At 42.8% G+C, this 57,770-nt stretch overlaps 1 protein-coding gene across 1 annotated transcript; it reads right to left on the bottom strand.

Moving 5' to 3' along the window:
* Window positions 1–9,274: 9,274 nt before the first annotated feature.
* LOC139472856 (fibroblast growth factor receptor 4-like) lies at window positions 9,275–52,870 on the bottom strand. The gene is made up of 20 exons (XM_071255324.1): window positions 52,467–52,870; window positions 51,023–51,216; window positions 35,247–35,398; window positions 33,565–33,708; window positions 31,734–31,845; window positions 30,411–30,561; window positions 29,525–29,670; window positions 26,952–27,055; window positions 26,101–26,320; window positions 24,899–25,049; window positions 23,861–23,994; window positions 21,679–21,798; window positions 19,553–19,680; window positions 18,492–18,557; window positions 17,890–18,067; window positions 16,308–16,418; window positions 15,426–15,658; window positions 13,629–13,863; window positions 12,176–12,272; window positions 9,275–11,101 (listed from the first exon to the last, which is right to left on the bottom strand). The coding sequence occupies exons 2-20, from the start codon at window positions 51,048–51,050 to the stop codon at window positions 10,924–10,926; spliced, it is 2,688 nt and encodes an 895-aa protein (XP_071111425.1). The 5' UTR covers window positions 51,051–51,216; window positions 52,467–52,870; the 3' UTR covers window positions 9,275–10,923.
* Between the last annotated feature and the right edge of the window lie 4,900 nt (window positions 52,871–57,770).

Genomic DNA, 57,770 nt, shown 5'->3' with positions numbered 1-57,770 from the left:
TGAAGTATTGACACTACCTCGATTCATTAGTGAATGGTACTGGAGCCCTGTCCTGGTATGTCCAACTGACGTAATCTTCAGCCCAATCAAAACGGAGACGACTATGCACTCTCTGAGTAGAAACGTTAACGCCACATGCGTTCCACAGGTCGTTTCTGAGTGTGGTGGCAGACGTGTTCTTGCAATCAGGAGAAACCCGTCTTTCCCCTGTCTGGTGGGGCGCTGTCAACCACGTGCATGTCGCTGGATGGCTGATCCAAGCGTTTGGTATTGATTCCTTTCCCTGATTACACTTTGGATGAAGCAAAAGACGTTTGCAACGTGACGTTTTGTTGACCAAGTTTCAAGTATGCATATGCATCTGCTTAAATATTCGGTCATTGAGGGGGCACACGTGCATTCAGTTCTTGCTGTACAGCTTCACAGTACAACTGTGAAATGTTTGGTCTTAAAAAAAAGACTTCATGTTGGTTTTGAATAATATTTAGTGAGGCAGTTTTCCAGAATTTCACGGATATGTACACGCGTTTCCATCAAACCAAGGGTAAATGTATGTCTCAAGCGATGTTTATTCTTTGCTTGTTATTTAACGCCACACTCAGCAATATTCGAACTGCATGACCGCGGTCTGGACCACACAATCAAGTGATTGATGTCATGAGCATCGATCCACTCAATTGGGATACGAAGACATGCATCAACCAAATCAGCGAGCCTGACCATCCGATCCCGTTAGTCGCCTCTTATGACAAGCATAGTTACCTTTTACGGCAAGCATGGGTTGCTGAAGACCTATTCTACCCCGGATGTTCATTGGTCAACATGGGTTGCTGAAGACCTATTCTACCCCGGATCTTCACGGGTCAGCTTGCATGAATCAAGTCAGAGAGTCTGGCCACCGTCAGTCGCCTCTTACAACAAGCATGGATTGTTGGAGACCGATTCTAACCCTCATCTTCACGGGTATATACATACGAGAAGGACATATGAACTGGTATAGATAAAGCATCTGCACAGATGCTGTGATTCCATCCCCGGCCACATCAAACCTCCAGTTCCTGGCGCAACGCATTAAGAGGATAAAACAAGGACTGGTCGCCATGGGTCGTTTAAGGAAGAGGGAACCAACTACAGTCCTTTTCTGCTGATAAGTTTCTTACGAGCTGACATTAATTACTTAAACAGCAATGGAACAAATCATGTCATATTGTGTCATGTATTAGTGTCACGTGATGTATCTAGATCTGGAAGCCATTACGTATCAATCGATGACAACCTTCTCGTTGACTGTATGCATACACGAATGACTCTTTCTGAAATGATTGCGTTTCTTCTTGTTCACAGATACAGAACAGCTGATCCGGATAAACGGGATAGCGGAGAGGTTCAAGGTTTCTCTGCTGAGCTGTAGACGTCTGATTGGAAATTGAACTGAACTTCACGTCTTCACGTTGTGTTCACTGCCTTACTGATCCCGTTCACCGACATCGAAAACCGATCGATTCCACTCAATAATCATCGAACGCCTGACTCGTTCTGTGGACAATTCCACCTGAAGCGTTGACTGAAGCGTTGATATACACACGCTACTGTAAACAGACACGCTACTGTAAACAGACACGCTTCTGTAAACAGACACGCTTCTGTAAACAGACACGCATGAACGTACAGAGAAAAGTGTGTTTGTCTTTTATGTCCACAGCGTATGAACATTACACAGGACACAAACACAAAGACAACGAATGATAAAACTGATATACATCCAATATTATGATACTCATCTGTGTGTCAATAAAATAGTATGTGATACTCATCTTTCTTGCATCTCTATTTTAAAGAATTGACCTTCACTTTGTGTGAGTTCATTGGAGTCTGAACCTTCATAGAGTGAGGGCCAAACTGAATGAACGTCGGATGTGGTCTGATAGAGCTGATTTAGAGTCATCTTTGGAGACTGACTTTGAACAGACAAGTACATAAGATGTACTCACGCCGCACAGTAGTACTCCCGCCTGGCGATGGAGGCCACAAGGGATATCACAAGCTTATTTGTCATTTTATGTTTTTGATATTCATTAATGAGTTTAAGAGATTAAAATTGCTGAAAATCAGTTACTTGTTTCATAATTGTCAATTTGTGCAGAAAGCGTATGAAACAAAATTGTTTTTGTCTATATTTCATGCTTGCAGATAAAGTACTCTGACACTCTGAAAAAAAATTGAACATTTATTCTTAAAACTTGAACGTCAGTTTGGATGGGTTCATTGAAGTGTTAACGATTTAAAAAAGCGCTCGTTAAACTGCGCTGGTGAACTTTTTTGTCCGTTCACATGTGTGTGAACTCCAAATATCAGATCACGTGACTATCCCTTCTGCCAATCAGCATGAGAGAAACAGTGTAAACTTCAAAGTATGAAATTATTAATAAATAAAGTAACACATGTTTACTGCATTCGGACGATATTCATTGTGGAAGGTAATGATTGTGTAAATGCCACGAGCAAGGGTATGGTGCTGATAAACCTAAAAGTATAATTGGGGCGAACCGTGACTCGAACCCACAATCATAGGTTTCTGGCGGGTACAAGGGACGCAACTCTGCAAAGAGAATTGCGGCGCCTTAGACGACGGGGCCAACCGCGACATCACATTGTTCTAAGGTAATTCACAGTTACCAACATGAATAAAACAGTTCTTGGTGCCCATGCCACGATATGGCTTGAATGTTGACAAAAGCAGTGAAAAACCTTACTCACTCATAATTTAATTCAAACTTAAATGTTCGAAAGAAGGACATGGCGTTTTCTTCTGGATAATGTTAGTGATTATTTCATTATTACATGACCGTATGCATTTAGTTTCACATGTGTTCGACAGGGCTAAGGTCTGGTGGCCAGACTGTCCACTTCCAGATCTGCTGATCATAATTGAGCCACCCCCAGAGCGGCCATGTTCAGCTACGTTGGACGACTTGGGCACGACGATCTGTGAAGTATTGACACTACCTCGATTCATTAGTGAATGGTACTGGAGCCCTGTCCTGGTATGTCCAACTGACGTAATCTTCAGCCCAATCAAAACGGAGACGACTATGCACTCTCTGAGTAGAAACGTTAACGCCACATGCGTTCCACAGGTCGTTTCTGAGTGTGGTGGCAGACGTGTTCTTGCAATCAGGAGAAACCCGTCTTTCCCCTGTCTGGTGGGGCGCTGTCAACCACGTGCATGTCGCTGGATGGCTGATCCAAGCGTTTGGTATTGATTCCTTTCCCTGATTACACTTTGGATGAAGCAAAAGACGTTTGCAACGTGACGTTTTGTTGACCAAGTTTCAAGTATGCATATGCATCTGCTTAAATATTCGGTCATTGAGGGGGCACACGTGCATTCAGTTCTTGCTGTACAGCTTCACAGTACAACTGTGAAATGTTTGGTCTTAAAAAAAAGACTTCATGTTGGTTTTGAATAATATTTAGTGAGGCAGTTTTCCAGAATTTCACGGATATGTACACGCGTTTCCATCAAACCAAGGGTAAATGTATGTCTCAAGCGATGTTTATTCTTTGCTTGTTATTTAACGCCACACTCAGCAATATTCGAACTGCATGACCGCGGTCTGGACCACACAATCAAGTGATTGATGTCATGAGCATCGATCCACTCAATTGGGATACGAAGACATGCATCAACCAAATCAGCGAGCCTGACCATCCGATCCCGTTAGTCGCCTCTTATGACAAGCATAGTTACCTTTTACGGCAAGCATGGGTTGCTGAAGACCTATTCTACCCCGGATGTTCATTGGTCAACATGGGTTGCTGAAGACCTATTCTACCCCGGATCTTCACGGGTCAGCTTGCATGAATCAAGTCAGAGAGTCTGGCCACCGTCAGTCGCCTCTTACAACAAGCATGGATTGTTGGAGACCGATTCTAACCCTCATCTTCACGGGTATATACATACGAGAAGGACATATGAACTGGTATAGATAAAGCATCTGCACAGATGCTGTGATTCCATCCCCGGCCACATCAAACCTCCAGTTCCTGGCGCAACGCATTAAGAGGATAAAACAAGGACTGGTCGCCATGGGTCGTTTAAGGAAGAGGGAACCAACTACAGTCCTTTTCTGCTGATAAGTTTCTTACGAGCTGACATTAATTACTTAAACAGCAATGGAACAAATCATGTCATATTGTGTCATGTATTAGTGTCACGTGATGTATCTAGATCTGGAAGCCATTACGTATCAATCGATGACAACCTTCTCGTTGACTGTATGCATACACGAATGACTCTTTCTGAAATGATTGCGTTTCTTCTTGTTCACAGATACAGAACAGCTGATCCGGATAAACGGGATAGCGGAGAGGTTCAAGGTTTCTCTGCTGAGCTGTAGACGTCTGATTGGAAATTGAACTGAACTTCACGTCTTCACGTTGTGTTCACTGCCTTACTGATCCCGTTCACCGACATCGAAAACCGATCGATTCCACTCAATAATCATCGAACGCCTGACTCGTTCTGTGGACAATTCCACCTGAAGCGTTGACTGAAGCGTTGATATACACACGCTACTGTAAACAGACACGCTACTGTAAACAGACACGCTTCTGTAAACAGACACGCTTCTGTAAACAGACACGCATGAACGTACAGAGAAAAGTGTGTTTGTCATGTATGTCCACAGCGTATGAACATTACACAGGACACAAACACAAAGACAACGAATGATAAAACTGATATACATCCAATATTATGATACTCATCTGTGTGTCAATAAAATAGTATGTGATACTCATCTTTCTTGCATCTCTATTTTAAAGAATTGACCTTCACTTTGTGTGAGTTCATTGGAGTCTGAACCTTCATAGAGTGAGGGCCAAACTGAATGAACGTCGGATGTGGTCTGATAGAGCTGATTTAGAGTCATCTTTGGAGACTGAGCTTTGATGTTCTTTAATTCGGGTTTTGAGGGGCCTGGATGTTTCTCCTATGTAAGCTTGTCCACAATTGCACGGAATGTGGTACACTGCTCCTGATGGTTCTGGCTTGTGGCTGGATGGTGGTTTCCCTGTGGCTTTAATAGAGTTCTGAATAGTCTGACTTCTTTTGAAGACTACATCAATGTTGGCCTGTTTCTTAAAGAGTCTCTGGATTTTGTGGCTAACTGTTCAAAAGTAGGGGAGGCTGATCACAAAGGGTGCAGACTGTGGACGTGGGGATTTCTGTTATTTCTTGGTGATGGTCTTTATCGTCTGTTGTATCAGACCACATCCGTGACAACCCAAGCCACAACATCCAGTGGGAGAGAGTCACAACCCTCGCCACCAACCTCAAAGACTTCAAGATCAGGAAACTACAAGAAGCCATCAACATCAAAAGACTTCAGCCCTCAATCAACCGTGACCAAGGCTATTACATACCCCTGGCGTACCATCAACTCATCAAAGACCCCCATCAGCCATAATCCCGTTGTTTACATTACTGGCTTCATCCTTTGTATCACGGCACTGACTTCACCCATGGTCATCATCACTGCCCTTGTGTGTACACAGCAGGCTTCGCTACTCCAGTATATCTACCCTACTGTATAAACATTGCCTCCTACGTGTACATATACTTGCTTACTGCACTCTGTAAATCACTTGCTTGATAACGGTGTTAGAACCTACACCGAAACGTCGCTCTTAATTGTAATAAAGAAGTTGTTCATCCATAAATTCTTATCCTTACTTGATACTACGATAGTTTGGATGTGCATTTCTTCGTTTTGTTCTCTCTGAGTTCAAAAGTAAAGGGCCTAAATGATCAGAAAGAACGCCTCTGTATTTATTCGTGCCAGGGAATTCCCTGGGGTTTCCCCAGGAATCTGGAAGAAGTCCGCCAGTGTTTACGTCATTTTAAGAACATGGTCTCGTGAAAAACGTATGATCGTCAAATTGTATCGTTCATACACTTATGATCGTCAATTTTGCGGTCATGTAACTGATGTCTCGTCCAATGGAAAGCCATATATCGTGTAAACTTCAAATTAAAAAATATATATATATCTATACACATATACAAAATTATAAGAGATATGCTGATATTAGTTTTTGCTAATAGTTGTATGGTAATTATGAACGAAACGGGAACGCATTAATTAACAGTCTTACAGGACTATAGACGTAAGATGGGAAATTTCAATGTTAACGTTTTTGTATCACTAGCGCGAAATATCTCACTCGACGAGGCAAACTGCGTATGGGTCTCCCAGTGGCGATTTGAGAGAGTCTGTCCCACCTATCTTGCAGCGTCTAGGCAACTTCATGATCAGCCAACATGGTCGACGACCAATGACGTTGAGGCTCACGTCTCCCTGTCATGTCTCAGACGTGTTCAATGCGGGAAAGGTCTGGGCAGCTCATTGGATGTTGCGCTGCTGGAGGTGAACATTGACGATTCGTGCACGGTGAGCACGGGCGTTGTCTTCCTGAAAGACGAAAAGTCGCCCAACAAGCCCTGCAAACAAGTTAAACTTAGGGTGTCAGTGTGTCCCGATAGTACTGTCCAGTGACAGTATGGTGTGGGGTTCGCTCAGTCTTAGTGATGACCGTAACCGATCCACCGACAAATCTGTCGTGAAGTTGACGTTGACATGACGTTCATTTCGACGTCACCATACACGACCAGGACCACTCCTATCAAGTTTGAACTCGATTTCAAAGAGCCTGGTTTCAGATTAATCGATCTTGCACTCTTGTCGTTGAACTGAGATGACCTGAACAGGGTCAGTCATCAACATGGTGGGTCTATATTGATGGCGGTCTGTAAGTAATAGAGTCTGGACCAGACAATCCAGTGACTGACATCATGAGCATCGATCCACGCAGTTGGGATACGATGACATGCATCAACAAGTCAACGAGTCTGACCACCCGATCCCATTAGTCGCCTCGACAAGTATAGTCGCCTTTTATAGTAAATCAGAACTGTACGATTTTTTTTAAAAGAGTGTAATATTTCGCGGGGACGGAGAATATCGTTAAGGTATTATGCCTCAGTCAACTATATCTCTGCTGCATCACATTTCCCTTTAATTGGTGCCAATAGTTGATAGCATGATGAAGTTCCATGCAGGCACATTGTGGCCAACTGATCATCAGTTTAGTCAGCTTCAAGTCGGGAATGGTAATTCCCTGGCGTTGAAATTTTATACTTACTTGAACTGGGTCGATGTTTCAGCCATAAAATCAGAAACATTGATCTATGTTTCGATGAAAGGTCGAGACTGGTTATTTGCTGGCATTGAAGGTTTATATTTGACAAAGACACTTGGGACGTACACGTATTTGTTCGCAAACGAAAAGGGGCAAAATTCATTTCAGACAGTGTGCTTGTCATAAAGCTAAAATAAATTCATATTTTTTTATAAAGTTTGCAATTTTCACAAAGGAAATGGATGAAAAAAAGATAAATCGATTATCGTTGAAACATTTTTATTCAAGTATGATATAAACAAGAAATAACAAATAAGAACATTATGCGTACTAACGTCCATTGTAAAAAGAAATAAACATTTCTAGTAAATAAATCGTACATAAAAGTATATATTATAAGAACAATATCTCGAACTAGTACCGTAAAATTCATGAATTTATTAAATGGAATAATGTAACTTACTGAATAAAAGGAAGAAATAATAAAAAAGCGCCATAAACAGTACCGTATGATGACACGCGGTAATGACAGAAAAGGTACAGGTGATCGACGTGATGATTGTGAGAATATGCAGGAATTATCCACCTGTGCATAAAATGGACTTGTCCGACATTGCCGAGGTCGGATTCTATTGAGTCATCATTATTAAGATACGGGTAAATATTTTTAAAGCTTGTACATTTTATCATCGTCATTAAAAAGGCGTAGATAATGTTAATCTCATATAAGAAATAAACGACGATTGAGAGTTGTTTATCGTTCAATAAAACACTGAAAAGAGAATAAACCACACGGGGCCACTCCACGGGCAGACGTTGTATCCATTACACCACGGAGGTGGTCTCAAGACAGACGTTCAATCAACTAAGCCACGGAGGCGGTCTTCGGACAGACGTTGTATCCATTAGACCACGGAGGCGGTCTCCGGACAGACGTTCTATCCACTAAGCCACGGAGGCGGTCTCCGGACAGACGTTGTATCCACTAGTCTACGGAGACTGTCTCCGGGCAGACGTTCTATCCACAAAGCCAAGGGGGCAGTCTCTGAACAGACGTTGTATCCACTAGAGCACGGAGTCGGTCTCCGGACAGACCTTGTATCTACTAGACCACGGAGGCGGTCTCCGGACAGACGTTGTATCCACTAGACCAAGGAGGTGGTATAAGGACAGACGTTGTATCCACTAGACCAAGGAGGTGGTCTCCGGACAGACGTTCTATCCATTAGACCACAAAGGTGGTATTAGGACAGACGTTGTATCCACTAGACCAAGGAGGTGGTCTCCTGACAGACGTTCTATGCACTAGACCACGGAGGTGGCCTCTGGGCAGACGTTGTATCCACTGAACCACGAAGGCGATCTTCAGACAGACGTTGTATTCACTAGACCACGGAGACGGTGGTATATCTGTAAGCTAGTTGATGGATGTTTAACACCGCAGTCAGTAATATGACAGCAAAATCACGGTCTCCGGACAGACGTTGTATCCACCAGACAATGGAGTCGGTCTCCGGGCAGACGTTGTATCCACTAGATCACGGAGGTGTTCTCCGGCCAGACGTTCTATCCACTAGACCACGGAGGTGTTTTCCGGCCAGACGTTCTATCCACTAGACCACGGAGGTGTTCTCCGGCCAGACGTTCTATCCACTAGGCCACGGAGGTGTTCTCCGGCCAGACGTTCTATCCACTAGACCACGAAGGTGGTCTCTGGGCAGACGTTGTATCCGGTAGACCACGGAGGCGGTCTCCGGACAGACGTTGTATCCACTAGACCACGGAGGCGGTCTCCTGCCAGACGTTCTATCCACTACACCACGAAGGTGGTCTCAGGACAGACGTTGTATCCACTAGACCACGAAGGTGGTCTCAGGACAGACGTTGTATCCACTAGACCACGGAGGTGGTCTCTGGGCAGACGTTGTATCCAGAAGACCACGAAGGTGGTCTCAGGACAGACGTTGTATCCACTAGACCACGGAGGTGGTCTCTGGGCAGACGTTGTATCCAGTAGACCACGGAGGCGGTCTCCGAACGGGCGTTGTATCCACTAGACCACGGAGGCGGTGGAATATCTGAAAGCTAGTGGATGAAAGTTTAACACCGCAGTCAGTAACATCACAGCTATATCATATCTGCCTGGACATCTTCAGGTCAGGCCCAGGAAACCAGTGGTTGATAACATGAACAACGATCTATTGGAGCACACAATGATCCGCGAAGCATTATGATGCAATTTCAATGTGGCGATACTGCCTAGGACTTATCGCTTGATTTCACCTAAACGACATATCCCGTAGAAGCCATTTTGGGATGAAAAATGTTTATTTGTGGTTAAACGCCTCACTACGAATGTTCCAGCTATATGACGGCGGTCTGTAAATAATCGAGTACGGACCAGACAATCAAGTGATTGACATCATGAGCATCGATCCACACAAGTGGGATACGATGACATGCATCAACCAAGTCAGCAAGCCTGACCACCCGATCCCGTTAGTCGCCTCTTACGACAAGTATGGGTTGCTAAAGACCTCTTCTACCCCGGATCTTCACGGGTCGGGATGATAAATGAATATATTACAACATATATTACAACATCTATTACAACATCGATTACAACATCTATTACAACATGCATTAACGATTGCTACACACAGTGATGAATGATGGACATTCTGTATGGTCTCCCGTTGTGTCATACGGACCAATTACTCGGAAATGTAACATGGCATGTGTCGGTTAGATAGATTACAGACATGAACATATACCAACAGGCTTCAAGAGGTCTGAGTATGTTGACAATGTGATTAACAGTTGAAGAACATGGTGTTTATACCTCTGTCACAGTGACTGATGTTTTTTTCTGAAAAATGAAAAATGGACAGCGACTATTTAAAACAATGAAAAATGCAAGATTGAAAGTTTGCAAAAACACACACCTGAACGCAACACCAGTTGTTTAGCCAAGCACGTGGCAATACATGACAAGTAATAGTCAATGTGGGTTTGAAATGGATTATTCCAGATGCAAATGAACTGCACTATTCGAAATTGAAGATAAACCGGTTTATCCCTTATTAACCTCAATGATAAGGCAGATATATATGAGTCAAACAGATGATGGTTATCCAAATTCTTCAGAGACGATGTCGACGTTTTACATACGGCAACTGTGATTCCAACGTCTGAAAAGGGGTTTTAGGTCGTGGTGGAAAGTCCATCTTACCGACACTTGTTCTCAACAATAATTTATACAAATTGTCTCCCTCTTTCCTTTCCAGTTCTTCCTCCGTGAAACCCCGCAGTATATCCACATAGCGAGCCGTGCTAAACATGACCCGCGATAGTTTCAAGTGACCAAACTTTTCTACGGGATCACTGGATTCTGAGCTGAGTTTAACTTGTGACCTCTTTACCTCAATATAACTTTGAAGTTGCCATTTGTAGTTGTGATGTATATCAATTACTATAATTGATAATTGAACACGATAACATATCTCAATTACGAGACTATAATATCATAAGTAGAACGATGGGTTATTATCCAAGAACGACAACTGCTGCAGGTTCTTCTAATTTAAGCAACCCTCATAGTTCAGGCTTATACGTCATTTAGCAATGCATTTCACAATCAGTCACTTCGTACACGCACAGTTCCTCCTCAATCAAGTTCGACTCGTATGGCGATCACACCGCATCCAAGAACGATAACTCTCATAGCTTCTCGTCGTGGGAGTCTGGCTCCAGCACCATGTACACGGCCTCCTGAAATTGGTCGAGCTGTATGTAGTCCGCCTCCTTCTCAAGCAGGTATTCCACGTGCTGCACGAGCTCCTTGAAGCTGGGTCGGTCTTGAGGCTGTAATTCCCAGCACTTGCTCATCAACGAGTACCTTTGGGAACAAGCATCGCATGAATGTGCATGATTGGGTTAGTCTATTTACGTTTCAGGGGTGATGGGTATTAATCAGCATTGATAATGCAAAAGAGGTCTATGGACAAACGTGTATTTTAATTGCAGCCTCATCTCTCACAAGGGAACGCAACCTACACTTCAGGCTCATTCATATTCCCATCTTCCAGGGCGGGTACATGTCAGTTTTAGGAGCCACGGTAGTGAGTGACTGTTGTAATATGCCGCAATACAGCTGCCCCGTGAACAAACAAGCGCCAGAAAGCATAGGCAACCATTTAATTCGACGAGGTATAATGACATATTATCCTTTGAAAAAAAGAGTTGAAATCCATACAATAGTTCGTTTGTTTTTTAACCCGCACGTAGCAATATTCCAGTTATGACGTCGCTTTATAAATAATCGAGTCTGGACCAGACAATCCTGTGGTTGATATTATGAGCAACGAGCCACGCCGTCGGGTACGATGACACGCAATCAAGCATCTCACCGAGTCTGACCTCCCGATCCATTTAGCTGCCTCTCTCAAACAGCCTTGGTTGTGGGGACCCATTCTAACGCGGAGTCCCCTCCGTAAAATAAATTGCATGTCTTCATGTTCTTCTAAATGACTTTCTAATTAATAATATTCAGTCAAGTCACATGATTGAAACACCATGTCCCCTTTTCAGTCGGTATGTGACCCGAGTTAGAATTGATCTTCAGCAATCCATGCTTGTAAGAGGCGAAGACGGGGTCGCATGGTCAGACTCCCTGACTTGGTTGATGCATGCCATCGTGTCCCAGTTGCGTGGATCGATGATCATGATGTAAATCACTGGATTGTCTGGTCCATACTCTATTATTGACAGACCGCCGTCATATAGCTGGAGTATTGCTGAGTGCGGCGTAAAACAACAAACAAAGAAACACAACAAACAGTCGGTATATAGAAATACATGGCTTCCTGGGACTACACTGGCCCATATCCTGTACTGACGTGGTACATGTTTATCCCTGAAGTTCAAAGCTAACATCAAACACATAGACACACGGTTCTGACATCACACTTACAGTTCGTCCATACAGTACTGGGGTCGCTCCAGGCGTTTCCCAGCAACAACAGCGTCAATAACCCCTCGCAGCGTCATCGTGGAGTAGGGGCTGGCTCCTGGAGAGAGAGACATCAGTGAGTAAGTGAGTGAGTGAGTGAGGGAGTGAGTGAGTTAGTGGTTTTTTGGGCGTGAAGCTCCGATGTGTGGCCTAGTAACTGTCACAGGATATTTATTCCCCCTGAAGATTCTTTCAAGGAGAAAGTATATCCTAGGTAAAAACTTCCGCATGGAATTTTTTGCCAAGGATATTATTTCCACAGCCAGTATCGTAATAACACTGGTATAATTTCCTTGATGAATATTATTTCCTCCGGACACTTTTGACCCTGGAAACATTAATCGTTTACATAATAACGTGCGGGCGTGCATGAGTGAGTGCTTTTAGCAAAATCACAATAACACACTACCCTACACGATATCAGTTACACTTTTGATAAATGATAAGGATGAGGTCAAATGGGGTTTGACGTCGCGTTCAAGAGTATAGCACTTATATAGCGACGTCTGGCGGCTTGGTATAGCCGGGACAGATGCCAGATTGAAAGGCGGCTAGACCTCTCAGGAACAATAAACTGACGACCAGTCCTTATCACTTAATGCCGAGCGCCAGCCAGGGCAACAACAAGCCATTCGTTCGGTTTAACGAAGTAATTAATTTATGTGGTAACATAGGCCCCGGAGTGAGTGAGTCTGGTTTTACGCCGCTTTTAGCACAATTCCCACAATATCACGGCGGGGAACACCAGAAATGGGCTTCACACATTGCACCCATATCGGGAATCGAACCCGGGTCTTCGGCGTGACAAGCTTTAACCACTAGGCTACCCGACCGCCCCCATAGGCCCCGGATTATTGAAGCTATGGATATGGTACTCTGGCCCACTGTACATGTGAAAACATCCCTGGAGGTGCTCGTTTAGACGAGGTTTCCGGATTAAAGGGGTGCGGAATATAGGATTAAAGGGACCAGGGGTGATATTAAAAATACAATTTGGCCGACATTTTCTTGGTATCTGTCAGTTGTAACCAAACACTGAATTGCAATCATTAAATAAGCAACATGTAATATCGAGTTATATTCAATCAAGTGAGTGAGTGAGTTGGGTTTAACGCCGATTTTAAATGTATCCTAATTATATCACGGCGTACCAGCTTAATGTGGGGGGAAATCCCGAAGTGATGAAAGTATTAGATGTTTACCACTTCGGTAAAACCTAGGAGCACGGGTATGATGCTGACAAACCTAGAAACATAATCGGGGCGAACTGGGATTCGAACCCACAATCATAGGTTTCTGGCGTGCCCAAGGGACACAACTCTGCACAGCGAATTGCGGTGTTCTAGACGACTGGGACACCCGTGCCCCCATATGCAATCAAGCATTTATGGATTAAATTAATATTTTAAGCTACCTAGTGTGACTATCTCCCAGAGGAGCACCCCGAAGGCCCAGACGTCTGCCTTGTGACTGTGAAACCCCTCCATCAAGGCTTCGGGGGACATCCACCGGACAGGGAGCGGCCCCTTAGACGTCCTCTCGTACACGTCCACACCCTCCACATCTCTCGCGAGACCGAAGTCCGAGATCTTGCACACACAGTTGTAGCCAACCAGCACGTTTCTTGCAGCGACGTCACGATGCACAATCTGGAACGACATGGTCACAGACATCAAATCACTGTCAAACTACGGTGAAGAAGAAGGAGGGGGAAAAGTAGAAGGAGGAGGAGAAGGAGAAGAAGAAGCAGGAGGAGAGGAGAAGAAGCAGAAGAAGGAGGACAAGTTATTTTACGGTGCAGTCAGCAAGAAAGAAGAAAGAGAAGAATGAGAAGAAGGAGAAGGAGGAGGAGGAGAAGAAGCAGAAGGAGAAGAAGGAGGAGGAGGAGGAGAAGAAGCAGGAGAAGAAGCAGGAGAAGAAGAAGAAATCTCACGGCGGTGATTGATATAATGAGCATGACCTACACCGGTGCGGGTACGATAACACGCAATCAACCACGTTAATGAGAGTGACAAGCCGATCTAGTTTAGAGGCCTATTTCAAAAAGCGACAGAGAGTTTGGGGCCCAGTCTAGCCCTGAAGAGGTAGTCATTAAAAATAAGTCCTTGAAAAAACTACGTTTTTTAACTTAGATTTTAATAGTTTACTAAAGTCATATTCATAAAGAGAATTTTCTACTGGGCAAGGATAGACTTAAATGCAAGTTGTTTAACTGCAAGAGTTAAGACGTCTCCAAGAGTCTTTATTACTTTGGTCCCTGGTGGACATGGGGTGATCCCGAGATATCATTGCATTCACTCAACGATCATATCGGATTATGTATATTCAGACACTCTATATTCTCTACACTTTTCAGGGATTAAACATATTCCCTGATTAGACATTTTATTCCCTGATTACACATGTTCCCCAGTTAGACATATTTCCTGATTATACATATTCCCTAGTTATACATATTCCCTAGTTATACATATTTCCTGATTATAATATCCCCTAGTTATACATATTTCCTGATTATAATATTCCCTAGTTATACATATTCCCTGATTATAATATTCCCCAGTTATACATATTTCCTGATTATACATATTCCCTGATTATAATATTCCCCAGTTATACATATTTCCTGATTATAATATTCCCCAGTTATACATATTTCCTGATTAAACATATTCTCTACTTACACATATTTCCTGATTATTCATATTCCCTAGTTATACATATTCCCTAGTTATGCATATTTCCTTATTATAATATTCCCCAGTTATACATATTTCCTGATTATACATATTCTCTAGTTACACATATTCTATAGTTATACATATTCCCCAGTTATACACATTCCCTGATTATAAATATTCTCTAGTTACACATATTCCATAGTTACACATATTCCCTGATTATACATATTCTCCAGTTACACATATTCCCTGGTTATACATATTCCTTGATTAGATGTATTCCCTGGTTATACACATTCCCTGGTTATACATATTTCCTGATTATAATATTCCCAAGTTATACATATTTCCTGATTATATATATTCCCTGATTATAATATTCCCTGGTTATACACATTTCCTGATTATACATATTCTCTAGTTACACATATTCCCTGGTTATACATATTCCTTGATGAGATTTATTCCCTTGTTATGCACATTCCCTGGTTAGTCACATATGCTGTAAGGTGACACTATAACAAACCTACACTGTTAGCTTCCAGGTGCTGCATTCCCCGAGCTGTCTGTACAGCAAAGGACAGTAGATCCTTGGCGGTCAGCTCCCCGTCTTCTTCACCTTTGACCATTTCCTCTACCGCTAGGGGGCTCTCCTGCACGCTGAGGGGACTCTCCCAGGTCTTGTCATAGGCAGGGCGGCGTCTGCGCAGGTAGTTGCGCAGATCCCCGCCGGGAATATACTCCAAGATTAGAAGGAGAGGCTCTGTAACGCCAGAGAATTGACACGTTTATGTTGCCTCGTTATACCACCATACACGCACCCTCCACAAACAAAACAATGGCTAAGATTGATGCTCATGATATCAATCACTGGATTATCTGGTCCAGACTCGATTATTAGCAGATCTCAGTCAAATAGCTAGAATACTGCTGAGAGCGGCGTTAAACAAAAACAAACAAAAAAACCTTCACAAAAATACTAATTTGTGTCTTAATAAAAGCAATTCAGATCACCAAACATGCTGAAAGTTCCCAAGTGCCTAGGGGGAAATATGACTTAAACACACTCGCAAACACCCGAGGATATTTCATTGTAGGATAACACTTTCGTTAAAAAAATGGACAATCTTTACTTTCCTCGAACTAAATTCTATGTAAATATCCAATTATTACAGAACAAAACAATCATTTTTGATCACAATAAAATAGTGATGCACGTTAAAGCTATAATGATAATCACTATTTTTACTTTAATTTTATGTACAGTAAACTACGGTTATAACGAACGAACTAAAATTAGTAGTCCCTTTCAGTTCGTTATAACCGTAGTTTACTGTACATAGTATCTAGTGCATACCGACACATTCTAACCTACACAAACTTAACACGAACGACACACAAGGCTGACGTACCCCCGTATGTGCAGGCGCCGTAGAAGCTGACGACGTTGATGTGTTTGGGGATCTTTCTGATGATGATGAGCTCATTGTACAGATCCTCCTTGTCCAGATCTGTCGCAGACTCTGGGAACAGTGAGGAGAAACAACGCAAGGATCAATACGTGGCTCGGTTATCAATACGTGTCCACAACAGGAGAACCTGTCAGCATTCGAAAGCTCCCGCTTGCTATGACAGATAATCATGTCTTACATGACCTCAAATCATACAATTTAACATGTTCAAAAGAAAGTTTAAAAAATATTTTCAAGAGGTTTCTAATGTATTCGTAACACACAAGCGGAACGAAGAATATATTTTAAAACATTCGTATTAGAAACAGGGTCTACCTTCTGTCAACGTTGTTGGTCAGTAATAAATGAGAACGTGTGTGCCTACTCTCTACGTTATACATGGTAGTTAGTAATTTAGACCGTGTGTTTCCACAATCTGGTAATACTGAAGGAAAAAGGAAAAATGACGATATATCTTCATCATAAAATGCATGGAAAGATAAAATTTAACATCAACGTATTGTGTTAGTGACCTTGCATACGTTTCTTAGATACTTGTTTGAAGAGCTATTTGTCCGTCCGTGAAGAATGAAGCGAGTGTCACATTTTACGTTGCAGCCATATTGTTAATGAAGATTGGAGATAATCCGCCACACAACAGTTACCATGCTTTTCAGTACGAAAATATCCAATATGTTTATATGTGTCATCCTTTAAGTTCTCATTTTAATTATTCTTCACCAGGCATCATACTTTCATAAAAGAGGTTCAAAACAAAAAGCGAAACAAATCTACACATTATCAGACTTCATTGTGAAAATGAAAGCTAAGTATGTTTCGAGCGTACATCAATTGCATAAAACTCCGATGTTGTACTCCGGTACCAGTAATCTCCCCTTGACGAGGTGACAACACCGTCCGCACTACATGATTTGTTTGTTTGTTGTTTAACTCCGCACTCAGCAATATTCCAGTGATATGACGGTGATTCCTAAATAATCGGGTCTGGACCAGGCAATCCAGTGATTGACATCATGAGCATCAATCCACGCAGTTGGGATATGATGACATGCATCAACCAAGTCAACGAGCCTGACCACCCGATCCCGTTAATCGAATCTTACGACAAGCATAGTCAGTCGCCTTTTTACGGCAAGCATGGGTCCCTGGCGACCTATTCTAACCTGGATCTTCACTGGTCCCAAATTACGAAGTATGCATAGAGCGTTGCGCCAATCCGTAGGCAGCTTTCTGTTATTGCTTCACCAGATGGATTCCGAAGTTTTTATCTCAACAATAGAAAGTAGGACAGTAGTAATCCTTCGATAGTACATGCTTTTGACCTTTTTTATTTCCATTCGGATGCCCGTTTGTGTTCGTTTTCGAGATAATGACATTGTATACGCCGCTGTGAATAATTCGCTCGTCCGTATCGAGCATTTAAAAGTCTCTGTGCTGACTGGCGAATTCCTATGTGTGTCAGATGTTCACACACAGATATGAGGTGGTATCAGATCTGCCTGTGATGACTGTTGTAACTGACCTTGACACATTTTGACCGCCACGTCTTCCCATGATCCTGTGCGGTTGATGCTAAGAGCTTCCGCCTTCATCACACGGCCAAACTTGCCCACTCCAAGTGCATGGAGGAATCTCAAGCGTTCTCGCGGGAACTCGTCGCTGGGTCTCGTGATGATCTCGTAGATGTTGGACGTGGCATACTACGCAGCAAAATGAAAGTAAATATTAACGATGTTGAAAATGAAAACAAATGATAAATTGTTTGTCAAAAGAACATATACGAAGGTGGCTTACATTCTCATAAAGACATTCACATAAATTGTTATACTGTTCTTCCGGCCATAGGTGCGCATGCGTAGCATCTTATTAGTTCCCGTTGCCTTTAAACCTGAAAACTTATCTACATACCAAAAGTCCATTTTCAACCTTAAACGTTACAAAAAAACACTGCTTTGGTAACGTTAACAAAACGATTTCATGTAGTCCTATATTTGTTGTCATTCGATATTGATGACCAATGGATGCTATGTTAAGTGTTGTCCAATCGCAGCCAACGTGACTTCGGCCACCACTAGTCTACTCGTTAAGGTAGACAGAACTCAGTCAAAAGCTTTTTGCGCCAACCTGAGCGTGCGAGTATGCAGCATTCGTCCGTGCAAGTATATCCGCCCCGTCTTGTTTCCGCTTCACCTGGAAACGGAAGAGAACTGCCACGTTTAGGTTTGTGCCTAATAGTGACAAACGTTGACGAAAACTAGGAAAGAATCCCGATTTCTAAAATCCTATTTCTAGAAATTTATGACCACTCGTGCCATCCCGTGTTAAGCAAAACGGATCTGCCGTGTCAGCACAAGGAATTGTAATACTTGCGCTATGTATAGGCAGCAATACATGTGTGAGTGAGTGAGTTGGGTTTAACGCCGCTTTTAACAGTATTCCAGCTATAATGTGGGAGGAAAGCCCGAAGTGATGCAGGTCTCAGACGTTTACCACTTCGGTGAAACCCACGAGCACGGGTATGCTGCTGACAAACCTAGAAACATAATCGGGGCGAACCGGGATTCGAACCCACAATCATAGGTTTCTGGCGTGCCCAAGGGACGCAGCTCTGCACAGCGAATCGCGGTGCCTTAGACAACTGGGCCACCCGAGCCCCCCTGATAAAACAAGGACTGGTCGGCTCGGAGTCAGTATCCTGTGTCTAAGTGGGGTATTCATGTTAAACTGTGGCAAGGTGTCTCAGTGGGCTAGCACTATACAGGGATAGAACAAGGACTGGTCGGCTCGGAGTCAGTATCCTGTGTCTGAGTGGAGTATTCATGTTAAACTGTGGCAAGGTATCTCAGTGTGCTAGCACTATAAATCGACATCATTCCGGACTAGTACAAGCAGCCACACACTCGACCATGCATGTCGCTCTGAAAGTACAATCATCTGGAACGAGACGTCAAACCCCATGTCACCTCACTTCGACACATAGCGACTAACATTTAGTGTCTGAAATCTTATATTACACAATATCCTTCTTGACTCTATGCTCATAGAGCTAGCTTGAGCTGGCTAAACTTGCTTTTGTAGGCATGCATTTCTAGATTATTATTTTCATAAAATAAATATATTCCCCTGTCATGGTGCAGGACTATTCGCCACACAACGTGGTACTTGTAAATGGTCAGTTTACTGACCAGGCCTGTCCGTCTCTTCCAGCACATGTACAGGACGATGCCCATGGCCAAAGTGACGACGAGGACGCTGCTGGCACCGACAACGCCCCAGACGTACGTCTCCACGGCCTGTTTTTGCGGCGCGGACTCTGGAATACAAAGCGGACACATCATGAGCCATTTTCCCTTGACGACAAACTTCCTATGAGTAAGTGAGTATGGTGTTACGCCGCTTTTGGCAATATTCCAGCAATATCACGGCGAGGGACACCACAAAGGGGCTTCACACCTTGTACCCATGTCGGGAATCGAACCCGGGTCTTCGGCGTGACGAGCTAACGCTTTAACCACTAGGCTACCCGACCGCTCTTATAAGTGAGTGAGTGAGAGAGTATGGTTTTACGCCGCTTTTAGCAATATTACAACAATATCACGGCGGGAGACACCAGAAATGGGCTTCACACATTGTACCCATGTCGGGAATCGAACCCGGAACTTCCTATGACAAATGATATATGTCATCTTTGTGGCACGAATTTATTTTTAGTGATAATATAACATGATTGTATCGATACGCTCATAGAGTGACGTTACCTTGACAGGAATTAATTGTATATTAACCTTAAGGTTTCTGATTGGCAGCTGCACAGTCGCAGCTTCTGATTGGCCACCATTGAATTGGGAGATTTCTACCAGTGTTTTAACATATGGCTGCCACAACAGAGCTTGGGTTCCAAGAGTGGCATTACGGAGTGTACCCGTGTTGGGTAGGGAATCAAACACGGCCCTGCGAACCATTTTAATGAGGCCACGCCTACGGCACCATGGTCAACCCATAGGAACATATACCGAGTGCATGAGGTAATGGTCAGTCAGCAATGTAATGTATAACTATATACGACATCTACCCGATAAATCGCAAAGAACCATGAAGAACGAAGCGTGGTTTGTTTCAAGATTAAACATTGTTCAATCATGACGTCATTTCTGAAGATTCGTACAGGCGCTCTCAACGTCCAACATATATGATGACGTTATTTTTTAGAAGGAAGTGTCTAATGTTCCCCATAAATGGAGCTGGGCTTCGCAGATAAAGGCAATGGCCAAACGACTGCATTGAAAAGGGTGAGAGATATGACATTAGGTATTGGGAGAAAAGGTACAGATAATCGACGTGATTATTGTGAGAATATGCGGAAAACATAACCCAACTGTTCGTTAAATGGACTTGTCCGACATTGCCGAGGTCGGCTTCTTTTTAGGAGTCATCATTTTTAAGATACGGATACATATTTTTTAAAGCTTGTACATTTTAGTAACATCCTTAAACAGGCTGTACATAATGTTGATATCTCATATAAGAAATAATCGACCCGAGGTCGTTGTTTATAGTACATTATAAACCTCATCCTATTGTTCTCAAGTCGGGTTATATCTCATAAACAGGGACGTTGTAATGTCCCTGGGATTTTATACAATATCCCCGGGATTGTATAGGATATTCAAGTCATATTTGCTATATAATGTGTTATGATATCCCAGGGATTTTATTAACATAACTTCCGTTCAGATTGTAACATGTATTGAAATGTAAAATTAAATGATAAATGTTTTCTTCATATTCCCAAGGAATATCTGAAGCCCAGTGAGTGTACCTCAAGAGGTGTTGATAAGCCGCGCTGCTTTTTAGAATGTCCTTTTCAAGATCCGTACGCCAGCAACCAATATTTTACGCCCGTTTCCTAAAGTTCATGGAAAGTATGTTCGAAACATAAAAATGTTGATAAATGTTGTTTTAAGGTTTAAAATCGGTTTATTAGTAAGATAAAACACTTCCCCTCGGAAAATCGCGGGTTTTAAATATCATAACAACCTTCGGATGTATTTTATCCTATGAATAAAACACTGCAGGGAGAATAAACCAATGGGGACTGTGTCGCTCATGGTTTATTCTCCCTGCAATGTTTTATGGTACGATAAACACGACCACGAGTCGTTTATTTCTTAAATATCCCGACAGTTCTCTTCCAACATCTGGACACACCATCGGGACAAAGTGACCACCATCAGCTATAGAGGCTGACCACCTGTTCTCAATTCTTGACCCATAATCTCCACGGGTCCTCTATACTGAAGCAAATAATAACCTTTACAGATGCCGTCCTTGTTTTCGGCGTGTCCCTGTGGGCAGACGCAGGAAGCGCTGTCCTCGTCACACAGCTTGTCCTTGGGGCACCAGTTGAACCTACACGAGCTGTACATGTCTCCTGCAACATCAACAACACACGGGCCGTGAGCAGCTACATCCACGACGTCTGCACATATATACACGATGTCAGCACCCCCTACACATGATGTCAGCACCCCTACACACGATGTCAGCACCCTTCTACTCACGATGTCAGCACCCCTACACACTGTGTCAACCCCCTTCTACACACAATGTCAGCCCCCTTCTACACATGATGTCAGCACCCCTACACACGATGTCAGCCCCCTTCTACAAATGATGTCAGCACCCCTACACACGATGTCAGCACCCCTACACACGATGTCAGCACCCCTACACACTGTGTCAACCCCCTTCTACACACGATGTCAGCCCCCTTCTACACATGATGTCAGCACCCCTAAACACGATGTCAGCACCCCCACACACTGTGTCAACCCCTTCTACTCACGATGTCAGCACCCCTACACACGATGTCAGCACCCCTACACACTGTGTCAACCCCCTTCTACACACGATGTCAGCCCCCTTCTACACACGATGTCAGCCCAGACTTTCACTATGTCAGCCCCCTTCTACACACGATGTCAGCCCCCTTCTACACATGATGTCAGCACCCCTTCACACGATGTCAGCCCAGACTTACACTATGTCAGTCCCCTTCTACACATGATGTCAGCACCCTTCTACACATGATGTCAGCACCCCTACACACGATGTCAGCCCCCTTCTACACATGATGTCAGCACCCCTACACACGATGTCAGCACCCCCTACACACGATGTCAGCCCCCTTCTACTCACGATGTCAGCACCACTACACACGATGTCAGCACCCCTACACACTGTGTCAACCCCCTTCTACACACGATGTCAGCCCCCTTCTACACATGATGTCAGCACCCCTACACACGATGTCAGCCCCCTTCTACACACGATGTCAGCACCCCTACACACGATGTCAGCACCCCCACACATGATCTCAGCACCCTCTACACACGATGTCAGCACCCCTACACACGATGTCAGTCCCCCCTACACACTGTGTCAGCACCCCCCACACACGATGTCAGCACCCCCCCCCCCACACACACACACACACGATGTCAGCACACCTATACACGATGTCAGCACACTTATACACGATGTCAGCACACTTATACACGATGTCAGCACACTTATACACGATGTCAGCACCCCCACACACGCTGTCAGCATCCCCACACACGATGTGAGTACATCTATACACGATGTCAGCACACTTATACACGATGTCAGCACACTTATACACGATGTCAGCACACTTATACACGATGTCAGCACCCTTCTACACACTGTGTCAGCACACTTATACACGATGTCAGCACACTTATACACGATGTCAGCACACCTATACCCGATGTCAGCACCCCAACACACGATGTCAAAATCCCCTACACACGATGTCAGCACCCCCCACACACGATGTCAGCAACCCCTACACATGTTCGTCAATGATGTGACCTGTGTTTTCTCTCCGTCGAACATGGTCACAGAGGGAGGGAGGGGGTTGGGTTTAACGCCCTGTTGCATTTCAGTCATACCACGGCGTGTCAGCGTCATGTAATGAGGCTTATGAACAGCGATGTCTGTGTAAGGTAACACACACTGGGTCAGATGAAACATTTACAAGGCACCGTGTACGGTAATTCACAGAAATATGTGATCAGGGGTTCAACGTTGTGTTCAAGATGATGGCACTTTCATGGCGACGTGATTGTACGTGTGTGCGCGTGCGTGCGTGCATGCAAGAGTATTTGTGCGCGTGCGTGCGTGCGTGCGTGCGCGCGTGCGTGGGTGATCTGCTTGAACTAGTCCGGACCTATGACGGTGTTATGGTGCTATCCCCGTGAGAAACCATATCACAGTTTAACATGGATACCAAAGTCAGACACAGTATACTCCCACCAGTCCTTGTTTTTACCCCTAATGCCGAGCGTCAGGCAGTGTAACAACAAGTACATTAAACATTTTTTTTTATATGACGCGGACGGGGATCGAACCCCAACCTTTCGAGCTATGGTTGGAGTGAACTACTTGTAGATACTGGGTGTTCTCACCGATGAGGTGAATGCTATAGCCGTTGGTGCCGTACATGTTGGTCACCTGACACATATAGATGCCGAAGTCGTTTATTGTTGTGACCTCAACCACGTGACGCATCTGCTTAGTTACGTCTCGTGTAGTCCAATTCCTGAAAAATAAATTTAACATGTTAAGGATACTGGTTAATACTCCCACCCTATAAGTCATTGCATACTTGCCGAATCTCTTTGTCTTTCAATAAGGAGCTTTATGCCATGACAATAAAACATAGTTTATTCAAAATAGCCAGTTACCCAGATGTATTTTTGGTTTTTAAAAGTATGCAGAAAACTTTAGTTTAGTTAAGGCAAGGGCAGGTAACTCTTCATGTGAATCTTTTTTAAAGTGGATCTTTATAACATTATAACCGGACAAATCTAATGTTCAGTGAAAGCCCTGAAACTTTGCAGCGCGTTCTTAAGCACCTGCACGAGTGAGCCTTAAAATTTGTGACATCTTCCTGGGGCAAGGGAGTTAACTAAATGTATAAGTCCAGTTTCCACCCTTGCTGAACTAACTAATCTATGCATAGTCCAATCAAAATCGCGCGAAGAACTAAACATCCGGTACGTAAACAACATGGATTTCAAAGTGCAGATTTCGATTGACTTCAAGATTTGCTAGGCATGTCAACCGTCAACTAGGCGTCGACAGATATTTTACAAATCTTTTAATGTTTTTAAAAAAGGTGCTCAGGTGATTTGATGCACTTCGCGAGGTAAGACCCGTTTTATTACAACATAGATTTTGATTATTGATTAGGTCGTCTTGACTGGGCGCGGCCATTTTGATTGAAACAAGTGCAAGTGATATGAGCGGTGGAATCTCATAAGTCAGTCGGAGGGACAAAGAAGGGAGATAACTCGTAATAGCCACGAAATTCCAGCGAAGTTCGGCAAGATTGGAAACCGGACTGTTGTAGTCTATTAACACCTTGCCTCGGGAAGATGAATTTATGATTGCCTTAATGTACAAACAAAGTTGAGGATATACACAGCTACAAGAGTACACACGCCGCAAACCGCTGGAACTTGATAGTGTTGCTGTTGAACAGCCATTGCAGCTGCGTCGGGGGCGGGTTGGACGACACGTTACACTGCAACTCCACCGTCTCCCCCAACATCGCCCGCACAGACCTCATACTGGACTGGATCATCGGCGACCCTGGGCAAGAGACATGGCGAGTGATGACAGTCACACCAGACACTGCGACAACTTGATTATTTCAAATGAGGTGAGGTGAAATTGGGTTAAACGTCGCGTCCAAAATTATTGCACTTATATAGCGACGTGCATGTACGTGTGTGTGTGGCTGCTTGTACTAGTCCGGACTGATGCCGATTTATAGTGCTAGCCCACTGAGATACAATGCCGCAGTTTAACATGTATACATGTATACAGACACAGTATTCTGACTCCGAGCCGACCAGTCCTTGTTTTAGCCCCTTAATGCCTAGCGCCAGACAGGGTAACAACAAGTACCATCTTTTAACGTCTTTTGGTATGGCGCGGCTGGGGATCGAATCCCGGACCTTCCGCTCTCCGGGCGGACGCTCTACCACTAGACCACGGAGGCGGTTGATTATTTCAAATGAATATGGTATGTTTGTTTCTGTTTTGTTGTTGTTGATATTTAACGCCGCAATCAGCAATTTTCCAGATGTATGACAGTGGTGTGAACATAAAACAATTTGGACCAGACAATCAAGTGATTGATATTATGAGCATCAATCCACGCAATTGGGACACGATGACACGCATCAGGAAAGTCAGCGAGCCTGACCAACCGATCCCGTTAGTCGCCTCTTACGACAAGCATAGTCGCGTTTTACGGCAAGCATGGGTTGCTGAAGATCTCTTCTACTCCGGAATCTTTTATAGGTTGCTGTGGACCTCAATTCGTAAGAAGAATGCACACGGTTGATATACGTGGCGTATTCTCGTGCAAAATTTCAAGCACAGGCTTGGGAAAATATATTTAGTCTCAAAACTTCGTAACGGCAGTTTTTCAGCAATGATGTCGGGGAAAGACCAACCCCTTTGTGAAAGATATTTATGGAACCAAATAAACAAAAGAAAGCTCATGGTGTGAATCGAGCCACACCCACTACAGCCTCACGCCCGCCCCCCTCATACGAACATTCTAGATCCGATGCATTGACAATGTGATTCTTCAGTCTTATTTTGTAAGCTCTACAACAACATGGACACCTACCAATCACGTTGATGGTGTTACTGTCGACGTACACTTCATCGAGCTCGGACGCTGCACACTCAAGGACTCCGATGAAGTTGTAATTGATGCCTCGGATCGTCGCCGTCGACATCCACGTGGTAACGTTGCTGGTCTGGATCATCTCTGTTCCCATGGTTACACTTCTTGTGGCAGGCACTGTCGACAGATCCGTCTTCGACCATCCATGGTGCCACACGAACTGATTAAATATACAGTAAACTACGGTTATAACGAACACGCTTATGACGAACTGACGGATATAACGAACTTAATTTTTGATCCCGACTATTTGCTGTTGTTATACTGTATATATGCTTATGACGAACTACGGTTATAACGAACTAAAATTAGTAGTCCCTTTGAGTTCGTTATAACCGTACTTTACTGTACAAAAAAATAATGTTTCTTTCTTTCTTTCTTTCTTTATTGTTTAACGCCGCAATCAGCACTATTCCAACTATATGATGGCAGTCTGTAAATACTCAAGACAATCCAATGATTGACATCATGAGCATCCATCCACACAATTGGGATACGATGACATCCATCAACCAAGTCAGCAAGCCTGACCACCCGATCCTCTTACAGCAACCACGGGTTTACCTGACACATGTCACACATGTTTAATGACACAATAGATATAAACCATATAGAAATAATGAGTGATTGTTGTATGGCTCAGAATTTCAAAGCAAAGCCGTTGTATTTCTGTTTGGATCGTCACGATATGGTTGTAATATTGGCAGGCTTATCCCATCATTAATCGGATTAGGAAGGAAAGCTTCAGATTATTGCACAACGGTTAGTTCCTGTGGTGTCAGTGCTCCTACCATTGGCTGGCTCCTGAAGTTGGTGGCGCGGCAGATGAAGACGGCGGTAGAGCCGTAGGGGAGGGTGGTAGCATTGGGGGACACAACCCGCAGGAAGGGGTCCGCTGTAACACACCACGTCCACATTGCACATTACTATTTGACATTACGCAATACTAAAGTATTGTAATATTCAGTTTGTATATGTGTTTATAATACCCCTGTGTTTTGTTTTTTCCCATCGTTTTAAACATCAATATTACTTCACAATTGCAAATATATATATATAGTCAAATCTTATCCTGAAAATAGAAAGTTTTCAAATAACCAAAGAATTAATTATTAATTGTCCCAAATGTTAATCCCAAGCTTTTGGCGAGTTTCGAGGTTATTCTATGTATAACTCATTGACATCCTCAGATGAAGTTAAGAAAAAAGATAATATCAACGCTACAGAAAATCTTCACTGAAGAAAGCCTATTGTTATGATGACATAACGTCATCAACGGATGACGTCATATCGTATTGTTCTCAACAGTGAAGCACTGTGATGTCCATGGCTTCGATGGACCAATTGAGAATCGCGACAGATGCAAAGATCGGAAAGTTGTTCACACAATCATCTCATCATAATGAGTAATACAGTATAATCATGAAATGTTAAACTGTACCCTATAATCGCCTGGTTTGTTATAAAGGGAATTAAACAAAAGAGTGAGTGAGTGAGTTTGGTTTTACGCCGCTTTTATTCCGCCAATATTCCAGCAGTATCACGGCGGGGGACACGTGAAATGGGCTTCACATGTACCCATGTCGGGAATCGAACCCGGGTAATCGGCGTGAAGAGCGAATCCTTTAACCACTAAGCTACCCGACCGCCCCTCACACCAAAGTGAAGTAACTCCCATTTCGTGACGTTACATCCTACAATAAGACAGGGTATTTTCAAATAGAGGTTGCAATTCAAATGTGAGCTACAGATGCCGACTGCATTATTGTTTTCAATGTAACGTGACACCATATACGGGAGTGACGTTATCTGGAGAGATGCTATCTCCCTCGCGGTGTATTTATACATAGAGACGTGTTTCATAGCAGAAAAAAATATAATTTAGAAATTTTCAGAAATTCCGATTCCCGTGTCTAAATCATCATCCCATGTCCTCCTCTGAGGGCCCAACATTTTAACCAGTAGCGGGGGTTGGGAAAGGAGGATGTGATTTCTTTTATAACCCAAAAATATATCGCTCGTTGGTATCGCTACAACAAAGTGTTTGGCGCGGAAAACATACTGAATTGGTAATGTGCTATACCGATATATTTTCATATTTATTTAGACCAGCCAAACTTATTGGAAAACAAGCAAATCATGGAAGCATCCTCTTTAAAACCATGCCCTACCCCATGTCACCCAAACGTTAGCCCGTGAAGATTCCGGGGTAGAACAGGTCTTCAGCATCCCATACTTGCCGTAAAAGGCGACTATGCTTGTCGTAAAAGGCGACTATGCTTGTGGTAAAAGGCGACTAACGGGATGGGGTAGTCAGGCTCGCTGACTTGGTTGATGCATGCCATCGATCCCAATTGCATGGATCGATGGCATGATATCAATCACTGGATTGTCTGGTCCAGACTCGATTATTTTACAGACCGCCGTCATATAGCTGGAATATTGCTGAGTGCGGCGTTAAACAACAAACCAATCAATAAACTTTGGAGCAAGACAAATTTTCAAGTGCTTTCTTTTGCCCTGCAGTTTACATCACGTGATGCAAAGTGTATATACTTCAGTGAATGTGATTTTACGCCAATTGTAGCAAAATTACAGCATGTGGGGAATCGAGCCCGGCTTTTCCCATGATGCAACGAATCACAATCAGCAACGGGAAGTGTTATCAGATAACTTTAAGATAAATAAATTAAAGAATTTAATTCGAAAATAGATTTCGGGAGAAGGCGGCAATACGTGGTGCGCATGTGTACAATCACTTTGTCTTTTTGGACAAAACAATATGTTGAATAAAAAAAATAGATTTCGGTTTCAAAATGTGCATGTCACTTTGTCAACAAATAATCTGCTTCGACAGAAAGTAACGCATGATAATAGTTTTAAACAAATGGCTATTTAATACGGACGTCTATAGAAAGCGGTGGTTAATGATTTCAGGGGTGTATTGGGACGTGTCAAGTAAATTGCTGCTGATATTAATGTAGCATCTCTTGAGGTTAAGTGATGTTGGGTTTAAAGCCGCGTTCAAGATTATTGCCATTTTAAACATGGCGCAGTTTTACGTGGACTCTGAACAGTCCAGTTCTTGTTTCTGGGGATCGAACAACCGACCTTCAGTTCTACCGGCGGAAGGGGTGGTCGGGTAGCCTAGTGGTTTAAGCGTCACGCCGAAGACCCGGGTTCGATTCCCGACATGGGTACAATGTGTGAAGCCCATTTCTGGTGTCCCCCGCCGTGATATTGCTGGAATATTGCTAAAAGCGGCGTAAAACCAAACTCACTCACTCTACCGGGAGAAGCTATATCCAGTAGACTACGGGGGCGGTACGTCAGCCTAGAGGATGATGCAGTGATGCCAGCTTACCCGTGAATTCAAATTTCACCCGGTCCTCGCCGCGGTCGTTGTTGAGAACCACGCTGTACGTCCCTTTGTCGTCACGGGAGAAGTTGGTGATGTGCAGGACTACCGCCCCCTTCAATCCTCCCTGTTGCGACTCCGTGACATACACCCTGGAACAAACAGACCATACATTAGGAATAGAACTGTCTGCGCTAAGATATGCTGGGCCAAGATTCACACCGATAATGACCCCTGTAAATGACCGACGAAGTATGTTAGTCAGAGAATGTTTCCCATTGGAACTTTTGACATTGAATGTTTTTACGGCGAATGTTTGATATTGAATGTTTGACAGAGAGTGTTTGACAGAGAGTGTTTGACAGAGAATGTCGGACAGAGAATGTTTGACAGAAATCGTTTGACAGAGAATGGTGGACAAAGAATGAAGGACTGAGAATGTTGGACAGAGAGTGGTTGACGGAGAATGAAGGGCAGATAGTGTTTGACAGATAGTGGTTGACAGAAAATCGTCGACAGAGAATTACGGACTGACAGAGTGTTTGTCGGAGAATGGTGGACAGAAAATTAAGGATAGATTGTGTTTGACAGAAAGTGTTTGTCGGAGAATGGTGGACAGAAAATTAAGGATAGATTGTGTTTGACAGAGAGTGTTTGTCGGAGAATGGTGGACAGAGAATTAAGGATAGATTGTGTTTGACAGAAAGTGTTTGTCGGAGAATGGTGGACAGAGAATTAAGGATAGATTGTGTTTGACAGAGAGTGTTTGAGAGAGAGTATTTGACAGAAAACGGTCGACAGAGAATTAAGGACGGAGAGTGTTCGACAGACAATGTTTGACAGAGAATGTTCGACAGATGATGTTTGACAGAAAACAGTGACGGCGGCTGACCTGGATGTATTGGTGTCGAGGATGTCACCAGAGGGGCCGTACCACGTGACGTTGTCGAGAGGGGGTCGGGCGATATACTCCACCGTGATCAACTCGTGGTACCCCACGATGCCATTCCTCTCCATCACCATTGGAGAAATATCGGGCCGACCTAAAAAAAAACAACACACAGCTTCAGCTTCGCGTTACGCTTCATGAGTGTTGCGTCCCTCAGACTTGCTCGAAAACAATGTCCGTGGTTCGAATCCCGGTTCTCCCTTATGATAGTTCTACGATTGTCAGCACCATGCATGTGCTTGTGGGTAGCACTAAACTGGTAACCACCAACGTAGTCTCATCTACAAAATCTCTATATACTGCGACACTGGAGGGAGGGGTCGGGCACACACAGGTAACGTCAGGACGCTACTACATCCCACCCATCTTCCACAGCCATCATTTAACTGTGTGGGTGGGGGACACTGGAGGGAGGGGACGGGCACACACAGGTAACGTCGGGACACTACTACATCCCACCCACCTTCCACAGCCATCATGTCACTGAGTGTGTGTGTGTGTGTGTGTGGGGGGGGGGGGGGGGGGGCACTGGAGGGTGGGGGCGGGCACACACAGGTAACGTCGGGACGCTACTACATCCAACCCACCTTCCACAGCCATCATGTCACTGTGTGTGTGGGGGGGGGGGGGGACACTGGAGGGAGGGGACGGGCACACACAGGTAACGTCGGGACGCTACTACATCCAACCCACCTTCCACAGCCATCATGTCACTGTGTGTGTGTGTGTGGGGGGGGGGGGGGGGGGGGGGGGGGGGGGCACTGGAGGGTGGGGGACGGGCACACACAGGTAACGTCAGAACACTACTACATCCAACCCACCTTCCACAGCCATCATGTAACTGTGTGGGTGGGGGACACTGGAGGGAGGGGTCGGGCACACACAGGTAACGTCAGGACTCTACTACATCCCACCCACCTTCCACAGCCATCATGTCACTGTGTGGGTGGGGGACACTGGAGGGAGGGGGACACTGGAGAGAGGGGGCGGGCACACACAGGTAACGTCAGGACGCTACTACATCCAACCCACCTTCCACAGCCATCATGTCACTGTGTGTGTGTGTGGGGGGGGGGGGGGGGGTGACACTGGAGGGAGGGGGCGGGCACACACAGGTAACGTCGGGACACTACTACATCCCATCCACCTTCCACAGCCATCATGTAACTGTGTGGGTGGGGGTGGGGGACACTGGAGGGTGGGTGACACTGGAGGGAGGGGCCGGCACACACAGGTAACGTCGGGACACTGCTACATCCAACTCACCTTCCACAGCCATCATGTAACTATCCGTCAAGTTGAAGCTGCCCCAGAAAATGCTGCAGACGTAGTCGCCGTCGTCGTTGTACGTCAGAGAATGGACGGTGAGGATGAATACCTTAAATGTAACAAAGCAAACCATTAATGCGTGCACGGGATCTCTCAGTTACTATATTTATCAACCAGAACTGGCTCCCACAGGAGATATCGTTTGGGTGAGATCAAGCGTTCTACATTGTCGATATCGGTGCAATGAAATTACTTAAGGATTGACTGTGTATTTTTTTCGGTTCATTGAGGTATGAATCGAAAAACCGATTTGCAAACTGTATGAATCCGCGTAGCGGATTCTTACAAAAGTTTGCATATCGGTTTTTCAAAACAAAAATGACGACATTGATAAACATTCCAGGTGTAGGAATACATACAGTGGCGTGACATGATTCAGGTGATCGTTTAATTTATGCACATAACTTGACACGCCTACACAGTCAGTAGCCAATCAACGGAGAGTGGGATTAAAACAATGTTCATTGGACCTGTCAATTAAGGCAAGAGGCGAAAAGAACTGCAACAGTCCGACTGTAACAAACCGGAAGAAATATGTCAGAGAGAAGGCGGCTGTTTCAAATAACATGGTCATTTACTGCGTGATTCAAACATTACTTCCCTGATTACGGTAAAACACAGTTGGAGAAATGTTAGTTATAAATGAAACCCGAAGACATGAAAGTTGAACCGGGGCGAGCGTGAAAAAAAGCAGGCGAGCGAGCCTGCACGTTTGCTGTTTCATTCATTCTCGGCCTTCGGTTTCAAAGTGTATTTTGGACAATGAATATGCATGAAAGTCGATAAATGTCCTGTGCATGACGATACACGTGAGCAGAAAGGGAATTCCCTCGACTGTAATATTGGGATTCCCCGACATTCCGCAGTAATAAAAGTAGTGCGCTGCAGTGGGCGTGGCTTATTTTTTTTACATTCATTGGGAAATGAATGCAATAACACGTGACCAATTCAGCTAATCAAAATGCAGAAATTTCCATGAACACAACGAAAATTTAATTATATCACAGTGCTTTGCAGACCATTGTGACGTCATTGTTACCATGACGTCACAATCAAATTACATCATTAATGGCTCTGCTACTAAAGCTGTTAGTACGTTTTACACTTACGACACAGCATATTACTGTCTAAAAACTGAAAAAGGTGGAAGAATGATGAATGATGGATGATGAATAAAATCTCGCCATCGTATCTTTTGATATAAAATATATCAACACTCGTTGATAAAAGTGGCAAGCCCCTGAGTTTTCCCACTTTTATCAACTCTTTTTGGTATACTTGTATTTGATATCAAAAGACACTCAGGTGTGATTCTCTATATACTGCACAAACGGAAAAAAGGGTGGGTATTGTTTAACACACCATTTTAATTTTTCGTGTTTTGAGTAATATGTTATGAGGTTTTTTTTGTCTCATGGGAATGCGGTTATTCCAAGTCAGTTAATATATACGCTTTATTGACATTTTTCGAACGAAAAATGTTGGTAAAAGTTCATCGATATAGACAAAAAAATATTTTCCTGTGAAACATAAAATAAAAGGCATATATCAACTTAGAATTTACAGCCCTATCGTTTCAATCGTCATATATAAACATCACCCTTCATTTCCGTCATCAACATGAAGAAATTAGCTAAGCATACTCACTATATATCAAGTGCAATAAATGAACCATTATGCCGTTATTTTCATATTTGCATTGCAATTAACATAGGTCCTCATCCTGTTTGTGTTTTGTTTAGATAATGGACAGTGAAACATAGCTCACCTGGTACCTCGTGTCACGGGTGTTTGCCTGCCAGCTGTATTTAGGAGCTGGGGTCGTCCGTTGGGTGGTAGTGTCGGGGCGGCTATGCGGGAAGATGTGCTCCAGCTTCCCTATACCCCGGGCAGGTCTCCTCAGCCAGAATGCCTGGACAGAAATACACATGAGTGAGTGAGTGAGTATGGTTTTACACCTCTTTTAGCAATATTCCAGCAATATCACGGCGGGGGACACCAGAAATGGGCTTCACATTATACCCATGTCGGGAATCGAACCTGGGTTTTCGGCATGACGAGCGAACGCTGTAACCACTAGGCTACCCGACTGCCCGATATGGTAGATAGGGCATAACCTCGAAGATTTTGTCATCTTATCCCAATTGCGTAGATCGAAGCTCATCATGACCAGGGGTGGGGATGGTCTAGTGGTTCGATTCCATCCAGGGGTTCAAAGTGTGAAGCTCATTTTGGTGTCCCCGCCGTAATATTGCTGGAATTTTGCTAAAATCGTGATTATTTACATGCCGCCTTGATAAAGCTTGTTGCGGCGTAAAACAACAACCAAATACAAATGGGGACCTTCACTGACCCCATGGCGCCAAAAGTATCCACAGACTACCTGCTGTCTGACTTTGTAGAGGGTGGTCGGGTAGCCTAGTGGTTAAAGCGTTCGCTCGTCACGCCGAAGACCCGGGCTCGATTCACGAAATGGGTACTATGTATGAAGCCCATTTCTGGTGTCCTCCGCCGTGATATTGCTGAAATATTGCTTAAAGCGGCGTTAAATAAAACTCACTGGCTTCGGAGACATAGAGCGAAGATAATGACGTATTGGGAGCTAATACTTGAACAACGGATCTTCCACGTGTATACGGATCTTCCACGTGTGTACGGTTCTTCCACGTGTGTACGGATCGTCAACGTGTGTACGGATCTTCCACGTGTGTACGGATCGTCAACGTGTGTACGGATCTTCCACGTGTGTACGGAACTTCCACGTGTGTACGGATCTTCCACTTGTGTACGGATCTTCCACGTGTGTACGGATCTTCCACGTGTGTACGGATCTTCCATGTGTGTACGGATCGTCCACGTGTGTACGGATCGTCCACGTGTGTACGGATCTCCAAGTATATGTTATAGTCAACTTGCTAACTGACAATTTCAGTAATTTTACAAAGTGACTGAAATATGAGGCAAAATATTTGATACGTCGGCTGAATAGTAGAACAGAATAGTATAGATCTCACCTCAGGAAGTATAGATCTCCCCTCAGGAAGTATATATCTAACCTCAGCAAGTATAGATCTCACCCCAGCAAGTATAGATCTCACCTAAGTATGTATAGATCTCACTTCAGTATAGATCTCACTTCAGTAAGTATAGATCTAACCTTAGTTAGTATAGATCTCACCTCAGTAGATATAGATCTCACCTCAGTAACTATAGATCTCACCTCAGTTAGTATAAATCTCACCTCAGTCGGTATAGATCTCACCTCGGTAAGTATAGATCTCACCTCAGCAAGTATAAATCTCACCTCGGTAAGTATAGATCTCACCTCAGTAAGTACAGATATCATCTCATACGTCTAGATCTCACCTCAGCAAGTGTAGATCTCACCTCAGCAAGTATAGATCTCACCTCGGTAAGTATAGATCTCACCTCAGTAAGTATAAGCCTTACCTCAAGGATCGAAGGAAAACCTTGGACGGTACACTTGATTTCGAAATCCTGCCCGAGCGATGGTGTCGTGTTGGAGTCGTAGGGGATGGTGGTGACGGTTGCGGAGGGGGGCATTCCGGCTGAACCGACGCTGACAACGCTGAACAGACATACTGAAAGATATTCGTTATTGTTGATGAAGGAAGTCATCAAGCAGCACCCAAAGGCTGGAAGACCTAAATTACCGCGTGATCTCAGCACGTCACGGCATGCAGTGTGTGACTATAAAAGAAAGGAAAATCATTTCAGACATCGGCACCCGGCCTGTCTCCAACTCCGGATAACTCGAAACTGTTTCATTCCTGTGAGATATGTTCACACTATTAGGCTGCGTGCTCCACTGCAGTGGCGAAATAGGCATTGTCAAAAATTCAAATTACTTTGTGAAGTTAAATAGTCATTGTTGATGATCCCATTTTAGGTCTTAAAGGACTGGCCTTGCTCATTTCCTCCCAGGGGAGGGACGGGCAGAGGTCGGGGGGGGGGGGGGGTAAAGAGGTGCGACATCCTCACCAGCAGGTGAAGTTAACAAGACCCCTTTGTCACTTTTTGTATCGCGGAAACACTGACTTTTCGGCTAGGTGTGGAAGGAAGGTCCTGGGGGATTAATGTGTCAGATTTTGGTGAAATCTATGAGGTGAGGTCGGGTGAAATTGGGTTTAACGTCGCGTCCAAAATTATTGCGCTTATATAGCGATGTGCATGTACGTGTGTGTGTGGCTGCTTGTACTAGTCCGGACTGATGCCGATTTATAGTGCTAGCTCACTGAGATACCATGCAGCAGTTTAACATGAATACCCCACTCAGACACAGTATACTGACTCCGAGCCGACCAGTCCTTGTTTTAGCCCCTTAATGCCGAGCGCCAGACAGGGTAACAACAAGTACCATCTTTTAACGTCTTTTGGTATGGCGCGGCCGGGGATCGAACCCCAGACCTTCCGCTCTCCGGGCGGACGCTCTACCACTAGACCACGGAAGCGGTCTCTGAAATCTAAGACCAGGAGCTCGGGTACAGGGCTGAAAAACCAAGACTCATACAAAGGGCGAATCTGGGATTCGAACCCACCACCACAGGATCCCGGCACGCCGAGGGACCATCCCTGCAATGCTACAAACCGCGCCTTAGACAACTCACCCACCAGTGCCGCTCTTACAAAAACAGAAATTTCCATCGTTCCCCAACGCTTATGTAGAGGAGCATCTTTGTACAATTATCTAACTTGCTATAGAATCTCTAACTACAATGACACGCTATTCTGGTCAGATTGCTGTCTAGGTTTATAATACTTATTTGAAACTACATTCTCTTTGCACACTCTCTGATGCAATATCCGTACAAATCCTACATGTTCTTTCTCAAGGCACCGTCTGGACTAACATCTAGTCTCAATGAAAATATTTATACACAAAACAGTTGTTAAATTATCTTGATAAAATATACCCAAAGGAGCCAGAGACTCTTTATTTTCATCTGCAGTAATCTAGACTTGCCAACTAGTATAGACTTGAATGGGCTGTATCGGAAGTATTCGAGTCAGTGTCTGTGTGACAGAAAAGGCCGGCGTCCCAAACATGAATGCTTTCTCCTCCAGTCTCACACCGCTGACGTACAGTAAACAGTCTGTGTAAATACAAGACCGTCAATGCTCATGCATGTGGACAGAAGGCCTAACCATGAATACTCATACTCGCCGAGAATCTTAAGCTTTTGACAAAGGCAAGCGAGGGTCAATTCGTCCTATGCGTGTATGCAAGTTTCGATACATCTCGGTGTACTCAAGGTAAAGTCGTTCTTCATTTGCGCGTTTCGACATAAGTAAACTACGGCCATAACAAACTCAAACGGACCACTAATTTTAGTTCGTTATAACCGTAGTTCGTTATAAGCATATATACAGCAAATGTACTGCACATGGCATGAACAAAAATAAGTTCGTTATATCCGTCAGTTCGTTATAAGCGTGTTCGTTATAAACGTAGTTTACTATATATTCGTGGTAAATTTAACAGAATCGACAAGATCCCAGGGCCAGTTCATATGTGGACATAGTAATATTGATAAAATCAAAATTGTTAACTGTTTAAACACCCCTGTCACGTTACTTAGCTACTAATAGACTACCGATGTCACAACACACAGTTATACGGACGCCGAGTGTTGTTCCAATATTGTTGTAGACGTGTTATCAACCCTTGCTGCCACGCCTTCGTTTTCATCATATCTCATTCAGATCCTGTACCTCAGGTTCTGGGCAAAACGATTTATTAATTGTTGTTTCTTGAAAGACTCGTTAAGAATACGATAGTATAACAAGTGTCGGGGCCAGATCAACGTGATCATAATTTTTATTTCATTGAAATCATGTAAAGCTTTCTTTTTGTGAACACCTGGTGTTATCACTAATTTTCAGTGATCCAGTAGAAAGAAGGTTGTGTGTGTCTAATAGATACAGCGTCTAGCCATTGTCTAGTGGATAGAGTGTTTGTCTGGAGACTGCCTTCGTGGTCTAGTGGATAGAGTGTCTGTCCGGAGACTGCCTCCGTGGGGTAATGGATAGAGCGTCTGCCTGGAGACCGCCTCCGTGGTCTAGTGGATAGAGCGTCTGCCTGAGACCGCCTCCGTGGTCTAGTGGATAGAGCATCTGTCCGGGAGACCGCCTCAGTGGTGTAGTTGATAGAGCGTCTGTCTGGAGACCGCCTCCGTGGTGTAGTGGATAGAGCGTCTGTCTCGAGACCGCCTCTGTGGTGTAGTGGATAGAGCGTCTGCCTGAGACCGCCTCCGTGGTGTAGTGGATAGAACGTCTGCCTGAGACCGCCTCCGTGGTGTAGTGGATAGAGCGTCTGTCTGGAGACCGCCTCCGTGGTGTAGTGGATAGAGCGTCTGCCTGAGACCGCCTGCGTGGTGTAGTGGATAGAGCGTCTGTCTGGAGACCGCCTCCGTGGTGTAGTGGATAGAGCGTCTGTCTGGAAACCGCCTCCGTGGTCTAGTGGATAGAACGTCTGCCTGAGACCGCCTCCGTGGTGTAGTGGATAGAGAGTCTGTTTGGAGACTGCCTCCGTGGTGTAGTGGATAGAGAGTCTGTTTGGAGACCGCCTCCGTGTTGTAGTGGATAGAGCGTCTTTCCGGAGACCGCCTCCGTGGTGTAGTGGATAGAGCGTCTGTCTGGAGACCGTCTCCGTGGTGTAGTGGATAGAGTGTCTGTCTGGAGACCGCCTCCGTGGTCTAGTAGTTGAGCGTCTGTGCGAAGACAGCCTCCGTGGTCTCGTGGATAGAGCGTCTGCCTGGAGACTGCCTCCGTGGTCTCGTGGATAGAGCGTTTTTTTCCGGAGACCGCCTCTGTGGTGTAGTGGATAGAGCGTCTGTCTCGAGACCGCCTCCGTGGTGTAGTGGATAGAGCGTCTGTCTCGAGACCGCCTCCGTGGTGTAGTGGATAGAGCGTCTGTCTCGAGACCGCCTCCGTGGTGTAGTGGATAGAGCGTCTGTCTCGAGACCGCCTCCGTGGTGTAGTGGATAGAGCGTCTGTCTGGAGACCGCCTCCGTGGTGTAGTGGATAGAGCGTCTGTCTCGAGTCCGCCTCCGTGGTGTAGTGGATAGAGCGTCTGCCTGGAGACCGCCTCCGTGGTGTAGTGGATAGAGGGTCTGTCCGGAGACCGCCTCCGTGGTGTAGTGGATAGAGCGTCTGTCTGTAGACCGCCTCCGTGGTGTAGTGGATAGAGCGTCTGTCTCGAGACCGCCTCCGTGGTGTAGTGGATAGAGCGTCTGTCTGGAGACCGCCTCCGTGGTGTAGTGGATAGAGCGTCTGTCCGGAGATCGCCTCCGTGGTGTAGTGGATAGAGCGTCTGCCTGGAGACCGCCTCCGTGGTGTAGTGGATAGAGCGTCTGTCTGGAGACCGCCTCCGTGGTGTAGTGGATAGAGCGTCTGCCTGGAGACCGCCTCCGTGGTGTAGTGGATAGAGAGTCTGCCCGGAGATGCGGAGTGCGGAAGGCCAGTGGATCAATCCCCGTCCGCGTCATAGTAAAAAGACGTTAAAAATGGTACTGTTGTTACCTATCCTGGCCCGTTATCAGACACACGGAACAACACGTGGCCTTCCCAGATCCGGTCGACCACATATCACTACCAGGGCACAGAGCCGAATCATACGGCTACGTCACTTACGTGAAAGAACCATCACGGCCACCTCTACAACTACGGCCATACCAGGATCGCGAAGGATATCACCCGAGACAGTGAAAAAACGTTTACGCGCTGACGGTATTCTCGCAAGACGACAAGTTCGAGATGTCATTTTAACGGACCAGCATCATCAACTGTGACGTCAATGGTGTCGACGTCACGGAGTTCTGGGGAATTTAACGGCACAACGTTACACGGATGAGACTCTTCGGCCACACGTCCTTCCTATTATGCAACAAGCGAACGTCATTTTCCACGCCCGACCTCAAACGGCAAAATTGACAACATAAATCACTACACCCAGGTCCTGCCATGACACTCCATGTCTCCAGTTAAAAACACAATCCTACATTTATGGGATGCAATTAGCAACGACTGCAAGTACGTCAGCAACAACCACAGAACCTCCGACAGTTGCTCAAGTACTGCATGCAGAGTCAATAAACATTCCCCAGGGCCCAATTCGGGATCTGATTGATTTTGGACTCCAATGGTGGCCATACGTGATTTTAAGAATAGATGACTCTCGCCTTGAAAATCTACTGTTCCATGTGTGCCATATGGAACCTGGGTCAATGACAATGATGTGTGCCAATTTTGAAAGATCGATTCTCATATGTTGATCACACACACACACACACTGTGTCTCTCCCTCTCTGTCTCTCCCTCTCTCTCTCTCTCTCCCTCTCTCTCTTTATGTGTATCTCGCTCTCTCTCCCTCTCTCGCTCTCTCTCTTTCTCTCTCTCTCTCTCTCTCTCTCTCTCTCTCTCTTTCTCTGTATATATATATATATATATATATACATCTGAATCACTTTTGAGTTTCTTTTTTGTAGACTATATTATGTATTAGAGGACGACAAATGTTCTCTCACTGCTCGATAGAAATGAACAACACATTAAAAATGATATTGATCCACACAATACAAAGTAGAGTGAGTTAGTGAGTTAAATTTGACATCGAATCGGCAATATTTCAGCCATATAGCGAAGGGAACAAGGTATAAGACAAAGGTCTGTCGGCAAAGGACAGTTAAATAGTAAGGTATATCACAGTTTTTAATAAAACAAACCAGATCATATTTTTTTAAACAATATAGCTATATAAAGATTAACTCATATCAATTAAAACAAGGCTATAGACCACTAATAACCAAAGTTAGACCACCTTACTGGAGATCATGGGGACTTACAGTGCCTATGCTTCCTGCATGACTCCCCAGCAGGATTTATACCATAAATCTGACTACAAGTGGATGTACCTTATGCTAGCCAATATAAAAAAAAGTCAATACAATCTAAGTTCTAAAACACAAGTCTATATCACTTACCTTTATCGAGAATGGATTTACGTGTCACTAGCAGGAGGACAATATTTTTACGCTATTTTAACCCCCCGAGTGGCACTACCATCAATAATCTCAGTTGATACTTATATGTAACTAATTCAAATGCATATCATCTATTCAAAATACAAAGTGGAGGTGCTCAACACACATATGTTCCGTTCTTCGCGATAATATTAATTTGGACCTTTTTTACATTTGCATTACATATCATGAGCCTAAATTCTCTCCAAATTCATTTCCGCGCACTACAAACCATCTCCAAGGAGGTGAGGTGAAATGGGGTTTAACGTCGCGTCCAATATTATTGCACTTATATAGCGACGTGTATGCACGTGTGTGTGTGGCTGCTTGTACTAGTCCGGACTGATGCCGATTTATAGTGCTAGCACACTGAGATACCATGCCGCAGTTTAACATGAATACCCCACTCAGACACAGTATACTGACTCCGAGCCGATCAGTCCTTGTTTTAGCCCTTAAATGCCGAGCCCCAGACAGGGTAACAACAAGTACCACCTTTTAACGTCTTTTGGTATGACTCGGCCGGGGATAGAACCCGGGATCTTCCGCTCTCCGGGCGGACGCTCTACCACTAGACCACGGAGGCGGTACATCTCCTAGGAAACCCCAGGACCAACAAACTGTAACTTCACCTGCCTGTTCCCACAAATAACGACAGCTGAGTGTATTCAGGAGGTTTGGACCTGACTTTCAATGCGACCTTAACGGCAGCCGAATTGAAAAAGTAATGTAAGGCCATTACACAGTAAAATAATGGTTTATTGAATAACATAAATTTATAGTGTTGTTTAACACGAGTTTTCGCGATATTTTCAATTTCGACCTTTTGTATCCTTGCACTTTAGACCCTGCTCCTAAATTCTCTTCTAGTTCATTTTCTCGTACTATAAAAATCTTCTCAACACCACCGGATCAATAAAGCGGAAACTTGACATGGCTTGTTGACAAGGGGTACGAATCCGATTTTCAATATGGCCGCCACGACAGCAACGTGCTATTTATAGCCATTGCTCGGTCAGATTAGCTCAAAATGTAATTAAATGCTCTTAAATTCTCTCAAAATACATTTTCGACTTTTCAAACATCTCCTCATTGACAGATTTGGTGGCATATTTTTTTTCAAATCATTAGGATGTTAGAAGAAGTATTCTCCTTAGAAGGTACATATTATAACTGAGTCAGTTGATGAAGGGACGCTACGCAATGGAGTTAGGTCGCCCATCCTATTTTGGGGAAAACATGTTAATTGTAATGTGTAGATAATTACACACACCTGGTATATATCTTTAACGAAAATAGAAAATGAATGTTTTGTACAGAATCATTAACAGCAAACGCGCCAAAATCAATGCATTGTCTAATAAAAAGAGTACGTAAAGATATCCTGCCATTAGATTTTTTATTAAATGTTTTTGATGTGACGCTAGTTTCTGTACCAACTTCCGAAATATGTGAATTTAAAAAAATAAAAATAGCAGAAAAACTGGTCTACGGAATTCAACATTCAATTTATGGTGAATGCGGAACTTGGTATGGAACCCCTCAAAATTGAGGTCCTGGTATTTAAACAGCTGATCTCAATCTGGGCTAAATTAATTAATTTTAACGGTCCCAGAAAACTCTCATATTTTATAAAAATATGTGATACTAGCTTACGATGTAAATGAAACATCGTATTAATTGATGGGAACAGTAAAACAAATCTATTTCTTCAACGCCATGGCTGGTGTCAAAGATCTAGAGAATCCTTAAAAGATTAAAGTTAATAGTTTGTATTACCAACACTTTAAATAATAATCAAACTTTAAAACTTTTATTAGTTCAAAAATATATGAATTTACCGATTTTACAAAGCAGCATTAGAGGAACACATCATTTCAACAGCAGATACATGTACAAATAAAGGACATTCTTTGCCGATGCATGCATGCATGCATGCATATATGCACACATCCACTAAGGTAACAGTACATGTGCAATTCAATAATTGAAATTTGTTGAAAAACAGATGTAACTTAGCCCTAGTTCGTCACTTTTCAATTTGATCCATTTTAGATTTTATATCGAGATTATATATTTTCAGCTGCAGTTGCAAAACCAGATATAAGCCTGAATATTTGTGTTAAGAAAAACGTCTTGCAACAATGTAAGATTTGTGGTAGACAATTTAATTCTTTTTTTTTTCAAGAATATTCGTGGACGATTTAATTTTTCGATATTTTTGCTTTGTTATAGTTACTTTTGACAATTTTTAAAGGTATCGCTAAGGTGATTATAGGATTCAAGTTGTTTCCGTAACATTATGGACAATTTTGAAATTATTTTTATAATCATTTTGTCATAATACAAATACGTTATTTTGTGATAGTTTTTTCCAAATGTCCTGATCGCTTAACTGTACCAATTTTCTGAAATGCACAAAACAATTTCTTTCTTCACCCTGATTAATTATTTTATTTTATTTTTAAAGATTGGTTTCATAGCACCTCATATTTATTTTCTTCTGGGAACGTACCGATATCAAGAACCATGCTAAAACGTTTGATATACATATCTATAGACAGATCAATGATGGTTAAAATATTCATGAATTGTACCATCAAGACCAGAAGCTTTTGTTATTTTTCGAATTCTGAAAACAGTTTATGATTTCACCAAGTAATTAATGTGCTTTCTTCCACGTTTACATCACGTAGATGATCTATTTCAAAGTCACCTGCCGAAACTTCATTTAAAGTATAAAACGTTGACTACAGATTCAACCTATGAGAGTAAAGATATGCTGAGAAGGAATAAAACCAGCCTAACCACCTCATTATCTGTTGGATATTATCAAAGACATTAATGCTAAATATATGAACATAACGAATAACATGTTTGGTGAATAAACTGTGTTATTTATTTTGTCAACGATGTACCTCATTACATTATTATCTTCATTCAGCTTGCTGCGTTTAATTAAGAAGGCAACAGACAGGGGATAGGCTGTATACTCAACTGTAAACACTACTCTGGATTTAGGAAAAATGCAGGTGCTGAAACGGTGGCTCTCACTCTTCTAAAAAGTATTTCATACTTTAACGAAATAAACTCACCAGTTTATTGCGCCTTTCTCGATAACGAGAAAGCTTTCGATCGTGTTTGGTTTGACGGTCTCTTTTATAAATTACATAAATTTGGTATCAATGGTAAATTATGGAGAATTCTACGTCTATGTTAACATTCTATGTACTCATATGTGAGCTTTGCTGGCTTCAAATCTGATGTTTTTCCTGTTAAACAGGGTGTAGGTCAGGGTCGTGTCATAACAGCATGGCTCTTTACTCTTTATATAAACGATTTACTTCATGAACTAAGCAATTCCGGTTGTGGACTATGTCGCCCATGTGGACAATGCCAGGAATACTGTTAGCAGATGACACGACCTTGATCAGCTGAACACAACAGGTCTTCAAATGCTCCTAAACGTTGCAGAAATGTATGCTAACAAGCTGTACATTGGTAATATAAATTTACCTGTTCAAAAGGCAATTGTCTATGTGGGAGTGCATATCAGTACTGTTAAAACTTCGGTAGAAAGAACGAGGTAAGTATGTGAAAAACTGAGAAAATTGATAAATGTAAACCATGATTCTTGTCTGTGCTTTGGTGACTTAATCCAATAGACACTGTGCGCATCTCATCACTCGACGCTATTTCTGTAAGAAAATCCAGGGTTTTAATAAGCGTATGTCTAAAAAAATAGAGAGAGACACAATTGGTGTACTATCCATACAAGGATACATTGATCAACAAAAGCTGTTGCTCCTTGGTAAGCTATGTAATTCAAACCTAATGTATATTTTCAAACAAATGTTTCTAGTCCGGATTGGACAGTTTAGATATAAAACAACACTAGTTAATAAGAACAAGTTGGACACGAAATCACCTATCTTTAACATGCTACGTCTTGTCTCCAAATATAATTTGTTTGACGAGGTTAATGATTATATAATTTGTTCAAATTTCATCAAGAAACGATTATGGATATAGCATTTCGATTTCACTAAATTCAATTCAACTTTTTGTTCGTGTTAATTATATTCTGTGCCAGGTCACAGGGTATACACAAGTAGGTCAGCAGGGCATATAGGAAGTCTTCAATCCCCACCCCCGGGGCAGGTGTCAATCGGTAGGTGGTGTGTCCCTAGCAGCGATATGTCTCACATCCGCAGTGTGGGAAACGTGAACTCCATTGGATATGGCGCAATCACGTCGTTATGGATAAACGCTTTGATGATTTCACGTACAGACTGACGAGCAGTTAAATGTGTGTTGTGATTTATACATAGATGGGGGCTATGTTTACACTGATTCGTGCAGACATTTGTTGAAATCACTGAACAGATCTACGGCGAACATGCATGACGGTTTTATGCTTAACAATGTTTAGTAATACCCTGTGATACAGCAAATATACATTTCCTTAATACTGATGTTGTTTTATGCCGCAACAATACTCAAGATATATCACGACAGGCTGGTCTGGCCATAGGGGTTGTTCGCAAGATCAACGTACTTCTCCGTTTTTTTATGTTTGTTTTCTTTGTGTGTGTTTTGTTTTGTTTTTTGGGGGGTTTTTTTTGGGGGGGTGGGGGCACACATGTGACGGGGCCACCTAATATATCCCCGATCCTCAATATATATTCGGTCTTAACAACAGGCCCTGTGTAGGTCATATCACTCAAGTTCTTGTGGTAAGAGGCGATCGGGCGATCAGATTTGGTGGCTTGGTTGATTGGTTGTCATTATACCAGGTTGGCGTGGAACATTGTTCATTATATCAACCCCTGGTTTGTCATGGACCGAATCAGTTATTCCCAGGCCGTTGTCACATAGTAGGAACATTGCTGACTGCGGCGTAAAACAACAGCCAACCAAACAACGCTCAAACTGTTCGGATATAGTACGTAACAATTCCACAACGGTTTTAATTTTACCTTTCTGAACAAAGGGATTTATGACGTCAGATGACAGTTAAAACAAGAGTGAGTTTACAAAGAAATGTGAAAGGTATTAATGTGCATATACATCCTGCTTATTATTTCTCCAATGAATTGTGTCATTATGCTTATGTGACCCGTGAAGATTCTAGGGTAGAATAGGACTTCAGCAACCCATTCTAACCATAAAAGGCGACTGTGCTTGTCGAAAGAGACGACTAACGGGATCGGGTGGTCACGCTCGCTGACTTGGTTGATGTATGTCATCGATCCCAATGACGTGGATCGATGCTCATGATGTCAATCACTGTATTTTCTGGTCCACACTCGATTATTGACAGACCGCCGTCATATAACTGGAATATTGCTGAGTGTGGCGTTAAACAACAAATTAAACAAACATCACTTTTTTGTGATGGCCGGGCAAACGAAAATATACGATGGTTGTTGAAAATGAAATAGACAAACAATATTTATTCTATGCCGAAGTATGGGATATGGGTATGATAGGCGATGTTGCACGTATCACATAAATGAGTATCTCACAACAGGTGACGTGCATATGAAGTCTCAAGGAACGTGGGGGTCGAAATGTCACGGTACACAGTAATAAGCAGGGATTTTACAACTCTGTGCAATGTCACGCCGACAGGCGTGTCATGGGACATTGTAAATAAAATAAAACTATTTATCAAATGACAGGTTTTAGTTTTGAATGCAATGGGTCCCTTGGTACACTCCAGCATACTTGATATACTCCAGCATACTTGATATACTCCAGCATACTTGCTATACTACTGTGTAACGTAATAACAAATCTTTTCGGAATATGTTAACATTACAATCATTTCCCTTGTCTTTACATATGTACATAACACTTTTAGCTAACAAAGATAAATATTTCATGATTCATAACTTTTCTTCACTGACACATTACAAAACAATATTCCGACAAGGAAGAGACTTTATGGATAACAACTTCTATATTATGAGGAACACAACGTCTCGGAGTGTATACTTACTCCTTCATCGGGTCAATAAATACCACTTTACCAATCACTGGTTTCCAATCGTCAATCATAATCATCTATAAGCGCTAATTGCAGTAAAGTGTCGGCTTCCATTGTCTATTGCTAATCACCTATCAGCGATATTATCTGTTGTCTTCCCTTGTTAAGTTTCCACCTTCGTTATCTTATTACTTTTGTTGTTCTTACAGGCACATACATATGCTGTCTGCCTCATGGCATTCATTCACCTGATGAAGGAGTAAGCATATACTCCGAAACGTTGTGTTCCTCATAATAAAGAAGTTGATATCCATATATTCTCTTCCTTATGTGTATCACTTCTAAATGCCATTAAATAAATTCCTATTATTATTATTATCATATGTTTAGTTATGCAGTTGCTAACGTTGTGTTCCTCATGATAAAGAAGTTGACATCCATATATTCTCTTCCTTATGTGTATCACTTCTAAATGCCATTAAATAAATTCCTATTATTATTATTATTATTATCATATGTTTAGTTATGCAGTTGCTAACGTTGTGTTCCTCATAATAAAGAAGTTGACATCCATATATTCTATTCCTTATGTGTATCACTTCTAAATGCCATTAAATAAATTCCTATTATTACTATTGTTATTATTATCATATGTTTAGTTATGGAGTTGCTAACGTTGTGTTCCTCATAATAAAAAAGTTGACATCCATATATTCTCTTCCTTATGTGTATCACTTCTAAATGCCATTAAATAAATTTCTATTATTACTATTATTATTATCATATGTTTAGTTATGCAGTTGCTAACGTTGTGTTCCTCATAATAAAGAAGTTGACATCCATATATTCTCTTCCTTATGTGTATCACTTCTAAATGCCATTAAATAAAATCCTATTATTATTATTATTATTATCATATGTTTAGTTATGCAGTTGCTAACGTTGTGTTCCTCATAATACAGAAGTTGACATCCATATATTCTCTTCCTTATGTGTATCACTTCTAAATGCCATTAAATAAATTCCTATTATTATTATTATTATTATCATATGTTTAGTTATGCAGTTGCTAACGTTGTGTTCCTCATAATACAGAAGTTGACATCCATATATTCTCTTCCTTATGTGTATCACTTCTAAATGCCATTAAATAAATTCCTATTATTATTATTATCATATGTTTAGTTATGCAGTTGCTAACGTTGTGTTCCTCATAATAAAGAAGTTGACATCCATATATTCTCTTCCTTATGTGTATCACTTCTAAATGCCATTAAATAAATTCCTATTATTATTATCATCATATGTTTAGTTATGCAGTTGCTAACGTTGTGTTCCTCATAATAAAAAAGTTGACATCCATATATTCTCTTCCTTATGTGTATCACTTCTAAATGCCATTAAATAAATTTCTATTATTACTATTATTATTATCATATGTTTAGTTATGCAGTTGCTAACGTTGTGTTCCTCATAATAAAGAAGTTGACATCCATATATTCTCTTCCTTATGTGTATCACTTCTAAATGCCATTAAATAAATTCCTATTATTATTATTATCATATGTTTAGTTATGCAGTTGCTAACGTTGTGTTCCTCATAATAAAGAAGTTGACATCCATATATTCTCTTCCTTATGTGTATCACTTCTAAATGCCATTAAATAAATTCCTATTATTACTATTATTATTATCATATGTTTAGTTATGGATACACCTGGGAAAATACAACCAAAAGGGCAAAAAACTTGGCAATGAAACAGAACATATATTGTGGTCTTCCCACCTCCACAACATTCTCTCAAATAACTATCAACTGATGTAGTTATTACACGGAATAATTGAATAATTGAACGTAGTATCTTAAACTGGAGTTGTTTGTATTTTTCTCCAGAAGATGCTTTAAAAAGAACGGGTAATAAGTAATGAGAGTAAAGCAAGTATTTTCGAGTGTATACCTTTTATTTAGCAGGTAAGTTTCTGCTGTTTGTGTTCTATATGTGTGCGGTAGGTCGGTGAGGTTCAACTATATACGTATAACACGACTGGCGTATGATATCTCACATCTATAGGTATGTATAACACGACTGACGTATACTATCTCACATCTATAGGTACGTATAGCACAGCTGACGTATACTATCTCACATCTATAGGTACGTATGGCACGACTGACGTATGATATCTCACATCTATAGGTATGTATAACACGACTGACGTATGATATCTCACATCTATAGGTATGTATAACACGACTGACGTATGATATCTCACATCTATAGGTATGTATAACACGACTGACGTATACTATCTCACATCTATAGGTACGTATAACATGACTGACGTATACTATCTCACATCTATAGGTACGTATAACACGACTGACGTATGATATCTCACATCTATAGGTATGTATAACACGACTGACGTATAATATCTCACATCTATAGGTATGTATAACATGACTGACGTATAATATCTCACATCTATAGGTATGTATAACACGACTGACGTATGATATCTCACATCTATAGGTATGTATAACACGACTGACGTATACTATCTCACATCTATAGGTACGTATAGCACAGCTGACGTATAATATCTCACATCTATAGGTAAGTATAGCACAACTGACGTATAATATCTCACATCTATAGGTACGTATAGCATAACTGACGTATAATATCTCACATCTATAGGTACGTATAGCATAACTGACGTATACTATCTCACATCTATAGGTACGTATAGCACAACTGACGTATAATATCTCACATCTATAGGTACGTATAGCACAACTGACGTATAATATCTCACATCTATAGGTATGTATATCACAACTGACGTATACTATCTCACATCTACAGGTATGTATAGCACAACTGACGAACAATATCTCACATCTATGGGTACGTATAGCATAACTGACGTATAATATCTCACATCTATAGGTACGTATAGCACAACTGACGTATAATATCTCACATCTATAGGTATGTATAGCACAACTGACGTATAATATCTCACATCTATAGGTATGTATATCACAACTGACGTATATTATCTCACATCTATAGGTACGTATAGCACGACTGACGAATACTATCTCAAATCTATAGGTACGTATAGCACAACTGACGTATAATATCTCACATCTATAGGTACGTATAGCATAACTGACGTATAATATCTCACATCTATAGGTACGTATAGCACAACTGACGTATAATATCTCACATCTATAGGTACGTATAGCACAACTGACGTATAATATCTCACATCTATAGGTACGTATAGCACAACTGACGTATAATATCTCACATCTAGGCATTGCTTTCACCGCGGCACCAACATAATATACATTATTTCTCGTAACGATGACAACGAGTCCTGATTCCCGATATCCTGTGTCACGTTACTTAAGCATTTGTGTTGAAATATAATCATACAATCAAAGAAAAGCACATGTGTATTCAAATTCATGTTATTAGTCGAACGAGCGCATCACCAAGGAGCATTAGAACGACCGGTGCGCGCCCCCAGTTTATTGTTCGTTGTAAAAATAGACATTGACTCACAGACACCGGGTTATTATCACTTACCGGGAAGGGGCAGTGGGAGTGGGAGATTGGGGGGAAGGGGGGGGGGGGGGGGGGGGAGGGGGCACTGTGATGCAATACTGTTGTTTATGACTTTAGGGGTACGTAAACAATTGACCTACTGAACATGTAAAGACTCCACGTGAGTGGACGTGTCTCCTCTCAGCCGCGTGTGTTGTTGGTATAAGTATGTAGTATCACATTACAAACCAAACCGAATTTGAATACCAAGCCAACATATTTGCCTCGTTTCTTGTACAAAGTGACATGCATAGACCCACTGGAGGACGAAATCAAACACATATAATATCACATATCCCATGAGAAAAAGATGGTTTGGAAGATTAGACAGTGACGCTGTGTTGGAGTTTATATCGCCATTATGCGACATAAACTCATAAATGAAACATTTTGTTACGTTACAAATAGACCAACTGAGATTCCTGGAAGTTATGGAATAAAAAAGCTTACTCCAGAAGGAAATACTATATGTATTAATAACGAACAGTAAATTATATCATCAAGGTACACATTTTTTCAGTGAATATATATAACGAATTTAACTCTCATATCAAATCTGAGCGGACTCACCTAACACAAGTACTGTCCTTCCTTCCATCGCTCTGTGCTCTACCCCCGGGCGATGTCACGTGACAAGCAGTTTCGTGGAGTCAGTGCCCCACCCAGCACAGCGGTAATATGCGTGTTGGCGAGACCCTCGGATTACACAGAGCTGAGCGCCAGGCGGATTGACGGGTCACGTTACAAGGCCATGTAGTGGAGCACTGTCAACACAGAGCAGTGTGATATACGGGTAGAGCTCCGGGTGGAGTTACCCGAACATCTCAAATCGTCCTTATTCAAGGGTACACTCCTTGACCTATTTCAAATAGTTTGTGCAATTATATTGACCAAAAATAGGTGAGGTGAGGTGAAATGAGGTTTAACGTCAGGTCGAAGATTATTGCACTTATATAGCGACGTGCATGCATGTGTGTGTATGTGTTTGCTTGTACTAGTCCAGACTGATGCAGATTTTTATTGGTAGCACACTGGGGTACCATGGCTCAGTTTAACATGGATACCCCACTCAGACACAGTAGGCTGACCCCGAGCCGAGCAGTCCTTGTTTTAGCCCCTTAATGCCGAGCGCCAGACAGGGTAACAACAAGTATCATCTTATAACGTCTTTGGGTATGACACGACCGGGGATCGAACACGCTACCTTCCGCTCTTCCACTACACCACGGAGTCGGTCGAGCCAAAGTAGAAAACACACTTCATAGAACTACACTGTCATTTATGAAAAAAAAGAAATTGGTAGTAGCATAGGTCTTCAGCAACCCATGCTTGCCGTAAAAGGTGACCATGTTTGTCGTAAGAGGCGACTAACGGGATCGGGTGGTCATGCTTGCTGATTTGGTTGATGCATGTCATCGTATCTCAATTGCATGGATCGAAGTTCATGATATCAATCACTGGAGTGGCTGGTCCAGACTCGATTATTGACAGACCGCCGTCATTTGGCTTGAATAGTGCTGAGAGCGGCGTTAACGACAAACAAACAAACAAACAAATATAAAAGATTTATGAAGAAGAAGCGTGTATTCATGAATAGAAATGTATGAAGGTCGGTCTTGTGTAACAAATATGTTATTTCACTTTTGATAGGAAAAATCAAATATGTCATTCAATTAAAACATACAGTTGACAAATGAGAATCAGTTTTTTTTGTATAATGGAAAAACACAAAATATCCCTATCAAAGGTAAAGTGGTATAAATCAACACTTTAAGGTTTTCAACGTAAACACAAATAAGGACCAGCTTATCCACAATAAATTTGACTGTGCTGATCATGAGGATGCACGTGCATTTCGAAACAAATGTTTCGATGGAACAGTCCATATCATGAAAGGGGGGTTGGTATGTTTAGTGTCAATGAAAAATGGTAAACCGAAAGAACCAAAGGATGACGTCACAAGACCTGTTTAGAACAAAAGCTGAAGCTGGTTTGATACCTTTAGATGTCTCACCTGTGTTTTTCCTGAACCCTTCTAGATATACACACTGTTACCGATTCCCGTCAATGTCGATGACATTACAGACGGAAGGACCATCAGATGTCCTTACAGGCTGCGTGGGAACCGCTCAGCCATTGTTCTATGCTCGAGATGAAAAACGATGACACATTCCGGATGAAACCTATTATTACATCGTCCTTGGAAATCGTCCTCCTCAAGGTTCAAAGTTTCTAACACGGGGTAAAACAATAATCACTCATTCACTGACCATGGTTCCTTGTTAGTTAAGGTTATCGTGACCTTCAAATGTTGTAAGAGACAGATGTAGTAATGGCAGCGCACACTGTCGTCAGCTGTTGCTTACCTTCGACAACCTACATTAGTCATGTGCAGCGAGTGTGTGGACATCGTTTTAGCAAACACGTCCTGCAGCTCTTAATGTAAATACTCCGTCTGTAGCCCGGTAGTTAAGTGTGCCAGTCTGCCAACAGGTTCAGTATCAAATATCATGCAGCGACTGTGCACATTGTCAAAACAGTGGACACCAAATCAAGAATGTCACGTTCCTGTACAGTGTACACAATGCCATCACAGTGTCATATTCCTATACAGTGAAGACACTGCCTTCACAGTGTCACATTCCTGTACAGTGTAGATGCTACCTTCACAGTGTAATATTCCTGTACAGTGTAGACGCCCCCTTCACAGTGTCATATTCCTATACAGTGTAGACACCGCCATCACAGTGTCATATTCCTATACAGTGTAGACACTGCCTTCACAGTGTCATATTCCTGTACAGTGTAGACACCACCTTCACAGTGTCATATTCCTGTACAGTGTAGACACTTCCTTCACAGTGTCATATTATTGTACAGTGTAGACACTTCCTTCACAGTTTCATATTCCTATACAGTGTAGACGCCCCCTTCACAGTGTCATATTCCTGTACAGTGTAGACGCCCACTTCACAGTGTCATATTCCTGTACAGTTTAGACGCCCCCTTCACAGTGTCATATTCCTGTACAGTGTAGACACTTCCTTCACAGTGTCATATTCCTGTACAGTGTAGACACTGCCTTCACAGTGTCATATTCCTATACAGTGTAGACGCCCCCTTCACAGTGTCATATTCCTGTACAGTGTAGACGCGCCCTTCACAGTGTCATATTCCTGTACAGTGTAGACGCGCCCTTCACAGTGTCATGTTCCTGTACAGTGTAGACACTTCCTTCACAGTGTCATATTCCTGTACAGTGTAGACGCCCCCTTCACAGTGTCATATTCCTATACAGTGTAGACGCCCCCTTCACATCGTCATATTCCTGTACAGTGTAGAGGCGCCCATCACAGTGTCATATTCCTGTACAGTGTAGACGCGCCCTTCACATCGTCATATTCCTATACAGTGTAGACGCCCCCTTCACATCGTCATATTCCTGTACAGTGTAGACGCCCCCTTCACAGTGTCATATTCCTGTACAGTGTAGACGCCCCCTTCACATCGTCATATTCCTATACAGTGTAGAGGCGCCCATCACAGTGTCATATTCCTGTACAGTGTAGACGCCCCCTTCACATCGTCATATTCCTATACAGTGTAGACGCGCCCTTCACAGTGTCATATTCCTGTACAGTGTAGACGCACCTTCAGTGACATATTCCTGTACAGTGTAGACGCCCCCTTCACAGGGGCTATACAGTGTCACATTCCTATACAGTGTAAGCATAAAATTTACAGTGTCACTTTCCTTCACGATGTAAACAAGGTAGAATCCATTATTATTGGCACCTGGTGTCTTGCTGGTCAATGGATGATGCTAAAAGCGGCGTAAAGTCATATTCTCTCTCTCAGTGATGTGAGCAGCAAGTATGAACTTGAGGCAGTACAGCGATCGAAATACACATTCGAACCACACATATATGAATTCATTTTCTACCATTTTTTTTCATTTTTATTTTCTATTTTTTATATTCTATGGTGTCCCCTGCCACACTATAACGCACACTGTGTAATAACGAGGGTTATACAACGTATCCCTGGTGGCGACCACCGATGATGGGGTCAGTAGGCCTGGGTTTGTCCTGCAGGTAAACAGCGAGTGACGTCAACACGTAATGTCGTCATGTCTCAAGGCGATTCTCACTTCCAACTGGAACCTGCACCTTGATCCGTTATACGATGTTTGAACGTGTATTGATGTATATGAGGGTCCAAGATATGATCTGAAGATAGGGATATGCTTGAGAGGTGAAAATGGAAATACATTATTAAATATTAATACTGTAGTTAATCAATGTTTCTGTTTACTCTGTTCCCAGTGCTGATTAACGTAATTAGTTTGATCCACAAGAAAGCCTTTACGTGAAGTGATGAATGGGAATCTTTCGCATCGCGGACGTGCCATATCGTCCAGTAATGCAAAAAGATCAATGTTGTTGCTAGGAGTGTGCGTGTACTGTTCAAGCTGTCACAATCAATACTGTGTCTATAGTTGTAGTAGTAGGCTCGGAGTCAGTATACTGTGTCTGAGTGGGGTAGCCATTTTAAACTGCGGTATGGTGTCTCAGCGGGCTAGCGCTACAAACCGGCATCAGTCTGGACTAGAACAAGCATCCACACACACACACGCACGCACACACGCACGCACACACAATTTTTCAAATTTTAATCTTAGTTTCTGTGGAGTCTTTATAATCCATAAAGGCCACCACAAGAGCAAATAACAAAATAGAACATTGTTATTAATTTGAATAATATAAGAATGGCTAAAATAATTTGTGAGTTTGTAATTTATTGAATATTTTGCTGATAAATTTTGACAAACATTTTATTTCTTTAAAACTAAAAGTACAAAATAGTCGTTGAAATATAAATATGTTTGGGAATTTAAAATATGTTTTTGGTATATACAAAAATCTTTAATCATGAAATGCTTCACAGCGAAAAATATCATGAAACAAGTTTAAGAAACTTTTAGCAGACCCGTTCTATTGCATGTGTATCGAGATGTTCCTAATTCAATATATAAGTGCAATGATCTTCAGCGCGACGATAAGCCCCATTTCACATAACCCGGTGTTAGTTTGGACTGGTCAGTGATATGTTCAAGGTTAACTCAAACACTTTCCTTGTCAAGAAATTTAAAAGTAAGTGTTTGACGAAATATATTCACACAATATGTCACAATCGGACTTGAGATTTATGTACGGTTCAAACAGAAATCCTATTCTAGCAAGAGTTACATCCCTTCGTATTTTGCACGCGATATCAACACCCAACAGCGGAGACACATTTACGTGTACAACATTAAGTGAGTGAGTGAGTGAGTGAGTGAGTGAGTGAGTGAGTGAGTGAGTGAGTGAGTGAGTTGGATTTTACGCCGCTTTTAACATCATTCCAGTTACATCACGGCGTGTCAGCTTAATGTGAAAGGAAAACCCGAAGTGATGCAAGTCGTTTATACCACGAGCACGGGTATGGTGCTGACAAACCTAGAAACATGATCGGGGCGAACCGGGATTCGAACCCACAATCATAGGTGCCTGGCGTGCCCAAGGGACGCAACTCTGCACAGCGAATCGCGGCGCCTTAGACGACTGGGCCACCCGTGCCCCCCACTCCAGGTAAGAAATAGCTGACAAGTGGGAGTTGTTTATAGTACATTATAAACCTCCAATGACGTTTCACATTCGTATCTGTAGTCCAGTGAGTGTACCTCTAGCTACAGAGGCGCTGATAAATCGGTCCTAACCCGCGGATGCGGGATTTAAATATCATACAAACCCTCGAACGTGCTTTATCCTACACATAAAACACTGCAGTGTTTTATTGTACCATAAACGACAACCACGAGTCGTTTATTTCTTATACGAGATATCGACATTATGTACAGCCTCTTTAAAGATGTTAATAACTTTACAAGATTTGAAAATACTTACCCGTATAATAAAAGTGCCTTACGTAATCAAGTATGACCAGTAATGTAGGATCAGTAGCGGCGAATGTGGCACTTAAAGACGTACGTGGACATCCATTAATCCGGTTAATGGATCAGTGTGCACTTAACACTCATGCTCAGCTCCCTGGGGAGTATACACCTCAATCTGCCTGTTAGGCGCTAGAAGGTTAACAACCACATTGCCTTCTCTTCATACCGGGTACCCACTCACTGCTGGGTGAACAGAGGCACATTTCGAGCAAAGTCAATTGCCCAGGGAGACACCACGAGTTTTATATGTGCTTCGGAATGGGGCATACATGTGTATATAACATTGATCTATTTGATGTAGATTCTACGTTTTAGCATGTATATCCTCACGGAGTGTTCTCAGTGTGAGTGAGCTGGGTTTAACGCCGCTTTTAACAGTATTACAGTTATATCACGGCGTGTCAGCTTAATGTGGGAGGAAAGCCCGAAGTGATGCAGGTCCCAGACGTTTACCACTTCGGTGAAACCGACGAGCACGGGTATGGTGCTGACAAACCTTAGACGACTTTTTTAATTTGTGGAAAAGGTTTCAAGCCGCAGCGGTCTACGAGCACAGGTGTGTCTACTGATCCCACTTGGTTAGGCCTAGTGCCCTCGCAAATGTTTTCGCAATTTGTCTCCAAAGTTGCCCAAACTTATAAATTGCCTTAGCTACGTCACAGATAGACACTGATTTTCAGTATGTTAGACTATTCTTTTGATAATGACTGCAATTATCCCTGTAGTTTATCCAGATTCACGATGGTTAATTCTGACTCGATCGCCGAATGACAAGTGCGACGCCATGTTTGTTTGTAAACAGTGAAAGTAGTCCCTACTTGACCTTTGATATTTGCATCTCTATCCGCATATGACCCCAACGGATATCGTTTTTATCCGTTGGCTTTATCCTGTAGAGAAACCTACCCATTATATGATAAATAAACATTATCTGCGAATTAATAAGATCGGGCCGGTAGGGTAGCCTAGTGGTTAAAGCGTTCGCTCGTCATGCCGAAGACGCGGGTTTGATTCCCGACATGGGTACAATGCGTGAAGCCCATTTCTGGTGTCCCCCGCCGTGCAGGAATATTTCTGAAAGCGGCGTAAAACCATACCCACTCCCTCGGAGCAATCCGTCACGGGTGTCTCGGAGTGTGCCCATTATTTCGAACATGACACATCGGCTACATCTGCTCTAGGTCATATGTACTTAGCCGATATGTTTACAATACATAAGTTCGGTGAATCAATACAAATATAAGTGTCAATTACATCAATTACGTACGAGCTGGCAAAGGCTGACAATGATAAAATGACTGTATGTCACTCGGTACACAGTGT

This window comes from Haliotis cracherodii, unplaced genomic scaffold, assembly GCF_022045235.1.
Source record: "Haliotis cracherodii isolate W230 unplaced genomic scaffold, xgHalCrac1.p SCAF_25, whole genome shotgun sequence".
NCBI classification, from domain to species: Eukaryota; Metazoa; Mollusca; class Gastropoda; order Lepetellida; family Haliotidae; genus Haliotis; species Haliotis cracherodii.
Note: the sequence above shows the minus strand (reverse complement) of the source record. Positions and strands in the feature narration are given on the sequence as shown.

Coding starts and splice junctions, on each gene's coding strand:
- LOC139472856 (XM_071255324.1), bottom strand. CDS start 51,050: ATGGAAGGAAGGACAGTACTTGTGTTAG. Junction 30,562..31,733: donor TTACATGATGGCTGTGGAAG/GTGAGTTGGATG, acceptor GTTTTTTTTTAG/GTCGGCCCGATATTTCTCCA. Junction 18,068..18,491: donor CTGCATACTCGCACGCTCAG/GTTGGCGCAAAA, acceptor TTTGCTGCGTAG/TATGCCACGTCCAACATCTA.